The sequence below is a fragment of the Caretta caretta genome, chromosome 15 (assembly GCF_965140235.1).
Source record: "Caretta caretta isolate rCarCar2 chromosome 15, rCarCar1.hap1, whole genome shotgun sequence".
Lineage (NCBI taxonomy): Eukaryota > Metazoa > Chordata > Testudines > Cheloniidae > Caretta > Caretta caretta.
This window is the reverse complement of record NC_134220.1, coordinates 12,616,081-12,687,833: the sequence shown is the minus strand read 5'-3', so window position 1 is coordinate 12,687,833 and position 71,753 is coordinate 12,616,081. Positions and strand designations below refer to the sequence as shown.

The 71,753-nt window shown below is 44.5% G+C and overlaps 2 protein-coding genes across 13 annotated transcripts in view; both read right to left on the bottom strand.

The window, feature by feature from the left end:
* Positions 1-12,386: 12,386 nt before the first annotated feature.
* ADORA2A (adenosine A2a receptor) lies at positions 12,387-48,799 on the bottom strand. Of its 3 annotated transcripts, none has more exons than XM_048821599.2 (3): positions 48,282-48,799; positions 28,870-29,783; positions 12,387-19,425 (listed from the first exon to the last, which is right to left on the bottom strand). In XM_048821599.2, exons 2-3 carry the CDS (start codon positions 29,217-29,219, stop codon positions 18,459-18,461), a joined length of 1,317 nt encoding a protein of 438 aa, XP_048677556.1. In that variant the 5' UTR covers positions 29,220-29,783; positions 48,282-48,799; the 3' UTR covers positions 12,387-18,458. The 3 variants fall into 3 exon arrangements, with proteins under 3 accessions (XP_048677556.1, XP_074976350.1, XP_048677557.1); XM_075120249.1 differs by lacking the exon at positions 48,282-48,799 and adding an exon at positions 46,146-46,271; XM_048821600.2 differs by lacking the exon at positions 48,282-48,799 and adding an exon at positions 30,864-31,278.
* A 16,455-nt stretch (positions 48,800-65,254) lies between these two features.
* The window catches only part of SPECC1L (sperm antigen with calponin homology and coiled-coil domains 1 like), a 113,925-nt gene continuing 107,426 nt past the window's right edge, over positions 65,255-71,753 (bottom strand). For all 10 annotated transcript variants that reach the window (XM_048821107.2, XM_048821104.2, XM_075120248.1 and 7 more), the window contains one exon: positions 65,255-71,753. This exon is cut by the window's right edge and continues 1,256 nt beyond it. The gene's annotated coding sequence lies outside the window, so the exon portion shown is untranslated.

The window sequence follows — 71,753 nt, the reverse complement described above, 5'->3', positions numbered from 1 at the left end:
TGACCAGTTGAATTAGAGGGAACTTTTTCTAAATTTTCAGTTAAACTCAGACAAGTGAGGCCACAATGACTAGCTAGGAATCTAAAAGGGCCCAATGTTCAGAGTAAAGTTGGGGCATTAGGTTTTCAAAAGTGCCTATGTCAATGGGATTTGTTCTCCTAAATCACTTAGGAACTTTTGAAAACCCCTGCAGGAAGAGCCAGAGCAGGTTCAAACAGCTCTGTTTTCCGCTGTTCCTGACAATGCACATCAAACAGGCACATCAAAGCAATGGCAGACTCACTGCTGCTGATGGAGGGATGATTGGTAAGTGTCCAAATGAGTGCGCCCTCCAGCAAATTAAGAGTCTGTTTCATGGCTCTGTTTACATAAGGAAAAGATTCCTGAAGATAACTATTAAAATAAGAGTCAGGACCAGGGGAGTGCAGCTTTAGGCCAGTAGTTCTCCTTCAGGACTCAGAGAGAAGCAGGCTGTGCCCAGGAGGGTCTGGGGTGGAGGGTTTCTGGTGGCAGACATTGGTCAGAGGGAATGTTCCACTAACACCACTCCTGACCTTTTGTGAAATCCTACAAGAGATTTCTAGCTGAAGGAGCCCTGCCAAAAGGACATGGGATTTGCCTTCGCTGAACAGATGCACGGTTCTCTAGTCTGGCATTCTGTCTCGGCACCGCATGCTATACTGGAGGCTTTAGAGAAAGGAGCTAATGGTGGTTTTAAACTGTTTGGAAATAAGGCACTAAACAGAGGAACAGAGTAACCTGCACAGGAGTGATGAGCTGATCGCCCCCTAACTACTGGGGAAAGGGAGTGAGTCCTGTCTCAGATCCCTGCCATGACCAACTTTTTGACCATGATTCATGTTCCTCTGAAAAAAAGAAACCTCAGGGGTTTTAAATACACAAACTCTACTTGGGCTGGGTTTTGTGCATGTTTTATCTTCTGTGCACTAGTGTCTGTGTCTTAGTCTATACAAGTATGATCTGGGGCGTGTGTGTGGCCTATAGATTCTTCACAGGTCAAACCCAACTGGGTGTGTAAGAAGGAAAATGAATTTGTTAAACATTTATGATGTGGTAGCACCTAGAGGCTTCATGGGAGTAAGTCCCATTCCTGTCTCATGTTCCTGGTCAAATTTTCAAACAAGGTTCCAATGGGGGGGACGGGGGGGATGGATAGCTCAGTGGTTTGAGCATTGGCCTGCTACACCCAGGGTTGTGAGTTCAATCCTTGAGGGGGCCAATTTAGGAATCTGGGGCAAAAATTGGGGATTGGTCCTGCTTGAGCAGGGAGTTGGACTAGATGACCTCCTGAGGTCCCTTCCAACTCTGATATTCTATGATTCTATGATGCTGTCATGTGCTGACAGGACAGGCACAGCTGTGGTGAGAGCAGGTGGAAGGGAAGGCAGAGATGGCAACTGGCAAACAATCCTGAAGGAGCAAGTGAGAATGGTGCTGTGGAGAGGAGAGGATATGGCGGCGGGCATGTAAAAAAGGAACTTGTAAGCAGCGACAGACAAGAGCTATAAAAAGTGTGAGAGGAGAAGATCTTCAGAGTATAAGTCCTGGGAGGAATGCAAGAAAGATGGGGGGCAGGGGAGTAGGTGACAAGGAAGTGGAGTGAACAGGAGAGCAGACTGTTGAATGCAGAGAATGTGGGTGGGATGTTGGGGACTATGAGACCTTGTACATTAAAGAGTTAACAGGAACACAACTATCATTGCTGTGCTTAAAGCACAAGAGTGAGAATCAGGCGCTCCGGGTTCTATGTCAATTTCTGCCACAACGGGGGGTAGTTCTCTCTTCTGGGGGCATCAGCAAGGCTGTCTGTTGCTGTCTGTAAAACACAGTGAGCTCTTTGGACAGAAGGCGCCATTCTAGTACAAAGCAACTGGTGGTGACCAAGTCAAACTTTGACATTTGACCTCAGCTGGGATGAATGAGGAAGCACAAAGCACTAAGACAGGTTTCAGAGTAACAGCTGTGTTAGTCTATTCGCAAAAAGAAAAGGAGTGTAGCTCACGAAAGCTTATGCTCAAATAAATTGGTTAGTCTCTAAGGTGCCACAAGTACTCCTTTTCTTAAAGCACTAAGAGGAGCACTAAACAAGTAGAAACGTACCCAGACCAGTCTGACTCAAAGGCTCAAGACAAATGTGCGTGCACTTGACCAACATGCACTCTGGTGGCCAGCTTCTGCACTGACTTCCACAGTGAACAGCCTCCTGGAGCCAGTGGGGTTCCCCTTAACTTATCTAAGGCTGCCCGAGGGACGCTTTCCCCCAGGATTAACAGCAGGCCCTGGAACGTGGATGTTTACTGCCAAGATGGCATCCTCCCAGTCTGTGCTCCCTGTTCTCATTCTCCCTGCTTTCCATTCAGGTCCCTCTGTGACCCTATTTCTCTCCATTCAGGTCTCTTCTCTGTCCACTGGGAGTAGAGGGGAACAGCACGGGAATGGAAGTTGCAGGCCCCCTGATCCAGCCCTACGTAAGCACGCTCACTCGCTGCTGAGTCTGCAGGTAAAACCATGCATCTTCCCACCCTGCTCCCACTGTGGTCCTTAAGGGAAGCAGCTGTGGAGTCAGCTCACACGTCCAGGCGTGCAGGCTCCAGCAGTGCCCAGCTAGTTCAAGCCTCTGTCCTCTGCTCAGCCCAGCCTCGGGCAACCTTCACGGACACCCACACCTCCCGTAGCATGAAGCTTTCTGGGAAGGGGAGAATGGGAAGAGGACAAATGGCGGCAAAACACAATGTGAACGGGAAAGGGGGAGAAGAAGAAAAGAAAAAGAAAAAAAAAGAAAGAAAAACGGAAAAAACAAGAGAGGAAAAGAGTGACAGCAGCCACTGTCAGGATATGGTATGAGGGGACAACACACACCTGTCCACTAATTTACGCCAAAATTTAGTTCTCTCCCCCTCTCCCCTTCATGCAGATCCCCCCAGCTCTCTACTTTCCCTGCCATCCCCTCCCCAGCCCCCTGACTTCACATTCAATTAGCTTCAGGAACATTTGCTACAGGAAGATGCTCAGAATGTATCAAATTAACGCATTATGAAAATACAGTCAGGAAATGTCCATCTGATCCTTATTCAGTTAACAGGAGATGATAGAGTGTGGATGTCAAGCTAGAAGCAGGGGACAGTGTTCTACCTAGACATATGTTTTCTGGGCCACGGTGTCATATCATCTTCCAAACACTGCTGCTGCCAATCTCCATCACCTCTTTCTGCTTTCACCCTTGTTTATACCCTCAGAGAGGGGATAGGAGGGAGATAAGAGACAGTGAAAGTACTCCTCCCTATTACTCTTAAAGAACATGCTCGTTCTTGGCATGACAAGGCCAGCATAGACCAATGAAATTTTTTTCTCTAGGATAGCTACAAATGGCCTGTGGCTCCTATTACATCACTTTCCTTTCCCAGCTGTTTTCATAGCAACCCCTTCCTTTACTGACACTTTTCTACTATCTGAGACCTTACTGGGATCCCAAGGAGAAAGGCCAAAAGTCACTATTATTAGAAGGGTGGATTAACTACTGTGAATTAAGGGCTAGATTTTCAAAACTGACTAATGATTTTGGGTGCCCAACCTGAGACACCTCAAAAGGGCCTGATTTCCAGAGGGCGAGTGGCTCACACATCCTGAAAATCAGACCTCTTTCAGGTGTCCATTTGGGCCCTCAAAAATCCAGGCACTGGAAACGAGTAGTCACTTTTGAAAATGTAGGTCTTAGCCCTTGTTTCTGTTCATGAACAGATCCTAAGCTCCAAGAACACAGTAGTTATTTATAAATATTCCCCAGATCTTTTGGAGAAACAATTTTCAGCTCACTAACTCCATTTGCTAATCTTTATTCACGTACTATTATTTCTGTTCCTTGATTAGATGAAAGAAAAGGAGTACTTGTAGCACCCTTAGAGACTAACCAATTTATTTGAGTATAAGCTTTCGTGAGCTACAGCTCACTTCATCGGATGCATCCAGATACATGCAAACACTGATTCTAATTTAACTGTCTAAAACTATGCTCATGTTGTGGCTGAAAGCACACTAGCATCAACAGTCTTTAGCAGGGCACTAACACTGTTTCCCTAGCTGATGTGCATAAAGTTATCATCCTGAGATCCATGCTACAGTCTAACCCCACTGGTGCACAGGTAGGATATGTTTAGCACAGTTTAGTAATGGAGTCTCCGGGGGAAAAACACCACAGCTGTCCATGATGCACCGGGGAAGCTGAGCTGGCATGTGTTCAATGCGTCAGCTGTGGTGTGGACAGGCCCTAATAGAGATGAAGTCCATAAGTCCAACAAGGGCTGAATGTGCTCCAGATAATGAGCTGCACATCACCCAGCTCTCCACTCTTGCTCATTTAAGCAGAGAACCTCTGAGATTCCACTTTGAGCAAGACAGGGAAAGTAGCTGAGCGAGCCTGCTTAGATCTATTTTTATATACCTTCTCCATCTGTTCCTCTCCACAGCTGGCAGAGCCTGGGACTGCAGTGTTAGATCTTCATAACAAAAGCTTCCTTATGAAACATGGGGCACTCCTCTCTCCCCACCGGGTTTGGTTGGCTGGGGCAATCTATTTTGGGAGACACAGATGGCATGCCCATCTTCTCACTGAGCAGCAGAGAAGAACAAGCAAATGCTAGCCAGTGATAAATGCTCAGCCAAATACAACATTTTCACCACATCAAGGGTCTGACAAACCCACAGAGCCGGGGGGATGGGGGGGAGTTCATGGCTTGGGCTGACACACAGGTCCCATCAAGGGGAATGGGATTCATGGGTGAGTCTGAGTTACTGGACAGTTTTCACTAGTATAAAGGCTTTTGAAAGGCATAAAGACATAGCAGAGCGCTCCCTGCCATGGTACCTTCATAGCACAGAGCTGTATGTCCCAGCTCCATCCTGTCTGTTATTTGATTCTGCTGATACTATGTCCTGTGTTTATTTTTCTTGTGCAAATATCCAGGCGGGGGGTGGGAGGACCAGGTTTGACCTGCTGGAAAGCCATTGCATCCCTAACTGCAGCACTGACCAAAAATCAGTGAAGAACTACATGAGGCAGCTTCTACCTACCTTAGGGTGCGCAGAAGCAAGGGGAAATCAAAGGCTGTGGATCTTGAAAGGAAACAGGTTCCTGTGCATCTCATCTTGAAGGTGAAGTCAGCAGCTGTGTCTATTCAGGGAGAAAAACAGGGACACACATTTTAACACTGAGATATCTGACACGCGGAGCATTGGACCAAATTGAAAAACAGCAAATGCATTGCTAAACACCTAGGGATCTCCCTTCTTAGACAGGCAGAACATGGCTGTACTGGGGGCAGAGTAGCACTTCTATCAGGGCCTGATTCATAAAAAGGCCTTAATGTAAATGAGATCCAGGCCCTCAACATTTAGTCTTGCTGCTTCTGAGCTATCTGCATTTTACAGACCTGCAGGCCCAAAGGCCAGAGCAGCTTGACCCGGGGTTTGAAGGGAAGAGAAGGTTAATCTATCGTTACAAGGGTTCCATGCTGAATACACCATTTTCCAGAGTGAGAGGTGAATCGAAGATCCCTATGGGGAGAAATGAAACAGAAGGTGACATCAACCTGCTGACACCGCATCTCACACTTGAGTGGTACAGTGAAATCTTACTGTGAGATTGTTTCTGATGGTCATCAAGAAGGCCATGCTGCATTAACATCATGGAAGGTGCAATCATCCTGGGGATCTCTGATAACATAGCGTATGCTGTCTGGCTCTCGTTTTGTGGAAAGCGTTAAGTTTTGACATCATTTTAAAAAGCAGGAATCACTATGGAAAGGAAACTCCTTGGGGAGCAGGTGTTAAGAGACAGCAGCCAGCTGAAAACTGCCTTTTAGACAACTGCTACCCACAGAGTTGGGGGCAGATCTAAAGAACACAAGACCCTGGTTTTTGATTACACACATGTATGTTGCATTGGTTAGTTCTGCAGCTTGAAAGGCTTTAATGTGAATGAGAGATATTACTGTGTATTTCCTCTGGAAGGAAATCAAGATGTTGGGTCTGATGAATTCAGAAAGACACAGCTGTAGGACAAGCAGCTAGCCTTAGGCTTTGTTTATGGTGTTGAGATATTAGTAATGGGAGAAGAGAATTTTTTTATGCAACCTTTAGCATCGTCTCCTGTTGGAAGTAAAGGAGGGTCTCTGGAAGGGGTTGATCTTCTCCCTCCCCCCCCCCGCTTCTGTTCATGTCTTCAGAAGGAATTTAGAGAAAGGCAGGGAATACCTACATTATTGTGCCAATCCCAAATGGTAAGCACCTTAGTAATGAAGGAGCCAAGAGTGTGTTGCTGCAAGGTGTGAGCACCCCTTTGGCAGGTATGAAGCACCCTCATCTCCTATCAAAATCAGTCTCTGATGCTGAAGGCACCTTACAGGAGATGCGCAGCACCTTTGGCGCTAGGCCCCTAGGTATAAAGCTGGGCATGAAGATCCCAGTTCAGCTCTGGGGTTACACTCTCATTGGCATCACTGGAAAGGGGAGGCCATTTGTGCTAGGGCTGAATTTGGGTGAGGAGTGGGCTGTATAGACATATGTGGATGCAGCCGAACATCTGAACTTGCTTGTTAACATACCTGTGTCTGTAGGTTCACAGCCAAAGCAGCATCATTTGATTACCCATCACAATGAGGTCTTCAGCATCCCAAAATACAGAGAAGTTTTCCAACATGTTCTGAACTATTGTACTCAAAGAGATGTGTGGGGGTTACTTGCCCACAGTAATGCTTGTTCTCTGAACATATTGCCCCCCAGAGCCTCACTGTAGGGTCTACCTAGATGCACCCTCCCTGAGCTGGGTGACTAAGGATCCCTGCTGGTGTAACAGCAGCATGTCTCTCCCCAAGGATCATCTGCTCTTGCTGCAGTGTCCAGAGAATAGCACTTGGTGTCAGCTCAGGAATGTGTCATTAGTTGTAGCTCCACTTCCCGACACAAGGGAGAGTCAGTAAAAGGCACCAGATCTCTCACTTATAACTCCACACCCAGTGCTGCAGATGGTTAAAAAAGGAGTCTCTGTAACAACAGGTTGGTTAGAGTAGGTCAGTGATAACCGGCCTTATTACACTAGAGCACCACATAAACCGAAGCACAACCTTGTGGGCCAAACAGAGTCTACATATTTTAATAAGATTTAAAGTCACCTGGACTGATTTCTATTTTACGTTCAGCTTCATAGAGTCATAGAATCACAGAATATCAGGGTTGGAAGGGACCTCAGGAGGTCATCTAGTCCAACCCCCTGCTCAAAAGCAGGACCCATCCCCATTTAAATCATCCCAGCCAGGGCTTTGTCAAGCCTGACCTTAAAACTTCTAAGGAAGGAGATTCCACCACCTCCCTAGGCAATGCATTCCAGTGTTTCACCACCCTCCTAGTGAAAAAGTTTTTCCTAATATCCAACCTAAACCTCCCCCACTTGCAGCTTGTTTCATATGTATTTAGATAGACAATACTGGACATAGACAATCTATGTACACACTTGTGTAAACTAAAATGATGTAAACATGACGACAAAACGCTAATGAATCGGCCGTTAGTATATTATGGTGAAGCCTTATGAAATTCTCTGGTGGACCATATACGGCCTGCAGGCTGTAGGTTGGGCACCCCTGGAGTAGGTGGTGGCTCTGCCATTCAAACTGATGTGTGTGTCTGCATGGGGCTTGGTCAACATTGACTTACTGTGTGTAGCGTGGAACTTAACTGTGACCATTTTTGGTCTCCATGAAAGTCTCCTGTCCACAATTTCCATAGGATGCTATGTGGCCAGCTGGCAGCTTCTTTTACTTGTTTCTTACAAATGGATCTTTGGTTTGAGGCAATCCATTCGAGAATGAAATATTCATCCAAAAAATAAGACAGTGCTTAGACAGTGCTGCTGTGTGGAGCATTTCTGTACGTAGCTAAGAAGTTGACCAGTTTCTCTTCCATGTCTTCTGTTGCAGTTTCCATTGATACAGTAAATCCACACGTCAGGAAAACACAAGATCAATCTCCAGTGGCAAGCATTTCTGTCTGGGTTCATGTTTGTGGGCACACCCAAGTGACCCAGAGCATCATCCAAGTTTGCTCCTGATTCACAGTGCTGGTTCAAATTTTTCAGTTCTGCCAGAAACATCTACGGACTTTACAGATTGCTTATTCTGTGGATGGAACCAGAAGTATTTTCATTGGGACAGCGGTATTGGAGACAAATGTCTTCATGAGTTAGCTGCAATCACCATATAACTCTTCTTCTTTGGCTTTAGTGGTACTATAAGTACACACAACAGTCCACAAGTTCACTTATGGCTCAAAAGGGATAATACACAATTAGCATCAAGAAACTGCTCCAGTATTTCATTATATGATTCCCAGCCCTCTTTATAAAGATCCATATGTATCAGAACCCCAGCCACCATGTCTAGGACCAGACAGATTAGGCACACTCTTACTTATGCTAATATTTAACAGAAGAGGGGATGTGGCAGGAATTCATCCAAAAGCTAGCAAGTCTTAAAGCTACAATTCATGCTGCTTGCTATGAGCCAAGTTTTCCAAATGACTGAACGATTTAATATCAGTGGTGTCCATTGTGCAGCAAGGGAAGGGCTGTTTGGAAGGAATGAAGGCAGGAAGCAATAATGGAGGAGTTTTGTTTAATCCTCAGAGCTGCTGAGCACCTGCGACTTTCAATAATTCCGAGGACTGGACTCAGCCACAGGGGCTGGAGGGTCTCCACCCCACCAGCTTTCAGACCACTGAGAAAACTATTGGTTTGTTCATTAGTTTCTGTTTATGGCTCAGTTTTAAAGGCAGAATCAGCACAGAGTCGAAGCAATCTTCTCCATCCAGGATCAGCAGCAACAGACACATGCACACACCAAATGCAGTGCCTCTCTCCTACGCAAGGCAGCTTCAGCACCTACCACAGCTTAGTCCTTTAACATGCCTCTGAAATAGGCATTTAAAGTTAAACAGAATACATTGCTAAGCAGAACATTCTGCCAAGTCCTGCCACCAGGACTGCATGTTATAGGGCACTTGCCAACTCCTTAGTCAATTTTATTTATTATAGTCTAGGAAAGGTCACAAAGAATCTCAAAAGATAAAAATCTGTGTCTGTCAGGCTGCCTTCCTTATTTTCATTGGCCCAGGCCTCTGCGTTCCACACTAACAATAACAGGATACAGGTTCAAGAGGCACCATCAGTGCAGCACACACTTAAATGGTCTGGGTTTATTTTTCATTCCTTGTATAGCTGATCCTTACTGCTCAATTCTCTGTTCATTAGATTTCTCTTGGATAATATTACCATAAAGTATAAGAGCCTGACGCCACCCTAAAACCCAAACACAGACACATTAGACATTTGCAGCCCAGTGAGTGCCAGCTCCCTTCCAAAGGATGCAGCTGCAAGTCCTTAGTCCAGATGTAAACTCACCTGTCTGGGGCATCCTTAGTCCAGATCCTTAGTCCAGATGTAAACTCACCCATCTGGACTATCCTCAGCTCTCACACGGACATTTTACACTGCAGTTCCCATGTCCATACTTTTCTGAAGTTGCAAGACCATTTTAGTGTCTCTATCCCTTACCCTCCTGTCCCTCAGAACCATCCTAGCTGATACCAACCGCTCCACTTGGCTGAGAACACCTCTTGTAAGGTACCTGAAATCATCTTTGTAATGCTCTCCTGGATTCTGAGCAGAAGCTTGCTGTCTCCCTGCAGGATCTTACATGGGACAGTTCCTGCCATGTAGGATCAAGGTGCCAACTTGGCTGGCACTGCACACTGCAGCCCTCTGATCCCATCCTGCTCCTATTGTGGATCTCAAACGCAGTCTGTCTGTCAGTGGCTTTAAAAGGAAGAGTTGCTTCCCTGTAGCACCAAAGTGCTGAGCTTGCTTCCCTTACAGGCACATGAGGCTTTCCCCTCAGCTGCATATTTAAACTGCGATTTTCAAAGAAGCATAAGGGAGTTAGGCATGAAGGTCAATAGGAGCACTACGTGCCTAACTCCCATAAGCTCTCCTTTGAAAATCCCACCCCCCCATTTTATGAGGAGAGAACATCAATCTCAGATATTTTAAGTGCCCATCATTGCACACACATTGTCCTCAGGGGAGTCAAAGAAGAGATGGGGGGAAATACAGTCCTCTAACTACTCATTATAGGTATGTCTACACCCCAAATTAAGGTGTAATTGAGGTTGCTTTCATCTCGCTAGTGTAACAATAGCAGTGAAGACACAGTGGCACAGTCTGTGACAGGTCAACAACCCACGTATGGACCCAGGTTTAATGCTCACTCCAGAGCAGGGACTTGAAATCAGAGCTTCCCCCCCCCCCAGCGAGAAGGCTACAGGCTAGTCTGGAGTGTATTGCTCTCAGTCTTTCCTGTTGAAGCTGTTCCACTTCATATAAATACTTAACTGTTCATTGGGCTAGAGCAAGTGAGCATGACTATAGCCTGGTGATTAAGGCACTTACCTGAGAGCTAGGAGATGTGGATTCAAATCCCTCCTCTGAACCAGGCAGAGAGAGCAGCCCACCCCGGAACAGCCGGTCACCTGGGGGTTAGGATGCTCACCTGGGAGGAGGGATGATTGGGTTCAGCCCCTGCTCCAGAGTGGGGATTCAAACCTTTGTCTCCCACATCCCAGGCAGGTGCCCTAACCATTCTGCTAAAGCCTCCGAAGGGAGGGAGGGAGGCAGGCACACGCATACAGTTTGCTGGCCTGGGAAAGGTTTTTCCCAACCAAAACGAATCAGGTCAAATTCATGAATCGTTTCAGGTCGATTGAAACAGCATTCTTCAGCGATTAAGCTACGTGACTGAAAAATTTCATCCACTTCTCGTGCTGAACCCCTTCACCTGCCACAGACTTCAGTCTGAAATCAGGGGGAGCTGAGGGGGCTCTGGACTTTTATGGGTTCAGTCCCTAAGAGAACTACCAATGGGCTCCTAGACCAGGGAAGAACCAGGTAGGGAAATTGCATTAGTGATAGCTTTAGGATGCTGGCTGTTGGCTAATACCAGCACCACCACCTTGGGCACACAGACGTTGGAGATGGAAAAAACACTCAAGATCATCTTGCCTCCCCATTCGAAGGGCAGGTCATCGTCTCTCACAAAGCATGTAACATATTAAACTGTTACTGGGGTAGATCTCAGCCCGGGACTGCAGTGAAAGCACTGTGAAGTCCCTTTGTTTTCTGCCTTTGCCTATGCTGCTTTGGATGAACGAGCCAAGCTGTGGGTCTTGAAGGTTAGATTTCCTGAGCAAGCCAATTGTGTTTTAAACTGGGTGCTCTCTTTGTTCTCCCAAGGACTCAGCTTTCTTCCTGCAGGACACATACTGCCATTGTTCCTCCAGGTACTCCCACTGTACTTGGGCAGGTTCCCATTGTTCCTCCAGGTACTCCCGCTGTACTCCGGCAGACTCCCATTGTTCCGCCAAGCTCTCTCTCTTTGATGCTTCAGAACAAAACACAGTGTTTGTGAAAAACATTTTCAATTTCACCCTTGACTGAGCAGGTCAGGCCTTGCTTGCCCTGAGTCTACAGGGACACCAGCTCACTTCATCACCTCCTGCTACCTGATGTTATGGATCATATTCACTTTCACTAAGCCCCCCTTCCTGGCTGCCAGCGGAGGGGATGTGGACACAGTTCTTTCTGCAGCCTGTCAATGCTGTCCCACACCAGCCTGAGAGGCAGAAGAGGGGTCACTCCCTCCCTAGAATTCCCAGCACTAGCAAAGGGCCAGGACTGGAGAGGCAAGGATGGTGCAGATCAGGATTGAGGTGTATTGACACAGCCATATGGGATTCCAGCAATGGAATAACAAGGGCACTGCAGGCCGGAGGTCCAAGGTGCATTGCGGTGCACTGATAAAGTAGGGGCACCCAGCCAGACGGGAAGTGCGTGCTAAAGTCACAGCTGGCAGGGTTGTCTAATGGTCCAGGTGGTTTCCCCACTCAGGTGTCTGGCTATTTAACAACTTGCCATATGCCATGACAAGACCCTGTACCTTGGCCAAACCACCCAGTATGCCACTCAGGCAGACAATGTACAGATATTACATAGCACATTAATGTTATTCCTCCCGGTGCCAGGATAACAGATCCCAGTGAACCAGGGATGCAAACGGCTTCTAGCCTCTGTCTGGGTCTGTCATCTTGGAGCATGTTAATACTTTCAGGGAAAGTCTAACAGAAGGAGCCGGAGATGGGAAGAGGGCAGAGGAAACGCTCTTCCAGGATGAGCCCAGCAGAAATGCTCACAATAATACATTGTTAAACAGAACCAGAGGGCGGGCCAACTTCTGCAGCCCAGGACACAAAGGCACTCACACGCCTTTAGAAATATATTTTATTATTTTAATGCTCATTTAAAAAAAATGTAACCAAGACATTACATTCAGCATCACCAGCAGCGGGCTCCTCAGTTCCCGGCTGTCTGATGACTCATCACATTCTAAACCATTGGTCGATGCACTTAAAATATAATTACATGCACAGAATCCACCCCCTCTTCTCCCACTCCTAAGTGATAGACATTGATAGAGGGAAAGGGGGAGCAGCCAATATATCATTTATAAAACATTTAAATTAAAAGGGTAAGAGATACCACATATGCACTGGGGTGTTTGGGTCCCCTTGCCCCACGGGTCAGTGGGAAGGTGTAATACAAGATGGAGATGATGGCTCTGAGAAGCAGAGGAAAGAGGAAAAATTCTCCTGTGAGTGGGAAGGAGGCAAGGAGTGAATGCAACAGTTGGTCTGGGATAAAAAGGATCCAGTCCTGATTTTGGTACATTGTGGCTTGAACTAATCTAACTTCCAAAGTAAGGCTGGGAGGTACAAGAAACAGATTCAGGCCTGATTCTTGCATTCTAGGCATTTGGGGCCCAGATTGTCTTCTCACACCAATTTCCCACTGGTGAAACTTCATTTTAGTTACTCCTGATTCATGCTGGTGAAAGGAAGATCAAAATCAGACCTTTGACCTCTTCCACTCAGCACTGGAGCGAGGTGCCAGGGCCGATTCCCCTGCCAATGGTAACTATGGAGAGGATTGATCTTTAGGCAGCTTCCTTATCAAAGAATGATGGAGTATTCTACAGCTGTGATGGCCCAGCCCGCTCAGTAGCACTGCTGTTATTTGGTTAGCCATTCCTGTAGAATATTGTTAGGTTATTTATTCATTCTGAAATAAGGGCTCATCAGATGCAGATCAAGAAGAAAGGCCTTTGCTACATCTGGACGTTCTAAGAAGATGAGCAGCATCTGTGAAGGGGGAGCCCCCCCAAAATCTGTTCTGCCTCAGCCACATAATGACCAGGTGGGAACAATCAGCTACACCTGCTTGGGGAAATCAAGCATAAATATGGAAAGCATGGGTTATCCAGGATAGCCATGCCACCTGTGTGTGCCCCCGGAACCCACAGTGCATCTCCCCAAATCTTCCAGCATGTGCCTGTCCCCTGAATGCCCCAGAATCCTCCAGCACACTTCTGCCCCCCACCCCGAGCTCTCCAAAATCTCCCTATTTTTTCCAAACCTGTCCCTAAACACAAGCATTCACTCACTGACCAGCACAAATTACAAATTCATTGGTAAACACTCATTGTCTGAAATAGCTCTTCCTGTTTCTTTCCACCAATTTTCAAGTGTCATCTGTCATTCAAACATCTTGGTCTTGTCGATACATAGCTTTCCGCTATTTAACTCTGCAATTGTACTATTCACACAGTCCGTCTGAACCATGCTATACAGAATAAAGTTGTGACGCATTGTGCACACACAACCAGACAGCACGCTATCAAGCAAAATGCCCTAAGAATGGCTCTTGATAAAGTCAATCCTCGCAACCAGCCAGAACCTCGTCTAAAACTGTGCAAGGAAAATAAACCCTGGAATTTGCTAGTCTCTTGGGAATGATGAAATTCATGGAATCTTCCTCACACAGAATCAGACACTAGATAGCTCTCTCTGTGGGGAGAGTGACATTTTTAGAAGAATAGCTTCACTGAACTGGAACAGACTCCCTCTAGCCCCTACTTCCTTCCCATTGGCCCAATCCCCTGCATCTTGGCTTCCATAAGAGTCTTCTCCTGCTCCTTCCCTGATTGCCACCTCCATGCTCCCCCGCCCCCTGCCCCAGGCTCCTTCTCTTCTTTAGAACAGCTGTGTTTCATCAGCTAACCATTCTCCACTGCAAAGGAAGTGAGGAGGATGTGGGAGGGGGAGAAGCACATCATCTTTGACCTTTGTATTGACCACTGATTTTTGAAGTTGAGAGAAGAGTGGTATAACAGATAGATAGTTGAAAAGGACAGATAGAAGAGTCAGGAGAAAAGGATATACTTTGCACAGAGCTCCTCTTCTCTGGCTCTCCTCAGACTCTCGGCCTAAACAGCCATCAGATTACGGTGGTGATGCCAAGTGTTGCCAATCACAATCAAATAAAGAGCCTCACAATGTGTGATGGTTTTGCTACAGCCCCAGCTCCTGGAGTCACGTTCTCACATTCAAATCTGTACATCCAGTTCACAAATATGGAGACAAACCTGAAAACATGAATCTGAAAAAGGATCAAAAAGAGGAAGGCAAACAAACAGAACCCAAAATGCCCTGCTTTTTAAAAATCTTGTAGTATTTGGGGGCCTGACTGATGATTTTTCAGTGCTTAGGGTTGGCAGCACCTTGACAGGGAGTCCAATACTGTGTCTGTGGAGTTTGCTGTCAACGTCACTATGCGCTAGCAACGCTGGCTCCTAAAGCTATTGATTGCCCGTTTAACATTGTCCAGTGAGCATAGGGACACTTGTGTCCAACCAGTGCTCCTGAGCATGGCAGCCCTCATCTGCTTCTCTGACATTTCCCCCGCAAGATATCCCGAAGGTCCACCCCTAACACATATCAGCCGAAAGACAGACGGGTGTAATCTGATGGGCTCCATGTCATCTCCTAGTCATCTTTTCTGGATGATGATGATCATAGCACCTACAAATCCCAATCATGGACCAGGAACCCATTGTGGTAGGCGCTGTATGAACCTGGAACAAAAGATGGTCCCTGCCCCAAGGAGCTTGCATCATCCATAAATCCTTACAAGCTGAGCTGCCCTCTGCCTGGGGAAGGGATAACAATCTAGTGCAAGCTCCCCCAGTCCTGCCCACAACCCGTGCATCAATCTCAGCCTCAGCTTCCCTTCAGCTTTGGGGGCTAGGGAGACCCCATTTCCTTTCAGCTCTGCATGTTAACAATGAAAGAGCATTTGACACAGCTGGTTGAATGCCCTGAACAGCAATACTGGAGCCAATTCCAAGACCGCTGAAGATCAAGTGAGCTTATATGACAACCCAGTTAGGATGGAGGGTTTTCCAGTGGGACCCCCCAAGTTTGTTAAACCCACATAGATCAACTCTGTCCTTGTAGTAACCAAGCTGCATGTTTGGGTGTGAGGAAGCTTGGGGAGAAGTGGAAGGCAGCCAGCCTGTGTTGGTTCTTGTAAAGTTTGATGTAATACAGCATCAGGCAGATCCCAGAGTGACAGCCACCAGAACGTGACAGCACACACTTTCTGAACTTGTGTGTGTTCCAGCACATGAGCAATGCTGATATTTTCCCACACTTCCTTCCCTGCTTTGCTTCTGTGTAGACCTAATTGTTATGATATGAAGGCAGGATGTCATCTTGTGTTATTCTTAGTAGCATTTCAGCGCCTAACTGAGTTCTGAAAACATCAGAGCCCTTCATGTATTCCTCCACTGCTGGAAGGTTACAGAAGGTCGGAGATGCACAATCCCCCACATAGCATAGAGGAATATATTCCACCAGGAAAGATCACAAGTAATAAAATCCCAAACGCAAGCTATGGAGCCTGATAATACATTCCTCTGAGAGACTACATGGAAGACTCATGCCAAAAAGGAACTGATTCAACTGGACTGTGATGTCTATTGTTTTAATACAGTGGTTCTCAAACTTTTGCACTGGTGATCCCTTTCAAATAGCAAGCCTCTGAGTGCGACCCCCCCCCCCTTATAAATTAAAAACACTTTTATATATATATATATTTAACACCATTATAAATGCTGGATGCAAAGTGGGGTTTGATGTGGAGGCTGACAACTCGTGACCCCCCATGTAATATCCTCGCAACCCCCGAGGGGTCCCGACCCCCAGTTTGAGAATCCCTGTTTTAATACTTGCTTTGTCTTTTTGCTGAGCTCTTTGGTGGCAAAAGTAACTTTTTATCTGTCTGACAGACGTACTTGCTGAAAGCCCTGTACTGGCCTGGGAGCTTCACTGCTAAACTCTCTCCAAAGTCATACACCAACCCTCCCACCCCCATTCACCCAGGGAACACAATGGAAAGGAAATGCCCTTTAAATAGCTTGTCAATAAGGAATGAAGAAGAATAAGCATTGGGTTTCCTTCTCTTGTTCCCAAATTTCAGAATCTTTCCCCTCAAAAAAAGTTATCCTGATCTGAGGTCTGGGATGGCCAATGCTCAGACCTGGACCAGTGACAGGATTGAGTGGAGATATATAAATGCTTCAGGGTCAAAGAATGGATCACTGGAAAGGGGAGATTCCTAGGTTACCAGTGGGACAGATGGCACCTGCCTCTAGCCCCAGAAGGCCCTGGGATAGATTTTTTTCCACACCAGTGCTACAATAATAGCTATTTTAGGTGATCTTTGGAATAGTTGGGGTTTTTTTCCGTAACCATACATGGCAGATGCAGCATACAAGCTGGTTGGGCTTGGATAAAGATTTTATTGGCCCCCTTTAGGATGAGTGGCTTCACCAGTTACAAGAGGCCATTCCAAACACATGTAAAAACCCTTTGTAACGCACCACACTGTCACGTACCCTGTATTAGAGACAGATTAGATCATGGTCTATCAGACAGGCAGGCAAAGCTAATGCTATGTCTGCACAGATCCGGGTGGTTATTTTCCAGTTCTCTGAAACACAAGCTTCTCTCTCTCTCAAACCGCACTCACATGCCCCCCACTTGTACTGGTGCACACATATGCACGCGCACTCATTTGTAATGCACACCCACATGCTACAGGGCTTCACGGTTAACCAGATTCCAGGAGTTGTTTGAAACAATATAGAAAAAAAAGGTTTTAATGAACATGGGCTCATTTGAATTCCAACTTTAAAACAAAGTTCAGTTTTAAAAGTTATTTTTACTTTCAGGAAAGATGAGAAATTAAAGTTCACCAAAAAGAGGAATTCTAGAGAAAACGTAACTAAGGCTGTGGAATGAATGGGCATTCTGCGTACACAGGTGCAGAGATACAAAGATAGACAGACGAAAGAATCACCCACAAAGACATTGCAACCATGGACCTAGTACCAGCCTGTGGTCACCTCTCACTGCTACCAACACACCTGCCAGCAATTCACAAAACCTGCCATCACCACCCGATCAGCCCTTCCCACACAGACCTGCCCCTGCCCTGCTGTTACCCACAGCACACAGACACCTTCCAGTGTCCCTTTGGCTAACAGAACTATCAAATCATCATATATATTGTTCTTTCAGTGAAATGGAAGGGTCTGAAATATAGTTACCAGTTTGCTTCAACGTGTCAGGATATAGCTGGGACACTGTAGGCTTCGATGGAGCCACCCACTCTTGTAAACATTAATAACTGACAACATAATAGCACAAGTAACTTCCCAGTGGCCCATCTCCATGGAACACAGGGGAGGTAAAACCTTCTGTCCATATTCCAGCTCACTGGAATATAACTCATAACTGATCTAGCAGTGAGCGAAAAATCAGGAAACCTGTTGCACTATTAAGTTTTAAAAACTGATTTTAAAACAGAATCTCTCAGCTGAAGATGCTGAAAGTTCCCACCAAGTGAATCCCTTCACTCTCCAGGCAGCATAGGCATCTTTCCTGACCAGTAGGCATTGCTATACCCGCTACTTTTGTTGAGGCCACAGTGTTAAAAGCCCCACCCCCTCTTCCTCCTCAGGAAGTAGTAAATGTTTCAGCCACACCTTTATTTCTGTTGGTAAAGACACTAAACTGATGAATAATCACAGACACACAGTACAGCATAATGTTATAACACACCCTGCTGGAGCAGAGTCTCCCAATGCTAAAATTCAGATGTCAGATTTGACCTTTGCTCTCTTCAATCTGAGCTGGGCCTTTGACAGCTATAGTGTCCCTCCTCTTCCTTTGTTTAAAACGGTGCCTCTCGATCTTTTTCCAGTCTAGTTCTTCGGATCTTCCCATCAGTCCTGGGTAGGGACCCCCTACGTGATCGCGACCTGGCGTCGCTCCTCTTTTCCCCTCATCCTCCTTTTCTGCCATAGCAGAGGCAGCCAACAGAAAAAAACAAAAAAAACAACAGATTTCGTTCCAGTGGGAAGACGTTGTGAGAATCATCAGGAAATGTCAGCTGCCACCAAGGTTGAATTCTCCAGTTCAGAGTAAGAGACACGAATGCCAATTAGCTCTTCACTAAGAAGCTCCATGTTCTTGCACGCATCTGAAAGGTTCCCATTTTTGCAGGAATGTGGGAGATGCCCATTTATCTCCATGTCTAGTGAATTCCCATTGTGGTGCCATTCCAAATCTGTCTTGCATTTACTCAAGTCCTGCATGTCAGTATCTTTGTGGATAGCACCCAACTCCCCATTGGCGTATATGTCCAGGGCGTACTCACTGATCCTAATGCTGGCATTCTCTCCATCCCCACCATAAGTGGAAGTCCTAGTACTGGCAGTACCAGTCTTGAACTGCTTCTTGCCTACAATATGCTGCCTGAGAATTTTACGGAAGGTGAGTCGGAATTCCCTGATCCGGTAGGCATAAATCAATGGGTTCACTACAGAGTTGGCATGAGACAGGATAATGGCCAGGTACATCAGCCAGAGGGGAGGACGGGCACAATCTGGGCAAAAGAGCGTGAAGCAGTTTATTATGTGGAGTGGAAGCCAACAGACAGCAAACAACCCAACGATGATGGCCAAAGACTTGGCCGCATGGACTTCCTTCTGCAAAGTAGAGCGTGAGCGTTCCCCATGTACCATCTTGTTCTCCATCTGTTTGAGCTGCCGCCTGGCTGCCAGAAAGATTTTCAAGTAGATGCCAAACATGAGGAGGAGGGGCACCAACACACAGGCAAAGAAGTTGTAGTAGACCATGTACTCCATGGTGACCACTGTCTCGAAGAGACAAGCTACCATGCTTTTACTGCAGTTGCTGGACAAGGAGTTATTGGTGTCCTGAGTTTCCCTCTTGGAGCATTTGTTCCAGCCCAGCATGGGCGTCAGGCCAATGATGAAGGATAAGACCCAGCAGATGGCAATGATACCTTTGGCTCGCGAGCTGGTCACCAAACCATTGTACCTGGAAAGCAGAGGAGAGGAGGATTAAACAGCGTAACTGGTACAAGCACCTGATGCCCAAGTAACTTCCCAATGCTCATCTCCATGGCATGTATGGGGGAGGTACTTTCATGGAATACTCCAGCTCGCTGCAATGTGCTTATCCAAAGCATCACTGAACTGCAGTGCTGAGCCCATTTCCCTCAACCCAGTGAGGGCCAGAGTGATGTTGCACCTGAACGAGGAGCCCTTCTAATCTATCCTTTCCACTCTTGGGTGGCGAAGCCAGCAGCACAGGTCAGCTCCAAACAAATAAAGCCGATCAACATTTCCCTTCTCTGCCTTACAAATACTCACTCATGGTTATGAGCTTGCTTGTCAAAGCATAGAGGAAGCAACCGCCCTGCTCTGCCCCTCCACCCGCAGGGAACTGAAACACCCAGAGCTGCTGCTCTAACTTTATCTCTATGTACTGCCAAAGGCAGAAATAGCTACTCAGCATCCCTGTTGTATAGTGTTGCTTGCTCCCTGTCTGAGTGCAGGTAGGGTCCCAGGAGTACAGTACAACTGCCCAGTGTCACAGAGCTCTAGGATACTGTGCTAGTTGCCCAATTCATAGAGTTTACAGCCGGGTCTCAGAGAAAGGTCACCATTGGTTCAGTATCAGAGCTCAGACAACACAGCACTCCTTTGATGGCAGTCACTGGGAATTCAGTATGGCCAACCCAACGCTGATCAACTGAGATGGGATCCAGAACCAAGTCTCAGCAGCTGAGCAACGCTGACAGTTGGGCCTTTCACAAAATACCCAATGCAGCATGGCTGGCTGCCTCAGCTGAAGAAAGATAAAGGACTCTGAATAACAGGACCTACTGTGGTCTGGCAGAGCTCTGTGGTCAACACATCACTATACCCCTCACGCCCGTGCTTTTGGCAATAAATCCACCCCACTATTTTGAGAGAAAAAACAGAAGCACGGTAAGCACACCACCAAAAGACCTTTGTTTGTTTCAAATATTAGCTGATCCCTGGGGCTAGCAGGCTGCTGTAAGCCCTCAGCTGAAGGTACCAGTTGTACGCTTTGAAAATATAAGTCGTAGTAGTGTGTCACATCTGAGTACAATCTCTTTTCCCCTCATAGTACTTCACACAGAAAGGGAATGGCAGGGTTCCCACATTGTCCGTTGCTGGGTCCCACACTGTACTTGACCCTGTGCGGGCGTGATCTGACTAGGGGCTGCTCCCATGTTCTCCACTAGTTGCACTGCTTCTTTCCCCATGTCGGATTCTTTTAACAATCAAACTTTAAAAAAAAAAAAGAAAGAAAGAAAAACAACCCTCGCTCTCTTTCTCAATGGGTTTGTTCTTCCCACACACACTCCTCTCCTAAGGCGGACTAAAGCTCTGCAGGGAAGGGGAGGAGGGATGCTGCTTGTCTCAGCCAGAGAACAGAACTGGGAGCTGGCATGTGTTCTTAGCTCCTGGAAAATACAGCCAGGCCTGAGATGGGAGTGCAGGATGATCATTCATTTATTCTTTAATCTCATTTCAAAAGCATAAAAAGTGGGAGACTGGGGGAAAAACAAAAAAGCATGCTGCAACTCTTTTCTCTACAAGCTGGCGAGAGGACTCAATCCAGATCTGGAAGCTAGATAAGGTTTCTCTAGAAACTGGTGACAGTTGTGTGAATCCTCAGAAAGTGTCAAGAATACTGCCAATCCAGGAGGAGAGAAGTGGAGTTACTCTTAAATTCAGTTTTAACCGACATGAATGGAATTATACCTGTGCTTCAAAATGTATATTTAAAATTACAAAGAGGGAACAAGAGATTGGCAGATGGCACTTGAAGCTTTAAAAAAACCCCTAGAATTGGCTGCATCTTTGTCAGGAGGAATTTTGAAATTGTACAGCTGTTATCCCACGGCTGGAGAGGTCCCTTCCCTGACACTAAAAATACATTTATTGCAGCTCCCAGTGACCTCTTGCCTCCCTGTGCTCTTACCCTCTGGGGATTTCCATGCAACAGGCTTCAAAGACTTGTGAAACAGCTTTTAACCCAAGCATCCTCCTTGCTGTACTGCCCTACAGTACTGGGCTGGCAGTAGAATTAATCAGCATAGAACTGGGTCCTTCTATAGCACCTCTCATTCAGGGATCTCCAAGAGGTTTGAGTTGTGCCTCAAACATTCCCGTTTGACAGGTCCATAGAGACAGAGAGAGATGAAAACACATTATCTACAAACAAGTTTGCAGCAATTCTGAAAGTGTCAGGACAAGGTGACAAACCTCACCACCTCTATAACCTAGTAAGAAAGTGAACTCAGGTCTGTAGAGATTCAAGGACTACACACAGACTGGATTTATTGCTGTAGAGCAGCCAAGTGCCTTAGAGATGGGAACCAAATACAAATGTTTAAATAGATAGAAATAAAATCATTAATATAGGATCCAAGAGGGCGCAGGCTCTGAGCATTTAAAAAGTCAGATTCCTGCCCTGAAGAGGTTATAATCAAAGGGACTGATCCTATCAACAGTTACTGCAAAGCTTGACCCCCATTGATTTCACTGGGACCATTCATGGATAATAAGTAGTGAGTCTGGTAGCAAGTGATACTCCAAGGCAGAACATCTTCCAGATGTCAAAAGCCTCGTTACAGTGAGCTGTTCTGGTGCTTCTCGAGCAGCCAGGAACTAACACATGGCTAGTGGTGTTAGCATACAAATGAGGAAATAAACTACATTCACTCCAAGCAGGGCTGTTTAATTCTACGCCAGCAAAAGCAAGGGTGTGAAAAACAATGTTTGCCCCAAAACAGGTTACATCGGGAGGGAAGACCATTACAAACTATGGACAGAAAAAAGGGTGTGAACCCAGGGATGTCTAAGGGCGCATCTGACTGCTCAGATCCAAAACATGGGATTTAAAACAGAAAATCAGCCATTTCAGCAGCCACTTTACTTGCATACGGTTCAATTATCAAGCGTGAGCTACCATACCACATCTGAACTCCAAGATTAGCAATAGGGCAACTAAAGTGGACATTTAAGAAGACTTTTCAGCATCTCAGGTTTCAAGCAGGGCTCACTACATCCAATTAATTTCAATCTGTGGTGATGAAAATGTGACCTTTCATTCCAATATGAAAGGTCACACTAGCCAGCAGGAACACCTTACAGAGAACTTCCAAGTGACTGGGAACATGGGTCTCCGCAATCCTAAGAAAAGGGGTGCCCACAATTACTTGCACATCTAGGTTATCCAGGAGCAAATCAGAGTGGGAAGAAAGATTTCCAGTTCAGCATGTTGTTATATGTATTGACGTTGGATCATCACAAATAAAAGGATTTCTTCCATCGTTGTTTGCAGTGTTGTTGTAGCCGTACTGGTCCCAAGATATTAGAGACAAGGTGGATGAGATAAAATATTTTCTTGGACCAACCTCTGTTGGTGAAAGAGAGAAGAGCTCTATATCAGCTCGAAAGCATGGCTCTTTCACCAACAAAAGTTGGTTCAAGACATTACCTCACCCACCTTGTCTCACAAATAAAAGCTTGTTACCTTTGAGAATGGGGACAATGTGCTGGACAAATGGTAATTTGAGAACTTTTCTGTTTGACTGCAGGAAGAAAACCTGTCTTCTTCTATCCAGTGCACCTCACCTACCTGCTATTTCATCATGGGAATACCTTTTATACCACCCTCCCCCCCCACACGCACAGTCATATGCTTGGACATTGTGCCCTCTTAGCCTTTTCTAGCAGCAAAGGACTTGGGAAATGCCTATTGTTCTTGGCCAACAACTTTACCCTAGGGCTAACCAGGACCAACCAGTTTTATTTATAACACCCAGGTTTTGTTGTACCAGTGAGCAGAGGCTCTCAGTGCACCTGGCATATTAGGGACATGAACGACTTACCCCTGAACCATTCAACATCTAGTGCTTCTCCCTACCTCAAACATGCCCCAGTACCACTGCTGGAGTGCAGAACTTGTATTAGCGCCTGTCAGACTTTGTAGCCTAGTCCATAATTCCTTGCATCATCAGCTAATCATTTAGAAAAACTTTTGGAAAGTCTGTCAAATTTTGTACCATTTTCCACCAAAAATTTTTTGGAAAATAATGTTTAGAATTTATGGGATATTTTTAATTCATCATTGATTGTTTGACACCCACTTTTTAAAAAAAATAATTATACCCAAGCGTGTGTATTTTCCCCACCAGCTCTCGGACAGGTCAGGAATGTTGAATCTTTAACAAAAGATCTTTTCCTCCAACTGTCTGTCAAATGTTTGTGTTACTTAGGTGTTGAAAAATGACATTTTGAACAGTGTGAATATCACTTCCCCTTTCCATTAACCAGGTTTCGCTTTCTCCTCATGTCTGAGGTTAGAAATCTATTAAGCGATCTATTGATCCATAGATTGTTCTAGGGGAAACAGAGTTGACAAGATCGACCACTGCTACTGGAAAAGACAAACAAAGGGGAACACACAGGCCCTTTTGTACACCAAGCTACACACAGGTTTTTGTACTGATTCAGCGATGTTGCTCATGGGTGCGATTTGTTACCGAAATAGTTAAATTGGAACAGTCCCCTTGTGGGGACACAGCTATACTTGTATAAAGGTGCTGATATTGACGTAGCTCATTTCCATAATGTAATGGTATAGCTTACATCCTAGACATGTGTCCAAACTAGGGGGCTGTAACACAACTTTACTGGTTTCCAAATCTATCTGCTAAAGGATATAGTTATAGTGGTACAAAAGGCCATACAGACCAGCCTTCAGGTGAAGAGCACTGCATTAGTTCACAGTGCAGAGAATGTCTTCACAATGATAAGGGACAGAAGCCTTTTATTCTTAAAAGGATGATTTTATTAATCAATAGGAGTTCTGGATGGCCACGCTGCTTACAAGTGGCAAAGCCACAGCTAAGCCATGCAGATCATCTCAAATGATTCACCCTCAGAGGTGGTGATTGCAAAAGTATGTAAATGACTCAACCCTTCAAAAGCCAAATTTATCGCATCACCATGGAATTGTTACATACCACACTAAAAGGGGTTTTGCAGATACATTTGGGAGACATTAAGCCTTATGACCCCAGTCCTGCAAACATTTACATATGCTTAACTTTAAGCATGTGAATAGTCCTAAGGGGACTACTCACATACTTAACTTTAAGTCTGGTACTATTTTTATATCCTTCCACCTGTAACAGGCCAGGTTTCCTTAGCACCACGAGTCCCACTGTGAAGACCTCACAGGAAGAGAAAAATATAATTAACACATCCTGGAAACCTCTAAAAGAGGCATAAAACAGCTTCCCTAGACATAATAATTAGGCTTGGAAGGATTTGATTTTTATAGATAAATGTTGGTAAATGTTTATTTTACCCCACACACCCCAACGAAAACATATTTCCGTCTCTAATCACTGAAGTTTACCAATAGGCAAAATTAGAAAAATCCTGTTTGAGAACTTAGTTTTACAGATATTAACTTTGTATAATTTTGACATGTGATGTTGATAATTTGTGTTTTAACAATTATAAAGCTTAACTATTTGAACCTCAACATTTACTGTCATTAAATAATTATTTTCTAACTCTCCCTGAATTTCCTGCAACTGTGAAAATTTAAATCAATAAAATTTTTAAAAAGGCTTAAAAATTAAACATCCTTATCTGTCAAAATTATAAAACATAAAAATCTAATTTTGGCAACCTATAAATAATGATGGGATTTTAAGGCCTAACTTTTAGGAGCTTCAGGGCATAGAAGCAAGGGTTGAGCATCCTTTTCAAACCCTGGGACTCTCCCTTTTCCAGTGACAAAATGCCCCTTCAGTTTCTAGCCCTCATGGATCACAAGATGCTAAACTTACCAGTCACTTATACAAGAGTGAATATTTACACTTCTGTGCCTTGGGCCAGTGTAATTTGGGGGAGAGATGCCACCTTTCTGGGGAAGATGGTAACATTTGTATCCTGGATACTGCCTGGTTTAATAAATAAATACAGTGTGGCCTGACATGGTGTGCTATTGTACATCATCCTTGGTTGCACACTGCTACATATTTTGCATTCTTCTGATTTTCACAAGCATCACAAGTCTTTTGCAGACTTTCCACTAACTTTAAGTTCTGCTGTAGGGGGAATTAGCTACTCCATATGTTAGTCTTCTACCAGTTACATGAAATTATGCAATCTTTCTATTACATATAGGCTTGGCACAATTAGATTTTGATGGAAAATATCAATGTTTATTTTTAAGCATTTAAAATTCTTATTGCTTTAAAGTTCCACAGTTGTGCAAAATGACAGGGGTGTATGTCAGACAATAATTATTAAATAACAGCAGACACTGAGATTAAAAAAATTAAAGCTCCATAACCAACTAACACAAATTGTCATCATTACATGTCAAAATATACCCAGTAAATATCCTTAAATCAAATTTAGTAAGTTCTCAAGCAACATTCTGCCTATCAGTAAATGTTGATTATTATAGATATATTTGCTCATCAGTTTCTGTGTACGGTGAAATCAACATTTACCAATAAAAAATTAATCTTTTCAAGCCTTCTGCTCCTCAGTAAATATGCTCAAATTCATCTGATGCACTATTAATAGAGATGAGTGAATAATTCAGACTCATTCAATGAGGTTTGTTTCTCTCTGTGGCATTCGTCTGGGACACAGCACTTGGAAGAGTACCGTTCAAATGAAATTAGCCATTCTGCAGCCTACTTGGCTGATCGTTCTAAGAAATTAGAAGCCTATTGCTAAATTGTGCAGCCATATTTAATTCCTATGCAGAACAGGCAGCAGGCCTATCCTTCCCCACCGCTGGGCCAGGTCTACACTAAAAAGCCAGGTCAACCCAGCTATGTTGCTCAGGGATGTGAAAAAGCCACACCCCTGAGAGACACAGTTAAGCCAGTCTAACTCCAAGTGTAGACAGTGCTAGGCTGATGGAAGAATTCTGCTGACCCTGGTACCACCCCTACAGCAATGGAAGAACTCCTCCCCTTGCCTACACTGAAGCATTACAGCTGCGCCATTTCCAGTGATAACAGAGCCTTAGAGGTTACAGCATGCTCCCGGTGTGTCTAGCCTGCTTTGCTGACTGGGGCTGCCGTGGAGGCTGGGGGAAGATGACTGCCTCCTCCATGCTCCCTTTGATCTAGCAAAAACACCTACAGGGGCACTGGGAGAGAATGGTCAAAGGGATGAAAACTGTCTCTTGCTCCTGCCTTTCCCCATCCTTTGTGCATCTCTGCAAGGATCAGCCGAGAACTGGCCCCTGAGGGTTTCCTTATTGCTAGAAAGGCACAATACCTGGAAATTAGGCTTTATCTCATTATTTGCTTTGGGGTATAAGTCAAAGAATTACCAAACGGGCAGCAAATTGCTTTAATTCATCAAATAGTCAATTAGCTGCAATACTGAATGTGCCTGCCCCCAGGGCGCTCTCGGTCTCTCCCCATTGCCAGGTTCCTCCTCCATCCCTCCATTTATGTCTGAGGGGGGAGGAGAGAAGAGGGCAGGAGAACAGCCCACATCCACTGAGCAGGATCAGGCTGCAGTCACCACCTCAGGAGTGTCTGGGTGGCAAATAAGAAGCAAGAGCCGTTACAATTTCCCTCTGCAGACGAGGGCATCAAAATAATCTGCTGGGGGGTACAGGGGTGAGGTGTGGCGAGGAACAAGCGAGAGGGGAAAAGGAGAGAGAATGATACATAGGAATGGAGAGACAGTTCAGAGGTGTCACTAGTCACAGCCTGCTCTGCTCTGGTCCAGGTTGCCCTTGCTGGAGAATGGAGGGTATCACTCATTTACAGGCTTCCTCTGTGTCTTAAATGCCTGAGAAATGACGCAGAGGCATTGTCAGTTAACTGCTCCACAGAGCTCCCCACTTTGTAATAAGCCCAGGACGTACAGGGTTTGACCTGCGCCGGGTGACAGTCAAGTCCCATCCTGGCAGCATGTATCTGCAGGACTGTGATGATCAGATAGAGTGGCAGCTTTCACACACAAGGTAAAATACCCCCCTGGCCCACGTGAATCTGGCCACTTGTCCATAGAGCAGCAAATGATCTGTTTCAGTTTGCAAGCTCTAATTTTGAAGATCCTTTTCTTCCCCAAAAGGATTCAGTGTGTGGGGTGCCCGTTTGTGGGATGGACTTGGGACAGGACCCGGCCGTCACCAAATAGCTTTCTCTGTTAGAGACACTGCACCTGATCCACTCTGGATCCTCTTGCTCATGTTGAACAAAAAGCGCACTCTCCCTCTTAGCCTGTGTAGGATTAAAAGCGCCCCCCCCGACCCCCAAGAATGCCTCCCATTCCCATCTGCATGCTTATCCTAGAGCAGGGGTTCTCAGGACAAATTATTTGGTGGCCTCAGAGCGTGGCCACCAACTCTTGCTGGTGGCCACTCACACTTTTTCCTAAAATACTTAATTAGCTTTAGGAAAAACAAATAAATATGCAGATACACATGTCCAAATCGTTGTAATTTATATACTACTAGCTAGTAAGTCTGCTGTGATAAGTGATATTAATCAACATACAAGTATCACTTATCACAGCTGACTTATCAGCCCCAGCAAGTCTGGGGACAAATTAAGCCTTGGATGGGAGATCGGGGGAGGCATCAGGGGCCAGGGGAGATGGGGTTGGCTGGGGGAGGCAGCAGGGTCTGGAACCTGAAGCCCCGTGGCCGGAGCCCAGGCTGGAGCCCAAACCCTTGCAGCCAGAACCTGCCTTGCCTGAAGCCCAAATCCTGAGCCCCACTGCCTCAAGAAGGTGGGGAACTCACCGGCTGCCAACCCTTGCTGGAAACCCCAGCAACCAACACCAAGGCTGTCCATCCAGGAGCACCATGGAGGGGGCAGGGCTGCTGGTCCTCCCGCCTCCCGCAATCACAGCCCAGGAGGCTGTGGCCACAAGAAAAGCCCCTGGTGCCTGCATGTCACCGCATTTGAGAAACAGTGCCCTAGAGAATCTCACTGTAACAGCACTCCTCCACCGACCAGACAGAGCCCCTGCTGTCCACAGTGGGGTGATACTGAGTGACCTCTCTTTTGTGCTCAGCTTTCCCACAGCGATCTGTCTGGCACTGTCTGCTCCAACTCAGAACACAGATCATTACAGCTAAGTCATGAGTCTGTCTCAGTGCAGAACGTAAGCTCCTAGGCAAGGTCCAGGTAATGCCATGGGTACATACTACGTGGGACAAGGAAGAGCTAGAAATAGAAATGCAACATCCAGGAAATCCAGCAGGAAGGGGCAAGTTTTGAGGTCTAAAAAGCATTTTCAGATTACAGTGGAAGTGGCGTCATTTCCTTTAACTTTCTCTTCCTCCTTGATTACAGCACCTAGGATACTCTAGAGATGCCCATTCCATCTGCACTCTTCCTCCCCCCATCCCAGATCCCACCCACTCTGGCCTTACCTGAGGGGTATCCGGATAGCAATGATTCTGTCAATGGCAATAGCCAGGAGACTGAAGATGGAACTCTGAGTCAAAACCAGGACGAAGCAGGCGATGAAGAGGCAGCCATAGAAGAAGGCACAGAAGCCAGTGCTGATAGTGATGGCAAAGGGGATCGCGAGCACGCCCACTGCAATGTCAGCTGCAGCCAGGGACACCACAAAGTAGTTGGTGACGTTTTGCAGGTTGCTGTTCAGATAGACTGCCCAGCAGACCAGGGCATTCCCCAAGATGGCCAGCACTGCAATGACCAGTTCCAGGATGATGTAAACGACATCCGAGAGGAAGTTTTCATTCCCATATACTAGCATGGTGAGGCTGACCAGGCCAATGCAAGAAGGTGCCAGAGAAGCTCAGTGTCCATATCTGCAGTGCTACAAACAGCCACCAAGGCACTTCAAAACGGTTTGGGTTCTGATGGGCACTCAGCTGCCAGCTGTTGGCCGGAGGCTCACCTGGCCCCCTTCTCCCTTCAGTTGATTTAGCGGTCTACCGCAGAGGGCATAGAAAGACGGAGTGCAGAGTTTGCCAGCTTCATCAGATAGGATAAACCTTGCAGATTCTTGGCATGTTCACAATAATGCAGAAGCACATTAGTGGTCCACTGAACTCCAACAGATACGGCCCCAGGAAAAACCTCATGTAGATGAACCCTTTGCCCTGCAGATGTTGGGTGTTTGAAATGTACTGCCTGGCATAGTCATGTGTGGTGAGGATCTTGGGTGTCCTGTTGACAATCACAGGTCTTGTCACGGTTTCCTGCCACCTCTTGGGATCATCATCTTGTTCTCCCTTTTTTCCTTTTGCTGAATGCTCTAGGACTCAGGGAATCTTCCTGTCAGCTGTTGCAAACGTCCAACTTCTCCACTTGTTTCCTTAAATACAACAAAAATAACCAAACTAAGTAATCAGCGCCAGTGACCAGCTAGGAAAAGCACAATCTCATTCAAGTGGCATATCCAAATGATGTTAGAAATAAAACAGACCTACATGAACATCACAGGCAAAAAAATCTTATACTTTGTTCCCCTCAAAAGCTGCCTGGTTGAAGTCAATATTGCACAACTATGATGCGAAACACAAGGGCTGTTTTGTTTCTGAGGCTACCAACTGAGCGGACAATTCAGCAGCTGCTTGATAGTCTGCCATGAAACATGAGCGCCCAGCTAATTATGCCTTAGCTTTGTGCCCGGATTGGAAAAAGGTGGAGACTTTTACACACATACACCTGCCTCCACGCGATCACAAATAAATGACTGGTTACCTGCGCGAACACACCAGTGTACTTTATCATTACACGAATGCTGCATGCAGTTGCACAGGAATAACACCACGTGATCACAGACAAACCACTCAGTCTAACATAAGGAGGCTTACACTGTGTGCATATGTAAGAGTTCTGACATTTCCTTGGAGGGCTGGGGAAATTCCAAAACACGACTGACCACAGAAGAAATACCCCCCAAAGAACTCAGAGTGTAACATCCTTCAGTACTTTCCTCCCCAGAAGAGACAGACACACGCACTACTCCAAGGACCCACGCACAGTGCAGACTCCCACACTCTCACAGACACACACCCTTGCCTATGCACACAATCCCTCACACCATAAGCAAACATATAATAGCTAGCTCTGCGATAGCATTTTTCATTCCTAGGTCTCAAAGCACTTTAAAAAGGAGGTCAGCATCAGAATGATGGACACAACCAGTGATACACACATACTTATGCAGACACACGATCATGGGTATACATACACTCCCCCTGCACAAAGGTACACACACAGACGCTCACATAGTATCACACCCACCCACCCCTGCAAAAAGCAGCAAGCTGGGCCCCAAGGGGACACATTCCCATACACAGAGAAGCTCTTAATGCCATACACACTAACACAGTAATTTCTGGACACACCCACACTGTCCACACGAGTTAGATACATGCACAGCACTTACCGCCACTCCCATCACACCCTCTTGTGCAGAGACACACACACATTTGCACGCAGATAGAGACTCCAATCAAAGAGTCACGCTCAAGAATGAGGCATGGTGAGCTTAATTTAAGGCTCTGGTCCTTCTCAGTCCGTCACAGGTGACTACAGGATGCTGTGCTTTAGCTCCTCTGTGGTGAGTTTTAAGCCTCATTTGCTGCAAAAGATCGCTGGGGTTTTGTCCTTTGTTTAAGGGAAAAGTACAGTTATGGCAAAAGAACACGAGTAGGGATGGGAAAGAAAGGGGCCTTGGTGTCAGTTGCTAAATCACCACTGGGTTCAGTTTCTGAAATACATATAAGCCTCCCAAAATGAATGTTTTGGTGCTGTAACAGACGACCCTGAATAGCACCACCAGCTGGTTTTCACATCTTCACAAAAGATACAGTGATCTGAAGTCGGAAACAGAATTTCTCAAAATAAAATAAAGGAGTAAAGATAGTGAAAATACAATGAACTTGTGATTCACATCTAATCTCAGGGAGATAATCTAATTGTGCACCTTTCACTGGTTTTGATCTCTATTGCTAGTACTGTGTTTGAAAGGAGAGTGAGAGGTTCTTTATGGTTTAGAAGTGCTAAAAACATTCCTTTTCATCAACTCCTGAAATCCCCTTTTGTTTTATATGTATATTTTGGGGAAGTCAATAGGGGAAATGAACTTGCAATGTAGCGGGTAAGAGGCAGATAAGGATCTTCCGTTTTACCAACAGTCCCTTGAGGAGGGACAGTCTCTATTATCTTTCTCTGTCCAGTCCCTCCAAAAGCTCTTCTCTCCACCGTATGTCAATAAAGTTAAAAGTATAGTCCTGTTTTACCTCTCAAAATGTCATTATCCATTTCAAATCCTGCCTGAAACACACTGAAGGGCCCACTTGCCAAAATGCATTCTAGCCTGAAATCCAGCCCAGGGTAATAGAGTTAACAGCAGATGAACAGAAAGAAAGAGACAGAAAAGCAGGAAAGAGGGCAGAAAAGTGAGATGACAGGAAACAGAGAAAAAGAAGCAGAGATGACAGAGTGAAAAAGAAAAGACGAAAAATGGGGAAACAAGTGGCAACTTTAGGGATAGGAAAAACACTGCTCAAAATGTTATGAGGAGTGTCTATTGGAAGTGCCCTGCTAGGAAAAGGTTAGCCATTTGAATTGAAGGGTCACAGCTAGAGCCCACAAATGAGGCCTTTGAAGTGGGGAAGGGGACATCAGATTAGTTCACATCTCTCCAAGAGTGCAAAACACACACACTGAGAATGACTAATACGTTGAGTTTAACAGGACTTTTCTTCAAACAATGTGGGGCTTCCTAACTCACATTCATATCTCCACACACATAAATTTAATGAAACTCAAGCTTAAGTACCAACTCACTGTTAGATAAAGACTTAGTGAAATTTAACAACTGCATATGGAGTATCTCAGCCAAAACCTTTGACCCATAAAAAAAAACAACTTTAAAAAGAACAGATCTGTCACATCAAGCTACGACAGCTATAAAAACAGCCATGCTCGAAAAGAACTAACCATTGAAGTAATCAAGTTAAACAGGATGCAGAGAACAATAAAACTGACATCTACCTCTTACATCAGTAGAACTCAAAGCACTTTACAAAGGAGGTCACTAACATTCCCATTTTCCAGAAGGGGAAGCAGGATTAATAGGATCTCTTTTCCCAAATCAGCACTTCTTTGTGCAGGCTGATGAACTCATCTTAATCCTATTTGTGCTTTATTTCACTTGACCACTTCAGCAGCTAATCTTTGTCCAACATGGCTATCTTTAATCTGATTAGGAATGAGACAGCAAGTTTTTATTGGATTTTCCTGATGCTCATCATTCCAGATAAGTCCCACCTAGTTCAAATCCACGCAGGGAGAGACGGAATTTTCTACAATCGAGCACATCCTCCTGGAAAAAGATGCTGTAATTTTAAATTTAACGACTGTCTTTAATTGCCTTATGTCACGAGAGTTCTTGTACATTCTACTTCACTCAGTTGTATCACTGACTGATTTCCTTTTTATAATTTAGTCTCTGGAGGCTCTGAATTTGGCTCATGCCTAGTTCTCTGGTTCCGTTTGCACGCTGCAGTCTTATTTTTCCACCATAGTCTTCACTGTTCACCTCAGTGTTATGTTCAGAAGGAGGACAACTGGTTCTTATACGCTGCTTCGTCATGGGATGGAAAGAAAGCATTCGAGCTGGGTAGAGTTGATATATTTCAGAAGACAAATGACTGGAGGTGAGCAAACATTCCAGCCATGACATGCCAGCATTGCATCTCCTTCAGCACCAATGTTTCTGTGGTAGCAACTGGCATTAGGTACAGTGTTTGAATTTACGACACTCCAGCATCGTGACTGCCGCAAGCACGCTGGGTACAATGGCCTCTGAGGTGCAAGTGCCATACACCCATTCATTCCCCATCGCCTTCATTTTCCATGTTGTGGGGCAGGACTTACCTTCATCCCACCTGCAGCATGACTCTTTGACTGCAGAAGTATTTAAAGCTTGCTTTAGTTCCAAAATTAGTTTGCAAACCAGGCCCCAGTTTGTTCAGTTCATATTGCTAGAACTGAGTGAGCTGGAATGAAAATAAATATGGACATTAAGGGAAAGACGTATATTCTGTGGGTACTGATTTCTCGGAGGAGCATCTATTCCATGTATGACAACAGTTCAGCAGCCAGCACTGATGAAATTAATTTAATCACAAGCCTGCTTTACTTACAAAGGTACTAGAGGTGGTATATTTAACATTTCAGTTAGGTCCTCAAGGGATCAGTATTGTTAACTTCTTGTGAATTGGGAAAAATAACCTGTACCATGCAGCCTGCTGGACAGCTACAATTAATATTGCTTCTCAAACTCATGTCTTGTTCTGTTAATTGGATTAATCCCTCCTTGTTACCCTGGGCTATGTTCCTGTCTTTCTCCCATTATTAAATAAACCTTTCTTGCCACTTACAACCCCCCTCAGCTGCTCCCCTGTTCATTTTTAATGACTTGGAACACTCTGTTCTAGCTCAGGTTTCAGCCCCAATGAGAATCTGTCCCTTGAAAATTGAATAAAGAATCTGAACAGCATGTTCCAATGAAGCTGTTCACATCTGGAGGCAGAACAAGCTTTTGTTCTGAGCTCTTCCAATTGACTTTGGACTGAGCTGCTTGGGGTTTTTATCCGGAATGAAGGCTCAGATAGTGTTGATTCAAACATTCCTCATATCAACTCCTCTCCTGCTATTGTCCCCTTGAGGCTCAGTTTTGACCTCGTGCTGTTGGATACACATACCTGCATTATGTATCATCATGCTGGTGATAAGTGGACTTGTTCTTCTCACCATCCAGCCTCCTCATTCGATGAGCATTTTATTCCAACTGTGGAGTAACGGGTTTGACAATATCCACAATTTTCAATGTTGTAGCCAATCTCAGGGGCATTAGCAAAATCCCACAGGGTGCAGGATTTCTCAGTCTCTGATCCTCCAGCCATCAGAATGTGACCCCTCTCTGGGAGCCAAAAATCTTAGAGTCCATTCCCTTTGTAGCCAGAGTGCAGGACCAAGCAGCTCGAGACAGTGCATGAAATGGCCAGGTAAATGTACATGTTGCAATGAATCTCAGCACAGGGGAACTTCCCTGGCAGTGTGATGCATGAGGGAACCATGTGAATTTCTAACATGCAGAAGCCGGAGCTATTGTGATCTAGCACTGTGTGGAATGAAGTCAAAGAAACACCAAAACCAAGCACCTCTCTCAGCCCCTTATTGCTCCTTTAGTCCCCAAGCCCACACTGATAGGCTGAGGGCCTACCACACCCCAGCCTCCTCACAGCACTACCAATCCCACCTCCTTGCCTGGAGCCATTCTGGACTCTGACTGGTCCTTCCCCATTCCAAGCAGGTCTCTGGACCGGAATGGGTTCTCCCGGCCGGTTCCAGGTCAGTGAAAACCACCACTAGGGAAAGTGGGCCATGCCAAGATAACACAGGGAGGGAAGAGGTGGTGTCCCTACCAAGAGAGAGACCATAATTGGGACTCACTCCACAGACAACAGTTTTGAGCTGGCCCCATGCTCCCTCCTCCCCAGCACAGTGCCTCCTAGTGTATCCCTGGGAAATTACACAGTCCCAGGTGCCTAGTTTCCTAAGGGCAAAACCTAGGACTTTTACAGGGCATTATTCCCAAATACCCTAACCCTGAAATTGAGCCAGGAGGTTGGTGCTGTTAATAAGCCATATGTTTCCTGCTTTCGGAACTCAGAAAGGAAACTTTTAGCCACTTGGGAACATTCTCCTCCCTTTGAAGATGCTTTAACTTAGGGGAAGATTCCATATCTTTTAAACCTATTGAAATGTCAAAGACACATTGCCTCATGCCATATATTTAGAGGATCATCTATCACACAAATTAACCAGCATCCATATTTTACCTGTAGCTGAGAAACATTTTAAGCAACAAATGTACTGAAAAAATCTGTGTTTTGTTCCTTGTGAATTGCTTTTAAATGCTGCTCGCTAGTTTGTTTCCTGCACTTAGATACCAAGGTTTTAGATGCCTTATTTACAATTGTTTCCCAAGTTCCCCATCTACCTCATGTCATGCTACACTGGCTGGCTTCTCCACATCCTGCTTCTCTACATCCTGGCTAACGGGTGAAGAGGGTGGCTGGGGTGCGCAGGCAGGAGGAAGAGTTGCTCTGTCTCAGCAGGATGTGGCTCTTCTGGTTTCCTTATTGGCTTTTTATTGGTTACATTTTTAATTGATCTTTTAGTCATCTGCTTCCAGTAATAAGAGGAAATTAAATATTAACAATAGACTGTTTCCCTTGTGACTGTTCGTCATTAACGATGGATGAAAATAAAACCAAGCAGGCAAGAAAACCACAGCACGTTATGAGCCCGATTTTCAGGTGCTCTGAGCACCCACAGCTCCCATAACCTTCAGCTGGAGCCATGGGTGACTGGCCCCCTGGAAAATGTAGTCCTAGACAAGTATAATAAAGATTGAACTATCTACCTACACACAGTATGTGCGCTTATGTACACCCTGACCCCCACAGGGGATAGTCAACATCCCTGTCACAGACCTGGAGAGAACTTTTCCTCATTCTTTTTATCCCAAAGATCTTTTAACTCGTCATCCTACTGACTGAGGAAAGTGTAGATAAGACACCCGTGTGAACCCATCAATGCTGTCCCTTACTCAGCCAGATGAGGAGTGGTGTGTGGAACTCCCACTGCCGGGGCCTGTGTCTGCCGCATTCCCAACCTCTTCCAACCTGGGGAACAGGAGACTGGGATTTAGACTCCCACTTCGGTTTCCTGAGGCTTGGCAGTATGGAACACTTATGCCCAGGCTACTCCCTCATCTATGAATGAAATCCTCCTTCAGAGAAGCAAATGTAGAAACCCACAGCTGAGCAACCAAGTCCTTTAAGGGCTCCTCCACACCCTCCATTGTTTCACTTTTTATTTGGAACAAAGATGGTTTCAGCCATTTCTAAGACTGAACCAGTCCATTCTGCTGTCCCCCAGGGCACTGGTCCCTCTGAGCTGTGCGCGTGTGCGTGCGCACACAGACCCTAAACCCCGCGGACATGGTAAAACTCTGCGTGCACAAAAATTTGCACAGAAGCACAACAATTTGCACAGAAGAAATTTTTTGTGCACACGGCCTGTCAAAAATTAGAGGGAACACTGCCCCAGGGCAGTGGCAGCCTGTCCCTGCACTCCAACCCGACTCCTCTGTTCTACCTGGTTGAGGGGGGGCAAAGAGACCGTCCCTCTTCAGAAGGCTGCGCTACACCCAACCCCAGCCCATCCTGACTTCATTTACTATCAATAACTTTAGCATATTGGATATGGCCTATGCTTTAGCATAACTATCCATAACTAATAAAATAATAATTAAGCCCTACCTGACCAGCCCATTACTGTTCCTCCCTCCTCTATTTATAGATTCATAGACTCTAAAGCCAGAAGGGACCATCATGATCATCTAGTCTGACCTCCTGCACATTGCAGGCCACAGAACCTCACCCACCCACTCCTGTAATCGACCCAGAACCTCTGGCTGCGTGGCTGAAGTTCTCAAATAATGATTTAAAGACTTCAAGTTACAGAGAATCCACCACTGACATTAGTTCAAACCTGCAAGTGACCTGTGCCCTATGCTAGAGAGGAAGGGGAAAACCCTCCAGGGTCTCTCTGCTCTACTTACCTCTAAAGTGAAAATCATAATTTAAGAAAGGCAGGAGGGATATACCATCCCAGGTACCAGCCTGAAAGCAAAGCCCATGATGCAGGATGGACCCAGTGTTGCTGCTAGCAGGGGGCCCTCAGCAGAAATATTTTTGCCGCCCCCAACACATAGTAATAATAGGGGGCCCCCTTGAGCTGCTTAGGGCTTTAAGCAATTTCTTAGTCTGCTTATGCCTAACACCGGCTCTGGATGGACCAGCCAACAAGAATGGTTAATCTGAAACTTTGTCTTGGGCTTGGTGCTCCACACTCCAAGAGCTAGAAGTGGATCAATTTTTACTGCTGCACTGGAAGAGGGGTTGGAACGGGAAACACCTGACCATTATTTTCTGAGGGGATACTGTAAATGTTAAACAAAACCAAACAAGAAGAAACTTCCCCCACAACAACTCCTCCAACTGTAATGTGCACCAAACCAACCAGTGCCAGTAAAAGTCCAGGAGGGACACAGCAGGCAACTGATAGCACATGAGCTAGATTAAAAAACAAACCCAAAGAAACAGGCTCCTTGGCACCCACTTTAGCTGAGTCTCAGTAACTGCAGTAGACAACAGGAACTCTGCACTCTCCTGCTCAGTAACATGAAGGGCCCTGGCCTGAGCCGTTGGATCAAGAGTAGACAAAATATTAATATTCTTACAGTGTCAGTTAAAAAAAGTGAGTGGCTAGACAGTTTCACACAAGAGTAAGAAAGATGTTGAAGAGACTCCTAATGAAAACACAGAAAGAGAATACTGTGAAAGTGAAAGTGCCCTTTTCACTAACAAGTTACCGCCAATGTTAGTCAGAAGAACACGTGGTCTCTTGTGGGAAGGTGCATGGCTGTTGATTGGACTCAATGCTAGTTCTGTTTTTCAGACTCCTCTTCTCCTATTACATCCAGTACACCATTTGCAGACAGTTATGGCTCCACTCAGAAGCACTTAAAGAGCAAAGGAAAAGACAGGGTTTTAAGTAATTCATGAAGAACTAGGCCTTCCTGGAGCACAGTAGGAATTTTCTCAATATTTTTTCGCCATATTGTTGAAACGCATCTGTTCCAGTGTATTTTCAGGTGATGGAATTGACCTCTCTGTGGATGTTCCCTCACCTCTTTTTAGAATGCTCATGGTATCTATAATTCAGAGTGGGGTCTGCCATACCGTTCATCTACACACCCATATATTTTTTTTGTCAGTTTAATTTTAGTCCAGTTGCTCTCCGAGCTCATCTCACCATTATGTCCCCTTTTGTACCTGAAGTGTCATCCATGAAGAATGCCCTCCAGCCTCGCAGATTCTCACTCATTTTCCTCTGGAATGCTTCTGGCACGGCAATAGAGCAATACTCGTCAGATGGCTAAGAAAGTTCTCTGCTTGGCACAGTCAGGGTGGACAGGAACATGTCGGAATCCAGTGCCGAGGATACTGTTGCACCAGCTAAACTGAGCATGTTTCTTCCATTGTGGGGAGAATACACCTTTCCTCCCTTACTTCTTCACTGAGCCTTTTTAGGTCTATGCAGACCTGGATGTGCCCTCCTGCTACCCATGATGGGCACACTACTTTGCTGGGTCAGTAACATGCCCTATTGCACTGTTCTCCTTGACTTGTCCTGCTCTTCCTTCAATTTGGGAAACAGGGACTGGCACCCTTCAGGCTAGACTTAGTACATGAAGCTTGGCCCCTCACATCAGCATCCACCCTGTCATCTTTAAGGTTGACATTCTGGCTGAACACCGTACCTGCTTCCTCTGTGTGTTCCACCAGGTCCATCTCAATGACTGTAGTTTGGTCTAGAAGGTGACTTGTGCTGGCGCAATTAATACGTGTCAAACCCACTCTCCTTGGGCCTCATAGTGAGGATGGGCTTTCAGTTGACCCAACTTGGCTACTGAGCACTACTCTGGGCTGCTCCAGCTTAGGGGGCATCTCCATAAAAGTCTCTTTATAAATTGGTGTCACTCTGCCCTGGGATCAATGTGTAAATGTAACACCATTGAAGACTAGAAGCCCAAGCCTGCCCATGAATGTTAGCTTTGGACATGGCTCCCAGGAAGTAGGCATCATTCACCACTGTTTGTACTATCACCCTAGGTTTTTGGTTTCCAGTGTCTTTTCCCCTTACATTAATATACATCATCTGTCCTGTGTTATCCCTTGTTACACCCGTAACATTTCTGCCCCATGAACTCAGTGCAATTAAGAGGGGTTTGTTTTGGTCTTTTTAATGATGCTTCTGTTCTCTCCCTGGGAATTTATTCTTCTGCTACTTGCACTGCAATTTTATTAGTTTCTTGCTGGACGACACATTTTCACTAGCACAGTCTGCGGAGCCAGTTCAAACACCTTTTCTAGAGGGCGCTGAGATCGATTTTTTTTCTAAAAGTTTTGTTCAAAATCCTGACTACTAGCAAATCTTAAGTGTTCTTCTTTACTAACTCAAAAGTGACAGTGCTCACCCTGTGCATTCAGGGATCTAACAAAAACTTCCCTTCTTTCTCTGGGTCTCCATGTTCTTTGGTAAAATCATGCCTGCTTATGTATTACATTCTGCTATGTTTGCTAAATCCCTCCTTTGGATCTGCTCAGCCACTAGACTCTGATGCTCCATTTTGGGGAGAGCCTGTATTGCTAATTACATATGACTTAAAAAGTTTGGAAGCACCATGTTTGGAGATGTAGCTTGCCTTTTCACAAACCACCTTATAAAACATTTTATTAGCACGTGTTTCTTGTTAATTGTTTATGAGCTAAAAGGTTTGTCTAAAGGAAGTGGAAAGGCAAAGAGGTCAGAAAGCAAGCACAGATTCCTTCCAGTAGTGACTTCCAGAGAATGGTCCTTTGCTCCTCTTAATATTTTTCTTGCTTACAATAAAGACTAATTTTTTAAAAAAGCTCCAACCCTTGATTTAAAGACATTCCCATCCATTTCTCACATACGTGACCCAAACCCAATCCTTATGGTCAGCAAATAGGAAGTGAGAAGATATTCCCAAGACAGATTTCTAAGTGGGCTGTGGGATTTGCTCTCAAGTACAAGGAGGTTTGTAATGGAGATGGGTCCAAACCAACCCCCCCGGGAGAAGATTGAATTCAGAAGTGTTGAGCCCACCTTGGTTGTACCAACCCCTGTAAATGGAAGGAGAAGCCAAACACAAACTATGCAGTAAGGCTGTAGTATGAATGCACGGGAGAAGTCATTGGTCCCCTCAGGAGGATTGAGTATCTGCCCCTTCTCCGGGTAGGTAGGGAGAAACAGACAGCAAAATGAACTGTAGCAAAGGGCCAATTGCATTAAGACCACCTCAGCCCATAGACCCAAAGGATACAATTTTACCTCATCTTCTAACAACTGTAGCCATCCACTAAAAGTTCATACTACCCAGCCACCCCCAAAGTGGTTCCATCTTTGTACAGTTACATAACCTTTCCCAAGTTCCCCCTCAATCTTCCCTGTCCACCTGCATTAGTTAACTTGGACCCCAGCTAGACAGGCAGCTGACACTTCTGTTAAGTATCCAAATGAGCCCCATCTGGTTCTGTAAAGACAGGACTAATCTGGGCTTTTTAAGTGACTAGTGATTTGGGGCACCTTTGCCTTTGGGTGCCCAACTTGACAGCTTAAAGTGGCCTGATTTTCAGTAGGGGGATGCTCAGCAGTTCTATAAATCAGGTCCCTTTAAGGTGTGTCAAACTAGAAACCCAGTATCACTGGTCATTTTAAAAAATGTAGACTATAGGTTTTTAACACATTAGAAATGAATGTGTCTACTTTCTAAAGCCCCCCACACTGCACACAACTATAACCATATTGGCCACTACCAAAGTCAGACTGATAAAATGCCCTCTAGATGCTATCTGGCAATATTATTTTCTTGAGCAGGGGTCTCAAACACGCGGCCCGCAGGCGGCCCACAGAGTTATTTCCTGCGGCCTGCCATAGCTCCCCTCACCCCTGCCTACCTCCCAGCGCTTTCTGCCACCAAACAGCTGTTTGGCAGTGCTTAGGACTTTCCAGGAGGGAGGGGGAGGAGCGGGTACACGGCGTGCTCGGGGAGGAGGCGGAGGAGAGGTGGGGATTTGGGGAAGGGGTTGGAATAGGGGCAGGGAAGGGGTGGAAAAGGTGGGGCAGGAGTGGGGCCTCAGAGAAGGGATGGACTGGGGGCAGGGACGGGGGAGTTTTTGTATCTTTGTATGAAAAGGTGTCAGTGATGTGGCCCTTGGGCCAATGTACTAGTCCTCATGTGGCCCTCGTGGTGATTTGAGTTTGAGATCCCTGTTCTAAAGCACTGTAGAATATGGAGATTGCTGTATGGACTAGATACATATGAACATTACAACTCTCGTAGCAATTTAAGACTCCTGTGGATTGCATTAAAAAAATCACACACCTCTTGGTGACCTTTTATTAAGGGGAACGTTTCCTGCTGAAAGTTTCAGAATTCCTCCCACGAGTGCCCAACTGCACTGATCTCAGAGTGAAAATGAAGCTTTTATTACCATGCAATGTAAGTTTTGTTAATCCACTTCCCATGACACATCAGCCTCAGGTACTGATTTGTACCCGGACTTACTTGACATTTCTAGAAAACTGAGTGTTAACAGCCAGTTAAGAGAGGTTCCCAAATAAGTCCCAGAGGCCTGAGCATTCCCCTCCCAGAAGATCAGTGGTTCTGGGAATGACAAGAAAAGAATAAACCACTACAAATTCTCACCTCCTCTCAACCCAACATCTGGGGATACATGCAAGTGAGAGATGAATTACAAAACGGAATGGGCACAGATTTAATCCCACCTACGCTCCCATGCTACCACTGCAATACCTGTTCTACCCAGATACTAGACACTTCACTTTGGAAACACTTGTCCCCTTCGTTATGCCGGCAGTGACTGAAAAAAAGGGGCGAGAGAAAAGGAAGGAGGGCATGGTAATGTCACCGCCCAGGGGAAGGGGGACAGGTTGGGAGGCTCCAACACTGGCTGAGGCAAGAGACCAAGCGCGTGTTACTGTCCCAAGTGTGAGAACACGGCAAACCTTGCCACTCCCGAAGGGAAACATTCAGAAAACAGAACAAGCCTGAATCACACTGCACCCTGCTCAGCTTTTCTGCCTCATTCACTTGAATGGGTGAGGAACTGGCCCATTAATATACACAAAGGGTGACCCCCGGCCAAGGCCAGCTCAGAACAATTCCTGCTGCCTCATTGCGCTCCCAATTGGAACAGCTTGCTGCCTAAGGATCCTGAGGGTCCCTCCCAGTTAGGCTTGGCTGGGATAACACGCAGGGTCCGGCCACAGCAAACGCAGGCACTGAATGCAAGACTCTGCTAAGTCAGCTTCAGAGTCTAGCAACAAGTTGGCAGATACAACAAGCCTGATCCTGCAAGGTACAGAGAGTGCTTCCTAGCAGATACTGAGCACCTTTCCCTCCACTGACTCCAGGGTGGTAGAGTGCACTCAGCACCTGGCAGGAAACAGCCCAGCAGGTCATTTCCCACATCACCAAATTTCTCTAAGACCCACCTTTCCTCTAACTGTCCTGACAGGCTAGTTCAAGCCTTTGCACTTGTAGAAGCTTGGGTCTCCACCTGCACTCTCCAGTCCATGCTTGAACCTCACTAATGATTGGGTCTCGCTCACAGCAAATTGTTCCATTGTCTCAATGTCATTGTTAGTAAAATGTTCCCTAAACAACTCTAAACAAAATGTTCTCTTCATGTTTCAGGGTTTGTTACATCACGCTGTAACACCTGGAATCATTCCTCTTTGGCAGCGCTTCATGTGTAATCAGGCCTGACGAAATTCCAGGCCCCGGGGTCAGGACCATCCCTTGCGGGGCAGGGCCTGGGGTGGAAGTGACGAATGTGTCACTTCCAGAACCACCCACGCCAGCACAAGGGCCCCCCAAAGTGCAGGGCCTGAAGGGGTCTCACACGCCTAGTGCCCTGCAGCCTGGGCCCGCGGGCAATTGCCCTTTTTGCCCCCCCCCGGTCAGTGGGCCTGTTTGTAATGAAAGAGGTGCCGAGGCTCAAGCAATTTCTTTTACTTTCATAACGGATGTGCCAAGCCCAGAGTGCAGGGCTAGGAATGGCCACAACTTGGCACAAATTAAGTACTTCATCCTGGCCTTTATCTTACTACCTTTCCAATATTGTACACCTGTTACTATGTCCCACCCTACGCTTGACTAAGATGAATAAGATCAATTGATGGCATCTGTGGTAGAGGTTGCTGCATATACCCCTTTTGCTGCAGCACTTGCTGGTTGACAGGAGGGCTGGATGCAGAGTAGGTGGGAGTAGAGACTGGTTGGCCTTGTGGAGGTGGCAGAGGTGGGGCTGTTGCTATGATATAGCCAGACTGTTGTGTGGGTTGAAGGACTGCAGTGGACTGGCACATGGTGGGGTGAGGATCAGCACCATCAGCAGATGACTGGCGGGCAAGACTCATATGGCTAAACTGTGATCCTAGGTTGTCTTGCTGTACACTGTTGTCCTGGACGCTGCTGTGAGTTGCACGGGGAAGATGTTCTAAGAAAACTGCATTAGCTCTGATCCTGGAGGCTGCAAATATCCTGCTGATGAACTTATTCATTTAAATTAAGGAAAGCATCTATATTCAGCACAGCACTTAAGCACATGCTTAAAGTTGAAGTCCTTTCCTAAAACAGAGCCTTATAACCTGTTGCCTCGTGAGAGCAGCTCCCGAGTTGGTCTTTATAACAACTTAATTCAGTCTCGTTCTGTTTGCCCGTTTCTCCAAATTCTCGAGATCGCTCTGTTTGTGGCTCAGCAGCTCATTTTATAATCCCATCATAGCATGTTCATCTAAACAACTTTTCAATTCCCACGTGCCTATAAAGGCCTTTATTAAATATCACATCCACCAAATTCCCTTGTCCACTAAATTTTGTAATCATATTAGAGTACGCTACCGGAGTGTCTTTATCATTTGGTTTTTATAGAATTCACACTGTCTATTGCTCATCAGGTTATCTTCTATGGAGTCACCAACAACAACCCTTATTGTTCACTCATATTTTCCAAGTCCATAGGCTGAACTTGTTATAAGTGATAGAGCAGTTCCACAGTTTTCTCTTCTAGTCCTTTAAGGATTGAGAACATATGGATGGCATCTGGGCGTGATATCTCACTTGTAGCCCAATGCCTCAGCAAAAAAGGAAGAGGAATGAGAGTTCCCCACCCCATAAAAATGGATGAAAAAGACGCTAGGCCCAGCAGCAAAGATTCTTGGACTGCACTAAACTAGTGGGTTCTTCTGGAGGCTGTCAGTGGGTGTTGGAGAGGGTGAAAATCCAAAACAAAACTCTTCCCAAAGCTCTTATATTTGGCTGCATTTTTTTCTCTGCTTGTTTTTATCAGGATTTACTCACAGGGCCCAACCCAAACCTCATTATAAGGGATTAGACTAAACGATAAGAAGAATAGTTGTTAAAAGCTGATTATATTAAAATGTGGGAGCAAGCAGTGGCTGTTATGGAAAACTATTAAAATATCAGCAATAAAAGATGCAAATACAGAAGTTTGGGCAAAAATACTCATTTTGGATCGATACTTCCCTTCCCACCCATTCTGACAGTTTGATACAGTCCAGGTATCTCCTGCAGGGCAGAGGTGCTGGAACAATTTGCATAGTGGGGTGCTGAAGATGGAAGCCATGTATTTAGGTTATTACGACTTCAAGCCCTGGGGTGCTGCAGCATCCCCAGCACCTATGCTGCAGGGTTCTAATGCCTTTCATCAAAAGCATGTTCCCTTCATCTTTCCTTGGAATGGGGGGCTTGATGTTTATATGTACATTAAAAGTCCATTCCACTGAAATGGATGAAAGAGACTGCCCGCCCGCTTTCCATGAACTCACGCTGCCTGGCATATGTAGTTTTTATTTTCAATACACCCGTGTACACACAAGTAGCCATTGTTTTATATATAAATTTAGGGGGTTACAAATTTTGATTGTTAATTTACAGTTTGAGCTACTTGCCACATCAGAAAAGGTTCTCTTTTATTTTCAGATTATTCATATACTTTGAATATTTAATCACATTTGTACTGGGTTTCTTTCTTTCTTTCTTTTTAAACTGAGATTCAATATAAGTGAATTCTTCCACAAATCTAATCCAATTTGGGGATTTCCCATATCCCTGCTTTTTGTTATTCTACCTAATCCTTTTGTAGGCGGCTGTAACGATCTGATCTGGTAGTTTTCTATTTTAAAGTCAAAACAGAAAGGACTGTACCCCCTGTATAACTGCATGTCTCTATTGCATGCAGGAAGTCGAATTTGTCAATTACCACAGTTCTTCAATTACTGCAAGAGGGGGACTTAAAAGCCTGAAAACAAATACATTCAAAGACAGAGTTACCTAATAGATGCCCATCTGCTTGGTACAATAATTTTGGTTTAAATAGTTAATAAAAGTTGCCTTAATTACTATTTACCCAAATGACTCACATTAACCTTTTTAAGTTAACCCCTTCTGTTTTCTCCTTGCATCACACACAGACACACCAGAAAGACTCTGTCAAGCACGTTCTTCAAAACGATGGTGCCTTTAGGTTTGTAATAAGGCAGAGGCACGTTGCACTCGTGGCTTATACCAGTGTTTGTATGGCACAGTGCTCAAAAACAGCATTAGAGACACTATGGTGCTTTATAGTGTGAGATCTGAACGGCACTTTGCATGGGTTCCGCCCCTGCATGTTGCACACCCTGTGTGTGTCGCTGCCGCTGATGGTGTCTTTCTCCTTACCGAAAGGAAGGGCTGAAGGAATCCCACCCATCTCCTGGCTTCTCAGTGCCTTGGAATCACACCCACTGCCATCCAGCACCTTGGATTCCCATTAGAAACACCCTCTTTTCCTTACACCAGATCTGGAGGGAGGAACAGAGGAAGCTGTGGCCCTTTTGCTGATAACTTCAGACAATTCAGAAAGCACTATGTAGGGTCCATTCAGAACCACCATAACTTGGATCTCACCCTTGTCATGATCTTCTCCCACTTGCTGAGATACCGGCCACCTCTAGTGACAGCTTCACTAACAACATTTCCACGTACTAAAGCTCAAAGGTCTCCACTTTCAGCAGATAAAGATGTTGTTGAAATGCTGGACAGCATTGAGCCTACTGTAAATATCACAGAGGAAAAATGAACCATCTCATTTATTTCTGGTTAAGTTGTTTATTTAGTCACATCACTTGATTTCAAAGTTAAATGACAAACTCACCACCATTAAATGCTATTGTGCATATACTGGTATCTGATACTGGGGAAACCACAGTTTCCAGTTGACTAAGAGCACATACATTCAAGGAGTCAGCAGCAGTGCTGGGTTTGAGGGGAACAAAGTTAAGTCCTAGAAGTCTGAGGATGATGGGGGGACAAAAGCCGAGAGTTTGAGCACTGGATGGCCGTGAGAAGTCAGAGGGCTGGGGGAGCAAGGAGGATGAAGAGCTTAGACTCCAAACTCAAGAGAAATCAGGGGGGAAATCAAAAGTTGTGGACATCTAGGAATTCTGATGACAAAGAATTGTCCCAGTCTTGCAGTTGGAGGTTTAGGTGAGAGAAAAGGGGGAGTGGATGGTTATTTGCCTTTCCCCCAATGTTCAAAGGCTGTTGATGGAAGGGCATGCCTAACTGTACTACTAACACCCGAAAGGGAAGAGATTCAGATCTAACACCCATGCCATCTCTAAAGCCTGCACACGAACTCTTACTTTCATCCCTCTGAGGGATGCTGGCAAAGCTGGATCTACCAGGATCCTGCTGGAACAAGCCAAATTTTGGCCCCAATTCCAACACCCAAATAGAGAAGTCGAGGTATTCCTACTTCACCACAAGAGTCTGGATTCTGGTGCACCTTGGCACGAGTGCTGTAAAACCTCAGCTCCAACACATGGAGCCTCCTGAGTCCAACTTCCACCCTCTCCCCCCAAATTCCATGGCATGAACAAGGGGAGCTGCTCCTACCCTGCCAGACAGTTCCCAACTTGAACCCATTCTAGTGCCTTAAATTGCACAAAATCCTGGATCTAGCGGTAGGATCTTGGCAGGCTTTGGCCCACAAGCCCAACTTGTATGGTCTAAGCAGACGACAAATCTAGCCCTCCTATTTCTCAGGGAAAATCAGGATCTGGCTGTATCTCAGCCCAACAGAACTGGGAAAATACATAACTAGCTCCGAGATCCTATTGGGTCTGACCAATTTTCAACCCCAATTCCCCAAATTCTACTGATCTTAATACAGAAGAAAAAAAACCCAGCAGCTCCTAGTTCACCAGACCTTGCTACAAACTGAGACAGCCCCACTGAAAAGCCATTGTGTTTGGCAGCAGGGTCTTTCTGGAGACAGGGAGCTTTTTACCCCAAACCCAAAACTTAAACCAGCTAAACAGACAAGAAGTGCGGCTACTCCATTTCCACCACAAAATCCCAAACCCCAGTAGTCCCTGCTCAGCAGCATCACAGGCAGAGTCAGCACCTGGACTCTGCTAGAGTTTGCATTTTTGGCCCCAGGCTCCCAAGTTGTATTCTTAAAAGAAACAAGGGACTGATGCTACTTGACCAGAAAATCCCAGCCTCTGACATACAGCAGGGGCTGAGTCTGGGGCCAGAACAGTACCAACCCAGCTGGATCCAAGGGCCAGATCAGAGTTTCTGAGGCACTTCCACACTGGGAAGCATCAGAGTCTGGACTCTGTCTGCAGCTCTGGACTTGGGAAGGAGAGGGCTAAAACTTGGCTGGATCTGGCAGGATCCAGGGGCCAGATTTGGTTTGGGGGGCACTTGTGCTGGGATGTGCCAGAGCCCAGAGGCATGGAGGGAGGGGGGGCTGGATCCAGGTTGTGGTGGGGCCGAAGGGGAGGCTCTCTCTCTCTGTCCCACACACACACTCCCCCGGCCCCACGCGCAGGGCAGCTGCAGGCTCCTCTCCCGCTGCTCTGTCTCTGCAATTCCCAGCGCCCGGGCGGCTCGGAGCGCGATGCCCCGCGGGGCCGGGGGGGGCTGAACACCCGGAAAAGTCCCGGGGAGTGAGTGACTGGCTGGGGGAGGGGAGCTGCGAAAGGGGGAACTTCTCCCCTGCCCGGGGGTCCCCGCCCCGCGCGCGGCACCCACCTGTCCTGGGCAGGGTGTTTCCTCCGCCCGCCCCACGCGCTGCCGCCGGGCTCGCCTGCCCGGCTCCGAGCTCCTGCCCAGCCCGCTTTGGTGCTCGCCACCGACCGGCCAAGAAAGTTTCTCCAAGGCCGCGGCTGCTCCCGCGCCGGCAGCTGCGCCCGAACCGGCCGCTCCCGCTCTGGCCGGCCCCCCGCTCGCTCGCCCGCTGCAGGCTGGTGACTGGAGGAAATTCAAACCCACGGACTGAGCCCTGGCGCCGCGGGGCCGGGAGACGCGGGCTGGGGTCTCTAGGGCGCCCCCTGGAGGGTATCACGGCCCCAGGCACGCCGGCGGGCGTTCTCCCCGCAGCAGCCACGTCCCAGGCGCTGGCTCGCCCAAGGTAAAGGGAGGACGAGCCCGGCTGGCTCAGGAACACCGCGCGCTCTGAGCCAGACTTCCTGGGGAGGGCCCGCTTTGTCGGCTCAGTCACACCCTCGCCGGTGGGACTAATGTCACTGAAAGAAGAGGGGGGAAAGGAGAAGGATGGAAAAACACGGACCCAGACAGAGGAATCCTATTTCAACGCAGTTTGCAGATACTCCAGTCTCCAAGGGAGTTCCGCCTACCTCGGGAAAGCTGTCTAGATCAGAGTGGGGGTTGGAGTCTGAGATTGACTTCCATCTAAAAACCTAGAGCTCACTTTTCGAGGGGGGGGGGGGGGCATCCTAGCCCATTCTGGAGCTGGGCTATCATTTTCTGTTAAAATCAAATGGGTGTGCCAAGCAGCCTCTGGAAAGGTTAAGGCTCTCTCCAGTTCTAGAGGACTCTCTCCATAAAAGTAAACACCCTGCCTCCCACTTTCTCTATGCAGTCCAACAGAATGTTTCACAGCTGGCCTTGTAAAGGGGTGCTGTAAAACTTCTTCTCACTTTCACCCTAGGAAAGCAAGGCCCTTGTTACCCAGGTCACACCTCTGTCAAGTTTCGGTGGTGGGTTTTTGTTTGTTTGTTTTGTTTTGAACTCTTCCTACTGCCCTTCCCTTCCTCAGCTCCAAATGAAGCAACAACATGTACATTTAACAAGCTATCTGAACCTTAACATGGTTCTATTAAGTAAGGTAGAGGCAGACATGGCACTTTAAACCCTGATTACGGGAGATCGGAAATAGGATGCAGTTGTCACTGGCCTGCTTTAATATCCTCCTCTCTTCTAGGCAGCGATCGAGCCAGCACATGCCTACATTTTGCTAATGAGGCAATTTGATTATATAGCTACTAAAAGCAGGGAAAATCGATTTTGTCCACATATCATTAATAGAGTGTCAATAGTAACCAAATGGATGATAGAAAAGAGCCTCACTGTCTCTTAGAAGGCTTAAAGGCAACCTGCAAAGGTTTGTTTTTAAATTAGGATCAAGTATTTTTGCTGCTTTATGATAAAGAAGGCCTGAAAGGTTCTCTCTTTCTGTTCCTGCTTGTCCTTTACAGTAGAATTGTCAGAAAAAGATGGTTGCTTACCCTACAGTAACTGTCAGGTTAGTAGGTGGCTTTGTTTTAGGTGTAGACCAGGCCTCGATTCCCTCAGAATTTCAAGTCAATGTTGCAGAGGATTCTGAAAGAGGGGATGGAGGATGGGTTGTGGGAGGATGGGACGAGGAGTTCCATCTGCATCAGCTGAACAGTTGTAGTACTGCTCTCCCAAACGTGGTCAGTCCCAAGTGTAATGCTTGTCAGAGGGTCACAGCTTTGCAGATTTCTGATCTGGGCACATTCCTGAAGCAGGCAGAGGATGCCACTTGAGCTCTAAGGCTCAAGGCTCTAATGTTGGATGAGAGAGCTGGGCCAGCTAGCTGATAACATAGCAAGACACATTGTGTTACCCATTTCAACATTCTCTGTGAAGAGATGGCCTGACCTTTAGAAAGTGTCAGGTTTCTCACTCCCTGTGGCTCTCCAGTTCTGATCAAGGACTTGGAGAAGAGATGTCGAAAGAACAGATTTAATAATTTTATTTGAGGTAATGTTGAAATAAGGAACGGTACAGAGTTCAAGCATAGGAGTTTCTGGTTGTCAGGGGATAAGGTACAGATTATCAAGGGGTGCAAAATTCGATTTAGGAGCTGGTGGAGCAAGGGTCACGTAATAATCTGCAAATTCCCCGACTGGGGGAAAAGTTTAACCGGTCAGAGTACAGACATCGAGATATGGGGTAAGTTATCCACACGACAGCTACGTTCGGTATGCTGGGTATAGTGAGTGAATACGGGGGTGGGGATGGGTCTACCCTCATTTGGTGGGGTTTAATGTTCAGCGGGCTTACGGTTCCAGTTCATACGGTCCGATGGGGGAGGCCTCTCAGTCTCTTTCCCACAGTGTGTGCACAGTGTCGTACCGGCTCACTCCTCCTGGTACTGTCGGTGGCCGGTGATGTGCTCGATATAGATGTCCCTGGACCATCGGATGGTGTCCGAGACCATGAGGCGCCGCATGAGCCGTGCGTAGCATCTACCGATCCCGCAAGTCCGCAGCACACGCTCGTTGCAGGGGTCCCAAGCGCCCAGGGCTCCGACAATCAGGGCGTCCAGCTGCACCTCGTAGCCCTTTGCTCTCAGGGTGTCGGCCAGAGGGGCGTATTTTTCCAGTTTCCGAGCTCGAGCTTCTCGGAAGGCCGGGGTCCTGTTCTCGAAAGGGACCGTAATGTCGACGAGGATGATCTTTTTCTGGGTTTCGTTGGTGACAACCACGTCGGGTCGTAGCGGGCTGTCGGTACCGGAGATGGCGCAGTTCACGGCGACCTCCCCCAGGCTAGGTGAGATGGCTTTCACCAGGCGGTTCTGGATGGCATTGTGGCGCAGCTGCCAGGCTCTGGAGTGGGGCTTGCAGCTGCACAGGACGTGGGGCAGGGTCTCGTTGGAGTAGCCGCACTTCCTGCACCGTTTTAGTAAATATGGCAGGCGACCAGCTTGGCCTAACGGTGAAATCCTAGCGGATCTTAAGCATAAAAAAGAAGCTTACAAGAAGTGGAAGGTTGGACGTATGACCAGGGAAGAGTATAAAAATATTGCTTGGGCATGTAGGAATGAAATTAGGAGGGCCAAATCGCACCTGGAGCTGCAGCTAGCGAGAGATGTTAAGAGTAACAAGAAGGGTTTCTTCAGGTATGTTGGCAACAAGAAGAAAGCCAAGGAAAGTGTGGGCCCCTTAATGAATGAGGGAGGCAACCTAGTGACAGAGGATGTGGATAAAGCTAATGTACTCAATGCTTTTTTTGCCTCTGTCTTCACGAACAAGGTCAGCTCCCAGACTGCTGTGCTGGGCATCACAACATGGGGAATAGATGGCCAGCCCTCTGTGGAGAAAGAGGTGGTTAGGGACTATTTAGAAAAGCTGGACGTGCAAAAGTCCATGGGGCTGGACGAGTTGCATCCGAGAGTGCTAAAGGAACTGGCGGCTGTGATTACAGAGCCATTGGCCATTATCTTTGAAAACTAGTGGCGAACGGGGGAAGTCCCGGATGACTGGAAAAAGGCTAATGTGGTGCCAACCTTTAAAAAAGGGAAGGAGGAGGATCCTGGGAACTACAGGCCATTCAGCCTCACTTCAGTCCCCGGAAAAATCATGGAGCAGGTCCTCAAAGAATCAATCCTGAAGCACTTACATGAGAGGAAGGTGATCAGGAACAGTCAGCATGGATTCACCAAGGGAAGGTCATGCCTGACTAATCTAATCGCCTTCTATGATGAGATTACTGGTTCTGTGGATAAAGGGAAAGCAGTGGATGTATTGTATCTTGACTTTAGCAAAGCTTTTGACACGGTCTCCCACAGTATTCTTGTCAGCAAGTTAAAGAAATATGGGCTGGATGAATGCACTATAAGGTGGGTAGAAAGTTGGCTAGATTGTCGGGCTCAACGGGTAGTGATCAATGGCTCCATGTCTAGTTGGCAGCCGGTGTCAAGTGGAGTGCCCCAGGGGTCGGTCCTGGGGCCAGTTTTGTTCAATATCTTCATAAATGATCTGGAGGATGGTGTGGATTGCACTCTCAGCAAATTTGCAGATGATACTAAACTGGGAGGAGTGGTAGATATGCTGGAGGGAAGGGATAGGATACAGAGGGACCTAGACAAATTGGAGGATTGGGCCAAAAGAAATCTGATGAGGTTCAGTAAGGATAAGTGCAGGGTCCTGCACTTAGAACGGAGGAACCCAATGCAAAGCTACAGACTAGGGACCGAATGGCTAGGCAGCAGTTCTGCGGAAAAGGACCTAGGGGTGACAGTGGACGAGAAGCTGGATATGAGTCAGCAGTGTGCCCTTGTTGCCAAGAAGGCCAAGGGCATTTTGGGATGTATAAGTAGATCGAGGGACGTGATCGTCCCCCTCTATTTGACATTGGTGAGGCCTCATCTGGAGTACTGTGTCCAGTTTTGGGCCCCACACTACAAGAAGGATGTGGATAAATTGGAAAGAGTCCAGCGAAGGGCAACAAAAATGATCAGGGGTCTGGAACACATGACTTATGAGGAGAGGCTGAGGGAACTGGGATTGTTTAGTCTGCGGAAGAGAAGAATGAGGGGGGATTTGATAGCTGCTTTCAACTACATGAGAGGTGGTTCCAGAGAGGATGGTTCTAGACTATTCTCAGTGGTGGAAGAGGACAGGACAAGGAGTAATGGTCTCAAGTTGCAGTGGGGGAGGTTTAGGTTGGATATTAGGAAAAACTTTTTCACTAGGAGGGTGGTGAAGCACTGGAATGCGTTGCCTAGGGAGGTGGTGGAATCTCCTTCCTTAGAAGTTTTTAAGGTCAGGCTTGACAAAGCCCTGGCTGGGATGATTTAATTGGGGATGGGTCCTGCTTTTGAGCAGGGGGTTGGACTAGACGACCTCCTGAGGTCCCTTCCAATCCTGATATTCTAGGATTCTATGTTTTTTGTTTTCTTTTTGGGACTTTCCTTCATGTTGGCAGCTATGCTGGAGCTCTGTCTGGCTCAGTGATTCAATGTCACCTTTATGTGCCACAGGTGCCAGCTTTGCTGCCTAGAGTGGCAGTATGGCTGGGGGAAGGGTAGGTTTTCGGCACGGGGAACTTCACCCTCATTGAGAGGTTGGTGTCAAACTCATTGGTGCTGGCTCTGCTAGTGTCCTCTGCCTTCCTTCCACTTCCAGATACCCAGTGCTCAAGAGAGCACTGGCCGATGCTGGCTTATCCAGCCTCCCTTTGGTAGCGTTTCATTTTATGTTTGTACAGCACCCAGCACAAGGAGACCCTGATCCTGATCGAGGCCTCTGGATTTTACGGTAACACAAATAAATTAAATCACATGGGAACATTCACAGAAGCAAGAAAGTCAAGACTCTTACCCCTATAGAGTTTAAGCCTGGAAGGGACCATTATGATCATCTAGAGCCTGTCCTTCTGCATAACATACACCAAGAAACCTCTCAATTTCTGCATTAAGCCCAGAGTTTCTGTTTGAGCTATACCATATCTTTTAAAAAGTTAATTCTAAGACTGAGTGATGGAGAATCCACCGCATTTCTATGCAAGTTGTTCCAATGGTTGATGACCCTCAGTGACAACGTGTCTTATTTCTAGTCTGAATTTCTCTAACTCCAGCTTCCAACCACTGGATGCCTTTTTCAACTAGATTAAAGAGCTGTCTACTGTTCAAAATCTCTTCTCCATGTACGGACTTGTAGACCATGATTGAATCACTTCAGTCTTTTTTTGGATAAACTATATAGATTGAGCATAAATCTCTCACTATAGAGCATGTTTTCCAGACCTCAGATCATCATTGTAGTTCTTTGTTGATCCCTTTGCAATTTGTTAACATCCTTTTGGAGTGTGGACACTGGAACTGAACACAGTGTTCCAGTAATGGTCTCACTAATCCCACATACATCTCCCTTATCCTATTTGATATTCTTCCCAGTTTATACATTCAGGAATTGTGTTCACCCTCTGAGCTACATCCGGTGAAGTGAGCTGTAGCTCACGAAAGCTTATGCTCAAATAAATTTGTTAGTCTCTAAGGTGCCGTAAGTACTCCTTTTCTTTTAGCATCCCACTGGGAGCTCATATTCAACTCTTTGTTCACAATGACTCCAAATCCTTTTCAGTTGTTGCTTTCCAGGATGCAGTTCCTCATCTTGTGTGACTTACATTCTTTGTTCCTAAATATAGGACCTGCCTGTATTAAAACCCATGATGTTCAAATAAGCCCATTTTACCAAGCAATCCAGGTTGATCTATATAACTGACCTGTCTCAATCATTACCACTCCACCAACTTGTGTGAGACTCGCAAGTTTTGATAAAGATCTTGAACAGCATTGAGCTGAGAACGGGTCCCTGGGGGAACCACGCTAAAAACACCTCCATTGGATGACTATTCCCCATTTACAATTGCTTTTTGTGATCTAGCAATATCCATATACTAGTGGCTACACTGATTTTGAATTTGTTTATCAGAATCTCATGCAGAACTAAATCAAATGCCTTACAAAAGTCTAAGTGTATTATGTAGTTACCTTTAGCAGCCAAGCCTGTGATCTCCTCAAGAACCAACAATACATTTGTTTGACAAGACCTATTTTCCATAAAACCATGTTGACTGGCATAAATTATGCTACATCTTTTAATTATTTATGATTTGCATCCCATATTGGCCTTCTCATGATCTTACCTGGGATCGATCTCAGACTAACTGGGCTATAGCTTGTCACGTCATCCCCTTTATCCCTTTTTAAATAGAGGGGCATTGGCTTTTTTCCAGGCCTCTGGAACTTCCCCAGTGTTGCAATGTTTGTTAAAAATCAACATTAATGTACCAGATAGCTCATCAGCCAATTCTTTTAATACTCTTGGGCACAAATTATCTAGTTCCACAGATTCAAAGGTGTTTAATAGTTGCTGCTTAACATCCTCTTAGTTATTGCTGGAATAGAAAGTATTTCATTATCACTAAGATATGATTATCTTGCTTCTTCCAGAAATATTTGTTGAATACATCTGCTTTTTCTATGATTGTCTAGACCTATCCCATTGTTAGGACTTTGCTTTTTCTCAATATATTTAAAGAAGCCCTTAAACCCTATCGACCATAAGCTTCCTTTATCAGGAGTCTGCATTTCCTAACTGCATATCTGTATTCACTGCTATCAGCTTCCTCATTTTCTATTTGTAACTTTTATATTGTTGTCTTCACTTGCCTTCTTATATCATGATAGCTTTTACAGCAAAGAAGCCTTCTTCTGTGACTACAGAATTATGTTTTCCTGAGCATCTAATAAAGCATTCTTAAATAACTGAGTTATCATTCACTTTTTTTTGTTTAAATATTTATTCTCCCTCAATTTTGCCCATCATTGTTTTAAGCTTTGGGAAATTGGTATGTATGCGCCTGTGTATGTTCCTGGGGTAGGCACTATATTCTGATTGAACATAGCAAATGGATTTAGATCACAAGCAGTTACACCTTCATTTTTTAGTTCAAGATACTCTACCCTCTAAAACTAAAAGAGTAATAACTCTAGAATAAATGTTACTGTTAACCTACGCACTACTCTTAAATCACAATAGAGACCTTTCAGCCATAAAAACTGATCCAAAATACTGAAGTCTGTAGGAAACTAGTGTAACATGAATCTTGAACAAGTTTCCTTCCAAGACAGAAGTGAACTCTGTATAAAGAAACATTCACCTTTGAAATGTGCCATGCAAACTATACTCTATGATCTACTCTCTGCTTAGTTGATGATGCATCAATGTTTTGCTTGGGTAAGTTATTGGAAAAAGTAGTGCAAAATAATATAATCAGAAAGAAAACAGCTACTTCCGGCCAAAGTTTCACCACTCCAGATACTTCAGCTGCAAGGTGGTGAAAAAAACAAAACATACTTCCGAGCTCTGTTGGCAAAATGTTGAAGCTGTTTTGAGATTGGAGTGAGCGTATACTCCTACTGAAAGTGTGATCACTCAGCTCATCTTGAACAGAATAATGCTTTTGATAAACAGACTTGCATCTATGGATCCAGAGATATTTGTGGCATTGATAAAGACTTGTGTTTGTGCCTTAACTTAACCTTTAGTCAGGCAGGAGGTATCAAAGTTATCTAGCAGTTAGAGATATTAGTCAACACAAGAAGTGAACCTGCAAGTTAAACCACTAAGCTAACTCAGCTCTGGGTAAAGTTTGCTCTGATATCCAGCTTCTAGTGGAGAGGTATTCGTATGACAATTGCAAGGCTCAGCAATGGCAAAGGACTGAATGGTCGTGGTCTGTGTCACATACAACTTGTACATGGTAGGTTGCAAGGGTTCTACTAGAAGATCAGGCTTCTGTATCAAATATGGACTGGCCGTAGAGCTACCATCTCAAAGAGATGCACACTAGAGGTGTTCAGTACAAGATCCTTTAATGCTCCACCAGGTATGGCTAAGTTAGGGTTGAATAAGGTATGTGACAGCACCACCTAGTGTCCAACAGTAGAATACAGTTTAGCATTCCATTCCATCTCCCCCTTCAAGTTCTTCATTTCTACTATCATGCTGTCTTTGAAGTTCAGGATGGTTCAGTCTGCTGTGTCCCCTTCTTCATGGCTGAACAATATAATAGAGTTTAGAATTCCGTTACAGTCTGGAATCTAATATACCTCAGTGACCAAAACAAGCTTCTCACTGTAATCATGCTGTATCAGAGATAGGACCAGGGTGTTTTAGAGTTCCTTTGTGACAGAAGATGCTGTAAACCTTACAAGCCATGCAGGAATGGACTAAATTTCTTTCCAGTTTTCTTGCTCCTTTCATCAGATATCTTCTCCAACATGTGGCTCTTCTTTTCATTCTCTACCCAAACTGGATCTTCCTGCATCGTGATGGACCACATCCAAGCCATGCCCATCTATGGAAATGCATCAAGTGGATGCATGTATAATGCACACACTGGAAGTGTGTATAATACGCATATTTTAAATGCACTTATCGGTGTTTGATATGTAGCTATCAAAATGGGGTTTTGTATAAATAATTGCTTCCTGAACTGCCTCAAAAAGCAGTGAAAGGCACTTTTGTTAAGCATGACAGGAGCAGTGAATTTTGTTTCAGAGATACGATGAGCTAAGAAAGTGACAGGAAAATATTTGGAACATGAATGACACAGATCATTAAAAAACCTCATCGCATAATGAATTTAGGAGGATATTTGGCAAAAATTCTCCACAAAAATTCTACCCTAGGATGAGATGTGAAATTTCAGGTGGATTGGTTTGGTTTTGGGGAAGTCTGGGGGAAGGTAGTCTTATAACAAGAAATTTACTCATTCTTCCAAAGGGAAGGTAAAATCTCTTAAAAGTTTTTAATCAATCTTTTGAAACTTACTGCACTCTTCTGTCCATTGCCACTCCACCTGCAATGACCCCCACCAGTAAGCTCCCACTGCCCTCACTTACAGAGATGCCCCTGGACCTCCCCTGCATTTCTCCCCAACTTCTACTGGCTCCCCTGCACAAACATATTCTGCTTTTTGTCCCGCCCCCTCCTGCATTTCTTTTTTTAGGCTTGTGTTACGCTATCCTTCAAGATATACCCCAGTCTGTTACTGCTTCTTCATTGTACTTCCCAATGTGTCCCCCATCACTCACCCCTGTAAGTATGCCTGGGGAGTCCCTTAAATCCTCTGTGGCAAGGACCTTTCCTCTCACTTCCCATCAACCAGGAGAAAGCCTCATTTTAAAATATACTGGAATAAAAGTTAGAAGATGCATGCTTTTGCTCTTTTCTCTTTCTGATATTCAGGATTTGAACATTAAATACTTGTAAGTAATGTTGGGTCAACTGTTTAAAACTTAAGTTAGACCATCAAATAAGAAGCAGGTCCTTAAATAAAGTTACATATACAAAATGCTTGGAGGAGTGCTTAACATAGACTCTTGTGTTGCACAACATGGCTTTAGCGACAAACCACCCAAAGGAAACTGCCTAAGTCTAAAGACTTGGCATTCATAGAACCCATTTAAGTCTAGAATAAAAGATTACATAGTATTTACATAATCTATCACAAACAGAGTGTAAACCAGGATCAAGGAAGACATCAGACAATTGTTGCAGATGTTCTCAAACAAGAATTCCCAAACACTGAGCCACCTCACTGTATCTATTCGACTCTATACATCATGGCTAGGCATTGGGGAGATGATTTTCTAAAGCTCCTAAATCACTTAGGCATTCCTGAAAATCCCATGTCTGTTAAGGTTTCTTCACTTTTTTTTTTTTTTACTTAATATTTCCTACTGCTCTCTGGCATGTAGTAAAATGGAAAGATGTTGTTCCACAGTAAGTTTAGGTGCTGTTTGTGTACTATTAATAGAAAACTAGTTTGAAGCATGAATTACCATATGCATGTCATGGAGCAATAATTACTCGTGCTCTCACAGTACACAGAATTCACCTTTGCACAATAATACAGCTGTTGAAGTTGCAGTGCCCCAGCAGGATGATGTTAGCAAGGATCAGATGATTTTTTTCACTCAATTTCCATTTTGTTTTCAAGAGCAATGAGAGGGCATCACTTATTAACCAGGATAAGTTCAACATTCTGACTGGAGCTTGGCAACACAAATTTGTAGATACAGAAGAGAAAACAAAACCACCCATCTTAACTATTGACCCCCTTATCCCACTAGGGATAACTGTGGTTTCCAAATACTGGGAACATTGATGTGAGATGATGGAATTTTATTAGCTCATAAAGTTTTAGCGTCTGGGCAGCTCGTTCCAACATATCACCCCTTGCCAGCAACAACACTGTCTCAGACCACCCCCAATGTGTTTTGTTTTCTGGCCTGAGTCTGTGACTCCACTTTCACCATTTCCAATAAAAGAACAAAGCTTGATTTTCAGAAACTCTCTGGACCCAACAACTTTGGCTTAACTGGAGCTGTGGGTACTCAGTACTTCTCAGAATGAGATCCTACAGTAGAATGTAGTGGGATGTGTCTGGCTCTTTGTGGCCCCCTGTAGGAGGCCCTGAAGTCCTACTACACCCATCCCAGAAAGGAGCAACGAAGGTTGGTCCTCCAAGTCTGGCTATTTCCATGAAACCTCTCTAGGAAATGAGACCCCAGCTGGCTCAGCTAAAACGAGCTGCAGGGCCTGAGCAGGTCAGCTCCTGGCTGGGACCAGAGAGGTGGAAAAGGGTTCTCCTCCCTGGCCAAAGGAGCTTGACTAGCTGCATTTACTGGGGGAGAGAGCACCTGAGAAGTGTAACCCTAAGGTAAGAGGTAAGAGGGAAGGGAGCAGGCAGTAAGACACCCAGGGAAAACAGCAGCAATTAATTCAAGGAGGGAGTGTGTGGCTGCTGTGGATAGGATCCCTGGGCTGGAACCAGAACCATTGGGTGGGCGGGTTCCTCCACTGGCAAAGGAGTCTAAGCCCTGAAAAGGGGACAAGGCTCTTTGGGAAGCGCAAGCTAAAGATTTAACTGGGAATTGGTCCTGCTTTGAGCAGGGGGTTGGACTAGATGACCTTCTGGGGTCCCTTCCAACCCTGATATTCTATGATTCTATGATTCTAAAGGCTGAATTTATAGGGCTCAGAGAGGGATGAATACCCTGGTGAGGGCAGACAATTTGTTGAGCTCTTTAACCCCAGAAGAGGTTCATTCATTTTTTTTTACTGAGACACCTGGCTGGAGGGCTGAGCCACTGAAAAACCACCTAGCAAGGTCAAAAACCTATAGGGGGGAGCCAGGAGTAGGAAAAAGATTGCAATAGCACACCCAGCTGCTAGGAGCCATTCAAGAAGTGAGTGCCCTGTCACATGGTAAAAACAAATTTCATCTAAGGGAATATGCTGTATTCTTCACCTCTGAAAGGCCTGATCCAGTGCCCACTGAAGTCAATGGGAAGACTTCAGTGGGATTGGATTAGGTGCCATAAGCGCATACAGAGCAACTTAATACTGTACTTGAAAAAGTTTTAGTGCACTGCAGGTTATTTATTTTTGAAAAATATGATCTTGTCAACAGCCTTGTGAAGCTGTCTCCAGACTCCCAGGACTCAAGGGTTTTTCATTTTAGAAGGCTTAACTTTCAGTATTCTGGTGTCAAGAGACCCTAAAATTACTTGCAAAAAGGAGGCTTAAAAGACAGGGGAATGAGCTATCCACAGCACTTTACAGGCACACAGATATTTCCCCGCAATATCTATTCAGTACAAAAATCTAGCATTCTAGATATACACTCCACTGGTTTGATTAATTTTAGTTTTGTAAGGAGCTTAAGGAGGCCTCTGACGATCGGACGCCCTGCAGATAGAAGGAAATAAGATTTCAGAAAAATAAGATGGAGACCATTTAAAAAAAATCTATTTCATACGCAGAAATTAAATTCTATAAACAGAACTGAATTAAACCATAGTGATAAGGATGGCAACTGAAGGTATAAGAGCAAATAAAAACTTTATTAACTTGGACTAGACTCGTGGCATCAAGTTGCTCTTTATCTTTGTTTTTGGAAGTCTGGATGGAAACCAGGGACTTTTATAAGCAAGGACATCTTTGGGTAAGTTTTAGAATGAATTCATTTGTGAGAAAAGAAATGAGGAAAACAAAGCCATTCAACTGGTACTAAACACTCTTCTGATCTTTAAGAAGCACGGGCACTGATATTATAAATCAGTGGAGTTCCCCTTTTTAGTATATGGTTCACACAGCAAACACTAGTTTACATGGACAGTTTAAGAGCCCTCCAGACATGGCCACTTCCTTTCACAGTCTAATTCAAGGAAAAATTTTGTATCATATTCCACTTTGGACTGGAGAAAAAAGCCAGAATAAAAATCAGTTTAAGATGTGGGGAACAGAATTGTGAAACCAGGCAGAAATCATATGCTGGGCCTACATGAAGATACTGTTGGAAACAGAAATTAAGCAGAGCACTGGGGAGAGAGCTACAAAAGGCTCGACTAAGTTACAATGCAATTGCAAGGAAGTGTTGGGAATAAACCTTTCTACCCAGGGAAGAAAGTCAGTTTTCATAATAAACGATCCTGCAAGGATTCCCTATTCGTAGAGTGACTGGTCAGATCAGTGCCCAGGACATATACAATGTAATACATTAAACCATCTGTGCCTTTGATCAAGATTTAGTTGAGAGCTCCTCCTTTAATAAGGATTTAGTAGAAAGCTCTGTTAAATTGGTTCCTACATAAAAATCCTAATCTAATCACAAAACTTAATTCCCACCACCACTAAAATAATTTCCCACCCAAAAATATAACAGAGAAAAGTATTGTTGAAATTTCTTAAGATTTTTTTTTCTTCTTTTCTTACTGCAGATCTTTCACCTGGCATTCGTGGTAAGATTTTTCAATAGTACTTCACCCTAGCATCACAATTGCTTAAGTGAATTGAAATTAAAACGGTTTTAAAATAAATAAAAATACTGAAATGTTTAGAGACTTTTAAATAATGAAAGCTTGCCCTGTCTTCATCTTGGACAGGAACCCTCAAGATCTTTGTTCAGGAACAAAACTATATTTAAATCACTTATTTTATCTAATATGCTCAAAGGAAAGAATTGAAACACTGGCTGGAGCTAGGCAAAGGATCGGCATGTAACGTGCAAGTTTTCCCTACACCACTGTATCAACATACCTCAATCCAGATGTACAGTCAACCTGCTATTTCTGTCCTGGCCCTCCAACTATGCCACAGTGTATGCTGGTTTTGTTATGTTGATAAACGTCTACAAGGGAACAGGCTGAGACAGTCAAACATCTTACTTCTGACGTAAAACAGGAATTCATGTCCAAGTTGATATTAATATATTGTGCTACTGATCCCTGGTTTAAAAAAAATTGAAGAGCTTTAAGGACGTCCATTTCATCAATTACATAGCCCTTCATTCAGATTTGGCTCCTATGACATTTTTAAAGTTCATGGAGGCATGTTTGTGTTCCTTTCCTCAGCTTCCCCCTCTTCCCCCCTTCCCCAAAATACGTAAGCCTGCAGATGTGGCTGTTTGAGAAGTTACATACAGATTGGTACTTAGTTATGATTTTCTATTGTTCGAGAAATACAAACCGATACCCAAGACAATGACAGGAAGTGTGCCCTCACAATTTAGTCAGCCCAAGATAATCTTGTGCACAGGGGTATTTATTATTGTTAGCATTATTAATTTTTATAACAATGTACTAGTGAAAAGACAAGTAGGCCTGGTTAAAATTTTTTGAATGAAAAGTTTATTTTGAAAAAGATTTGACCTAAAGTTTGCAACAAGCTGTCAAAAAATCTTTCCAACATTTTACTTCTTGCTTTGATTTTTCAATAGATTTTTTTAAAATAAAATTTACGATTTAATCCCAACATGAAACTAAACTGCCCTGTCAAAACAAAGTTTACATTTTTAGCCCTGCTCCATCTTTCTTCCCTTTTTTTGTTATTTATGTAACTTGTGACTGAAGATGGCCACAAATGGACATTAATTGAATATACAAGTAGACCCACTCCCCGCCGCATAAGGACCTAGGCCACAGATCGATCCAGGTGGCAGCCAAGCCACATCCCTTTGGGACTTTGCATTATGAACTTTTGACTGATCAGTTTTGTTGTGTGATGGTTTTGAATTTTTTTTTTTTAAAAAGCCCATTTACGTTTTTTCTAAATTTCTTATTCTGTGGGATATGGACAAGCATGGCGAAGGATGGCCAGAGGGAGAGAAGATTGGAAGACGTGTTGTGATTGGCTCAGTCTCAACTGATGAAGGACCGACAGTCTACGCAGTCTTATTCTGAAAACAAAAAAGGTGTGAAAAATTGTGAAGAGCCATTCTATTTTGAAAACTGAAAAATGATATTGACATTGTCCACATTGGAGTTTTTTTTCCAAACTCGCTCCACTTACAAGTTCAGCGACAGCCACTATTACAGTAAAACTGAGGCAAGATGCGCTTGCTGTGAGTAATATTACTGAGAAATAACAAAAGCATATTTATGAATTGTGGGACAGTTAGAAAGCACCCACTAGGGGCCCGCTCCGACTCACTGAGGGCTTGTCTTCACTATTGTGCTCCATCAGCGCCACTGCAACGCAGCTGGTGAAGACATGTTACGTCGCCAGGAGAGAGCCTCCTATCAACGTAATTACCCCACCTCAATGAGAGGAGGGAGCTTTGTTGGCAGGAGAGCATCTCCCACCGACATAAAGTGGAGTCTACATTGCACTAAGTCGATGCAACTTATGTCACTCAGGGGTGTGTTTTTTCACAACCCTGCGTGACGCACGTTACATCGACTTAAGCGGTAGTGTAGACAAGCCCTGAGCCAGCCTTTCCTCTAACTTCAATGGGAATCAGATGGGACTCCAAATATCCACCTATATTGGTCTATACAGAATTTGGGAACCACATTTGCAGTAAAGATGGGCCCAACCAAAGTCCTAAATCCCAGCACCCACAAACCTTGGAATAATTGAGCCAGATTTCAGCTGTTTATATGTTTCAGATAAAACAGCATTCACAACTCAGTTATGAGCTAGTATGAAAGAGGCCAAATATAGTTCTCCTTGTTTGCCTCCTTCACAATGACCATCCGTTTACAGTAGTAAATTAAAAAATTGGTTCCTGCATTTATGTGGTAGTGAACACGAGCGTCATTTAAACAACTGATCTTGTGGTCACTGCTACTGAACGGCCCCCATCCTAGTCTGCTTATTTATCTCATTCACCTATTTTGTCCTGTAACCTGGAAGATCTTAGGGACCGGAATTGTCATCTATGTTTGTACAGGACCCAGCAGAACTGGTTGTGTCCTTTTGGTGCTCTACAGTATAAGCTTTTAGTAACAGAACAAGCCAATCCTAAAAAAGCGGAGCTCAGATCCGCTTTGAAAATTTAAGCCTAGAGAAAAGAATGCTTATAGTGCAACAAAAAAATGCAGGACCGTGGTCACTCAACCCGCGCAGGGAACCAATTTTACCTCTCTCTAAAAAAAAGCAAATTTGGGGACTTGGAGAAGTGAACCGATTTCTGTTTTAATCCATCTTAAACATATTATACACTCCAGGCTGCACTTCTCCATATCACATTTAGCTACGTGTTCGGTTTTCGTGGCAGAGTAGCTAACATCCGTTTCTAATATACCTTATCACCAGGTTATCCAAGCACTGACCACACTTAATTAGCCCCAGACTCAACAGCATCCCTTAAAAATTTTTTTTTGCCCAACCAATTTTATAAATTTCAATCTTTAGTTATTGTAATTTTTGCATACAGCTGTGCAATGACACTCCTCTATAGCAAAATCTGTAAAACAATACAGTGTTTTTGTAGCCTGGTTGGTCCCAGGATATTAGAGAGACAAGGTGGAGCAGGCAATATCTTCTATTGAACCCATTTCTGTTGGTGAGACAGGCTGAAGAAGAGCTCTGTGTAAGTTCGAAAGCTTGTCTCTCTCGCCAACAGAAATGGGTCCAATAGAAGATATTACCTCACTCATCTTGTTTGTGTAAAGCACTGCTTCTTCTCCTGTGCAGCTATCCTGAGATAATCCCATCTTCACACTAATCCCCTTTAGGGAGGAGAGGATCACAGCAAAAGTAGGAATGGATAATAGCAATAGCCTATAACAAGAAAAAACAGCAATTCCCTTCTCTATCAATTGAATATTCAAGACCAGAACAATCCAATGTGAAGACAATACATCAAGTACCCACTTTTATCATAATATCTAAGGATACCCATTACTATAGTACATAAACCCGTTAGGACAGATGCTTTAAGTTGTGCTGCTAGTGCTAAAATTCTGAGAAATCCACATACAGAAATCAGGAATTAGTTACACCTCCCATGCATTACATATATGCCACACACACGACTGTAAACTACCCCTTCTAAATATTGCTCCTGAAAGTCAGTAATGGTGACGGAATGGTACGAAAAGCTAACTGGATCTGAGTTTGTAGTACGGCCCATCTCAGTCAATACAGTACACATTTTAATATCTGTAAAACTTTATTTCACAAACTTAAGAAGAAAACATGGTAACATTGGCAAATCGAAGGCATATATACTAAATACAAACACAGAATACATTGTTTTGTATAAAGCAAATGCCCAGATCCTTAGTGGAACTTGCAAAACTAAAAAACACACTGTTCCTCCAAGGGCTTTAATTTAAAATAGGATTGCCAGCCTTGGAAGTCCCAACGATTACTGATTTTTGCCTTTCAAACTGGAACCAGGCTGCAGTCTAATTGAAACACATTTTGGATTCCTCCTCTGCTTCCAAGTCTCAGATCCAACTGGAAGGGAAGCTGAGAAAAGATACTATTTTTTCCCCACTCAGACTGTAAGGTCAAATCTGTGACACAACTATACACTTAAAGCTCAGACATTTCTTGAAGCCTTTTCAGTTGTAACAATAGAATGTGTGGTTTAAGAAAGAAGGGAAAGTGCTTTTTGCATAGAACTAGAACTGCTACCCTCACTCAACCCAATCACTGCTAGGGTGATCTGTCATGTTTCAAATGCACACAGAAATAAATAAAACTTAGGAAGAACGTATGGAAAGGTCTTTTTAAAATCAGTTTTCTGTTTTCATGATTCTTAAAAGCTATGGAACATTCCAATTCTCTCTAGAGCAGTTATGCCAACTGATAATATTCCAAGCAGTGGTGTCATTATCAAAGTTGTGGGCCACTTTGTAAGCAAATACAATGCTTGTGATGCCAGACTGAAGGAGATGGCAATAAAATTCTTTTATTCTTTCTCAACATGGGCTGGAGTGGGTGGGGATAGGACAAGCTTCCCACACTATTCTGCCAGTTATCTCAAACTGGAATTGAAGGTACCACTTCTAAGGGCCAGAAGATAGTTCAGTATCCATCCCTTTGGGTGGTGCCAATTAGTGTCACTCTGATTTCCTGATGTTGACACCTGCCCGCTATTAACTGGATCACAGATTCATTTCATGTTGACCAAACAACCTTCAGACAGTCATTACTGGCCCAAGCTGGATTTGAACTGGCAATCTAGAGGGGAAATGCTCCATATCCCAGTTAGCAGTCTCATACTTTTCATTTGTATTAACCAATAGGAAAACTAAGGCTTTTTTTGTTCAAGCAAACTTTAGCAGATGAAACATGGAAGAGGTGCAGGTTTTAAAAGCAAATCTACATTAAACTAGTAAGAATAGATTGTAACAAACTGAATATTTAATGATACACATTTAAAAATATTTTCGAAACACTCATGAAACACTATGTAATTTTTACATGTATAAGTTACTTGGGTATGTCGTCATGCATATGTCCCCCATTTCCTGAAATTCACCATAACTGTAAATACATATTTAGCTGAAAGAAGTGAAGCAGAGAGAGAGCGAGAGAGAGATTTTGTGAAGTGGAGTTTTGAGCAAACGTTAACTGTTCCTTTGTTGCCAATACAGTCTACCCTTTAAAATCTTGGTTCATGACCTGTGTATAACACAGACTGTTAGGGCTCTTTTGCACCAATAACTGTTTGTTGTGCCATTCTAGCTACCAAACACACACACGAAGTGCATACGAGGAAAACTATACATATTATTCACTGGAAAGAGGAAATGCACGTAACATAACATGTTGCTTATTCACAGTGGAGTCACAGCGAGTCATTTTTAAATCTTTTCCCTCCAAGAAATCCAGTTCATATTCTAGCACTATATGCAAAATTCTCAGTTTAAAATTCAAAAGCATTAGAAAAGCACAGCGATTCTAAACCCATGACATTTCCTTTAGTTCCTATACCAAATACAAACTATTTCTTCAAAAATACTATTAAACAGAAGGATACTCCCCCGGTGAGAGCTTATATACCAAGTTTCAGCCTAGATTGAGTGATTTTGGCAACACTGCAAACCTCTGAAAATGGGGATGATTGTGGTGCCACAAAATATTCTGTAAGCGACTTGTCTATCGTTCTGCACGCTGAACTCTCACTGAAGTCGCTAGGAAATCTGCGTGCAACTCAACAGCAGATACAGCCCTGTATCAATTAGGGTCAGGAACCTCTCAAGTGAAAAATAAACCACTTTAAATGGGAGAAAAATGCAGAAGCATCCGGCTTCTGTAGCTAAGTATTATTCAAGTTTAGGTGTAGGCAAACAATTTCTTATGGAAGGAAAAGAATTACATATAATTAATTCAGAGACCAGGAGAGTAATCCTGTCAAGCCGAGACAGTTGAAGATCTTGCCACTGTAAAAGCTGGCAAGCATGGAATACACAAGAAATAAGAGACCCACTTCAATATTCTGCTTAATGGCCAAGCCCTTTATACAAAATTACATATAAAAAAGATCTTTTAAACAACTTAGACACCATAATGAACTAGTCAAATGTTCCCAGACCCTAGCACGCTGACCTTTTGACAGTTACCAAATGTACTCAACGCTGACCTAGTTATTACAGAAATTAAGAGCAGACAGAGCTGAACAAATTCTTAGAACTGTCCAGTAAACCCAACTGAACTCCAACAACAGATTTTATTTTAAATTAAACACTGCAGTTCACAACCCGTTCTACTGCAGCAAGCAACTCATTCTTTGAGCATAGGAACTCTCCCTGAGAAACGAGCAGAAAAACTACTCTAGGGGCACAGTCAGTATTAAATCCACATTTTTAGTTGGGGCCATTAAATTAGAAATGTCTAACACTATTTTCATTTATTGGAGAGTTAAGGATTTTAATGCAAAAGCACCAGACAAGCATTACAGTGAGATGTAAGCTCTATGTACGACATTTCTTGATGTGAGGGGGAAATAGGTGTCAACTGAAGAGCTGAAATGATCTGACTTATATTTGGCCAATCAACGTATACAGGCAAGTGGAAGCACAATGAACGGTGTCAACTCTGGGGCACAGAGATGACAATGACTTTAAAATGCAGGTTGGTGTCCACTTTCACAGGGATTCATGCCTTGGCCATTCTGCTCAGGCAAGGCACTGTAGCAGTAGCCAACAATGTGGTTTGGAGGGACATGAAATAAAAATAAGAGTCAAAGGTAAAAATCATTGATCACGTCAAGTCCGGAAGATCATAAAAACTTGGGGACAAGCAATTTGTGCAGATATGACGACGATAATGCCCTTTTCCACAGGTAGCCTTCTTGGGGCTGTGTCTTGAATCAGGGCAGAAAAGGACTACGGTTTTGACATTCTTGGAGCAAGCTGTGAAAGGGATGTCAGCTTGTCAATGGACAGGCAAGTAGGGCTCTTAAGACAACCATGAGTAGAACACAGCTGGTAAAACAAAATCTTGAAAAAGCATACGCTCCTATTTGTTAATTTAAAGCAGAGTTATGGGCCAAAAATTTCATACCTTTGTCAGAATTGCACAGAAACTAGAGATGCAAGAATAAAATATTCTGTTCTACCTTTCATATGAACAACAAAACTGCTGTCACTACCAGGTTCTTTATTACCTGGAATGGTTGATAACATCAGAGGTAGAATGGGTGGTGGGGCGGGGGCAGATGAGATTTGATGTTGAGGTCATTGACAGGGAACAAATATGAAACACCATAGAGATTTTGCTGTCACTTTGACAACTCCTGAGGCACATCTTTATAACGATTTAAACCACAGTTTTGCGCGCATCATCATATTAGATTTAGTGGGCAAAATTCTGCTCTGTTCATATGTGTAAAACAGGAGTAACTACTGAAGTCAGTGGTGTTCATATGGATTTACACCAGTGTAACAGCTGAATTTGGTTTCATTGCCCTGGCAAAGTTAGAGACCTCTCAAGGCAGACTGGTTGACTTTTCAAGAGCACAGAAAGGTAGGGACAACATATTATTAAACTGGAGACATCTATCACTCTCTGATAAATGCAATTTATAATTGGCAGAAATAATGTTTAATATAAATAAGGCAAAGAGTGACATTTTATTCTTTAACCAGGATATCATGTAATTATTAATACAACATTCTGGGTTGCCTCTCCATGGCTGCAGTTTCAATTAGAGGCTTTTGCTTAGAATTTCTAGCAGGTATTGCTGTAGTGAAAGGTCATTATGAGGTCCATTGAGTTACATGGCTAAAACTAATGGATAAGTGTTTTCAGTTAAACATACGAAATACCTGAAAACCCAATCAGTTGCGTCTCATCGATTCCAAAGGTTCACATCACCTTTTTATTGTTACTCTGGACATCAAAGAACTCTGGAGACCGTCTGTCTGAATATTAAAAAATAAGTTATTCCTCCTTTGATGCTAACTGAAGGTAAAGAAAAAGCTTCAACTGTTCATTCAGTTCGCCGCTGATGTACCATGAATATTAAACAAATCTGACACACACCTGACTGGATACTGACATCTTTACATTCAATGGAATGTGTTTCACTTAACATTATCCAGACAGCAACAGAGCCAAAACTGCATAAAGACGTCCAAGCTGTTTTGGTTATGTGCACCTCTTACAGAGATGGACATGAATAACACAGACTACTAAAACACAGGCATTTGCAAGGCACATACTAAAATGCAATAAAAATAAATCTACCATATATTGTTTGGCATTTTAAGTACATTAAACAGAACAAAAATATCAAGTCAAACAGCACAAAGCTTGCACTCTACAATGTGTAACCGAACTGGCCCTTTCAGGGTGAAGTATGAGTTGGAACCATACTGAAGAGTATTATTTCTATCCAGAAAGGTTACAAAAGTCATTCTTCCAATGAGCAAAAGGAGAGATTTGTTGTTTCCGCCTTTCTGAACATTCTGTTACTGTGTACCAGGGTTCAGTTTGTTTTATTTCTTCCATCCCTTTCTTGAATATCCTTTCATTATGTCAGAAGCACAGTATTCTATTTGTAAAGGCTCAGATGTGTGTCTCGGAAATTTCTTTATGGAGCCACATGCCTCTTTCCAGATGTAACTCCAATTCCTGTGTACCATCAACACCAAGTATAACTTCAGACCAAACAAACAAACAAACAAAAAAAACCCCAAAACCAACCCCCAAACAAACAAAAACAAAACCCACCAAAACAGACAGATCTACAGATCGCACCAAGAAGCAATCTGTAGATTTCTTCATTTCTAATGAAGGTCTATGTTTATTATTTTAAAACGTCCATCTCTGCAGATTCTTAATGCTTCTATCATGTTGCCTAACTGGATATAGTTGAAAAACTGGAGTTCCCTTTTTATGGATGTTTACATGATCAATATTATTACAATTAACAACAGAGATTTCCAAGCAAGTAAAGTTCAGACACCACTTTGCAGAAAAATAGCTAAAATTAGCCCTTGGCTCAAACTATGTTAAAGAAATAGGTTACTAGTGAATTTAGAGTGAGGAGTGCTATCTTTTTAATTAGAATTTTTTTTCAATCTTAATGTAATAAATAAAATGATGCAACTGTAAATAGACAACTTAAATTCATAAGGAAAAGAAAACAGCCTCCCATAGCATAAAAGTGCAGAAATGGGATTTCAGCAGTTTGTGAAAGTGATAGTGTACATTTCCCACTTCTTTCTATTCAACTCTTATGAAGATATTTTTATTTGAAGTCTCTTCTGCAACCGTTTTCTCTTGGTTGCCGAGGATCTTCAAGCCTGTTTACTCACAGCCTGAGAATTTTTAGCTACTTGCCTAACATTAGCCTCCCAATCTGAGAGGAAGTAGTCACCAGAAACAGCTTCTCTGGAAACTTCTCCAAGTGTCCTCTCTTTGGACTAAATGGTTATTTACCAGACATTTAATAAACCCTTCCCCCATCACTAAAGACATTTGTTTTATTCCTTCCACTACAGACACTGATCAGAATTTAAGAGTTAGTTGAGCTTTATAATATAGGAGTTAAGAGGTGCGAGGTCTGTTTAAATGCCAGAGGCATGCTGAAATGCCCCCTCTTCAGATTGGTTACATTCTTCAGGGCTCTAGCTATTCTGACTGGCTATATAGTTTTAATTTGAATCAGTGTTTTTTCCATTCCTGATAGCACTAATAGTTGCCAAGCACAGTTGCATTCACTGAGTTGTTAACATCTATTCATTCAAACTGTCCATAAGAGTTATAGGCACACAATAGGAATAACAGAATCATTGTTTCTAACAGGGCTGTTGGTAGGTTAAGTGTATTTATAAAGGTGGTCATCAAATGAAAGCTTCAGCTCAACATTAGAGAGAGGCTCTTTCCTGTGGCTTAACTGTTGCTATCTATGTAGGGAAGTAAGAGGCAGGAACACAATGGTAGGGTGAAGGCCTCCTCTTGGTATGACAAGTACAGGATTACAAAAATCATTTTAACAACACACGTCAGTTTGCCACTAGAAATCCTTCTGAGTTCCTAATGTTTTGCACAGTGCCCTGGAGCTCCAGGGTCTACCAACTCAAGGATATTTAAGGCACTTGCTTGAACTCTTTTGCCTAGAGAGTTTTGCCACATGAACGGAGGTGCATTTTAGGAGAATACAATCTGAGCAGACCAAAGCTTTTCATTC

Bases quoted from the DNA above. Each gene is read 5' to 3' on its own strand.
- ADORA2A (XM_048821599.2), bottom strand. From the start codon at position 29,219: ATGCTAGTATATGGGAATGAAAACTTCCTCTCGGATGTCGTTTACATC. The intron at 19,426-28,869 runs GTAAGGCCAGAG...TCTGCTTTCCAG, and splicing joins GCTATCCGGATACCCCTCAG to GTACAATGGTTTGGTGACCA.